Source organism: Platalea leucorodia, assembly GCF_965183815.1.
Source record: "Platalea leucorodia genome assembly, chromosome: 22".
In the NCBI taxonomy this organism is placed as follows: domain Eukaryota; kingdom Metazoa; phylum Chordata; class Aves; order Pelecaniformes; family Threskiornithidae; genus Platalea; species Platalea leucorodia.
The window spans coordinates 7,836,738-7,905,087 of record NC_138844.1 but is presented as its reverse complement, the minus strand read 5'-3'; the positions used below and the strand labels follow the sequence as shown (position 1 = coordinate 7,905,087).

The window sequence follows — 68,350 nt, the reverse complement described above, 5'->3', positions numbered from 1 at the left end:
TCCTGCCTGTTCATGGCACTAGAGTTAGTGTTTTACCCCTAATTAATTTCAGTTTTTTTAAAAATAACAATTTTTTGGAAGAAAACAGTTTTCTGGTCTCAAAGTGAAACCCGTATTAGCAGGTTCATGGCAGTGTCCATTCTGCAGATAGTGCAGCTTTCTGCTCCCTTGGGGTGGCCTCTTATGAATGATTCTCCTTCTCAGGAGGGCGGTGGAGCCCATAGGAGAACAGGCCTGCGTAGATCTCCTGTGATCAGAGTGGATCACAGCGCAGACTGCCACAAGGTTTTCAGCTGCTGTTTCATAGCTCTCACAACGGTTGCACCTTTTTAATTTATTTGCAGTGCTGTTCTTTTTGAAAACACACTCTGACAAGTTCACGATGTGCTCTCTACTCTCGTGAGCATGAAAGCTGTTGACTGTTGAAAAGGCAGGTAGCGAACAGGAAAGAATCAGAGCACAGCTCAGTTGATCACAGGTGTGATCTGTGCTCACGCAGTACTGTACATATCTTGTTCATGTTATAAAAATCCAAAGCTGAAGACTTGTCTGCTCTTCTCAGTTAGGTGACTTGGCAGCAAAGCTTCCTCTCTCCCTTAACGCTTTCCTTTTAAAACTTGCTGACTTTCCTAACTTGCTGCCATTGCTGCATCCGATTTCAAATGAGAGGGAATGAGATAATGTTCTTGAAAGGAGCAAACACCCTAATTATTATTTTTGTCTCCCTTCTGTAATCTGCCTGGAAGGGTCTTACACCTTCAGCTGGAGTCTGCCTGCTGTGAAACGCAAGCCTCTTGTCCCCACTCTGCCCCCTTTTCCCTCCACGTTGAAGGAAAACTGAAAACACACACAAAAAGCACAGCACTTGAACATGTGGCAGCCAGGTTGGAGTGCTCCGAACATGTGGCAAGAGTTCATAGCCAGAAATATTTAAAGATGCAGTGTTCAAGAGCAAGGTTTGTCTCGGGAGGGAGCTGAGTGGTGCACTACTGCAATTCAGGGTGTTGTTTAAAAAGCAAATTACCCTGTGCACACTTCCTAACCCAATACCCAGACCACCATGGTGTGGACTGTCCTCTGTGTGGCACCTCCAGGATTGTACCCACCACTCCAGCAGTGTGTGGGCTGTTTGGGGCGCTCGGTACCCAAATGGCATTATCATGGCAAACAATGTTCTCTGTCACACACTTTCAGAGAGAACTGCCATTTGTCTGCCTTATTGTAAGCCATCATCTGCAAATACTATGCTTAAAACTGATCAGGAACTTTTAGTTAACTGAAAGATGGAGGAGTCTGTTGAAGTTAAGCAATAGACCTCAGAAGTGGAGAACTCTGCTGCTTTGATTTTTATTACTATTTTTGTAGTGACTCTTGGGCTTTTAATTAGATGTATTCACTTGCAGCTGCATTAAGGTGGTCTCTAAACTGTAGTGTTTTAAACAAAGTAAAGAAATACTGCATCTTTAAATCCTTAGCCATAATTTCTTAGCCCTTTCCATCCATGCTGCTCTATTTTAGAAGTTAACTGTTTAGCAAGCAGCACTTCGACATGTCTGTTCAGCCTCTGTCAGGCGAAATCAGGGTTGATGCTTCATCCTGTTTGATGATTTGGTGTCTGTCCGTATTGGTGAGAATTCTAAAAGGGTTTTTTCTATCCCGGTCCCCTTGTTTCTTGGACATACAGTGTGTGCTATCTCTGTGGGTGTGATTAGTTTTGTGTCAGATGCATTTATTCCTGCTGTGCGACACCCATCCAGGGGCCTGGGGACAGCGTTGGCCTTTCCCGGGACTGACAGCAGTGAAGAACCCTAGTAGAATTCTGGCTGCGACACCTTCCTTGTTAATATGGGTTTCACTTTCAATAACAGACCCTATTGCCACACTGTTCATTTACTTAAAGAAAAGTGTATGAAGAATTTGTAACTTAAACCAGGCCAGACTGTTTTGGCTCTACCCAACAGATGAGACATGGATATTAAAATAAGTTTTAAGAAACTGATTTGCTTGGCTCTTACTGTTTTGCTCTTTGTAGCATTGGCACGAGCTCTCTTATGGTGGCTGCATGGAGGTGACATGGGACAAGATGAGGAAGAATGGAGGAAGGTTGCATTCAACAGCCCAGAGCAGGGAGATCTCTGCATCGGAAGGGGGAATCGCTCCCTGTGCAGGCTATTGCTGAAAATTACTGAGTCTTGTGTAATTACTGGTGTTGATCTTGTGCTGGAATATTGAGACAGATATCTGAGGTGGGTTTGTCCCTCATTTCCAATACAGTAGTAGCTGCCTTAAGAAACTATATTTGTTCAGGACACACAAAACACCTTTTTTGTGTCTGTTGATGAAAATTTGGGTTTAACTCCCCTGCCCTGGCTGGTTGTGCCACTGCCTGCTAGCCACTCCCCAGCCCATGGGCACCCGAGGCTCCCATCTTGGTCACCCAGAATAACCACGTTGAGCTGTGACGAGAAACTCGGCTCCTTTAATTTCTTATGGCTGAGTCTTGTCAGCTTTGAAAAAACAGACAGTAGAAAATGAAAAAGGACCTTGGCAGCTGAAGATGTCGAGTCTGCTTATATCTGGACTAATAACGGGAGTGCCAGTTCACACGCCCAGCTCCTCTTCTGGCATCTCCCAACCTCTGTGTGGGGCACCCCTGCCATGAAGCGGGGTGGTACCTGCCTGCAAGAGCCTGGTTCCTCTGGAGGAAGAGGTGCTGGGGATCAGGGTTTCTCTGCAAACCTGACGTCACCCTTGCTGCACTTTAACTTCAAGTCAGCTTTCAGCTGAGTGCGAGTGAAACCAAACACAGAGAGCAGCTCGGCTCCCTCCCTGCTGCTGCAATTGATTATTTTTCAGCCTCCAGTGCCAGTTTTGATGATGCGACACACATTTGGTCAGGGGGAGGTGGCGGCAGCGTTTCAGCAGCGAATGCACAAGCATCCTGCGGTGGCAACAGTGGTCAGGCCTCCAGGCCAGGTACCCACCACACGTGCGACATGCCCGGGAGCAGGAATGTACGTGGGATTACACGCTCAGCTTGACACCAGCGGCAATGAGACTTACTGAGGGGCTGCCACACTGGATGCTTTGCCTCCTACGTTAGTGGTTAGGAGTCGTGCTATGAAATGAGCTTCCTTCTGCCAAATAGGCCAGTCCCAGTTTATTTTGTGACCTGGCAAACCCCTGACACGAGGTCTGCTATCGCTGCCAGTGTCTCCCTGGGGTTTGTTGCCGGAGGATGTTATTTGCTGGGTGCTACGCAAGCCTGGCTCAAGCAGCCTTGACTTAAACCTTCCCACTCCCAGCATGGAGGAGGAGAGATTTGCAGCACATGGAAGCAAGACCCAGTGCAGCCCTGGCTCCCACCCAGACTGGAGGTGCCTTTTCTACCAAACGCCGATGAATCTTTGCACCGAGCCCCTGAATTTCCACCGCTGCACGTGGCTGTGTGCACGGCCTCTGCTTCGCCCTGGCCCCGGTGCTGCCCTTGGGGGCAGCCAGGTGCCCCATGGCCATCGCTCTGGGTGGGAGTGAGAGGCCAAGCAAACACGGAGCTGCTTGGCCTCCCCTCACCACGTTCACACCTAGGAACAGGCGTCTTGGCCACAAAGACGCTGTTGTCTGTGCCAGGCAGGGGATCGGGAGCTGGGACCTGGGCTGAGACACACTCTCATTTCATGCATTAACTGTGTGGGGGTGCGAAGGATGGGAAAAGCTGCTGGCACGTGCTGTCTGGTGAGGAGCTGCACGCTGCTGCCAGTGCTATACGCTCCTCTATGCTCCTTTTTGTTCCCAGCCCTGTGTCTTGCCATGGGATGGGTTGCTGCAGCCTTTCTTTTCCCTCTGTCTTTCGGCTGCAGCTTGGCGTTTCTGTTGCTCCATTGCTCTTCGTTTCCAAATGCCAGCCAGCTGCTGGGTCAGCACAGGGGAGGCTCGGCACTTCGAGCTGATCCAGTAAAGGCTAAAAATAGAGGTTAGCCACCACCTGCCCCACTAGTGTGGGATAAGCCTCGCCAGCCCGCAGGCAGCCCTGGCCTGGAGCTGCTTTCCTGTCTGCTGTTACTTGGGCTGCAGGAACAGGGCAGAGGGGTGCAATGGTCCAGCTGGAGCTAAAAAGGCATGGGATGGACGGAGCTAAAAATGCAGGGATGCTGTGGGGAGCAGCAAGATAAAGACGGGGAGACTCGGCCTCACATGCAGGCCACATCCCCTCCCATCCCCCCTCGAGCAGCCATGGGGAATGCAGGTGGTGGGTTTATAAGGTGCTTGGCTGTTTTGCATTCATGGGAAGAAAAAAAAAAAACAGAGCTCTGCTCAGCCCTGTCCTCTTAACCGAAGCCACCGGCTGCATGGGAGCCACGAGCACATGCTGGACGGGGTCTGCGGGACACAGGCTGCCATGTCTGCAACCTCCTCACTCTTGGCCTGGCTCAGCTTTGCATCAAGATCAGGGCTCAAAACCTGCTTTGTTCAGCATTGCCTCATCCCGGCTCCTGCTAATCCTGAAAATCCACCCGCTCGCACCCAAACCCAGGAGACTGGCCAGGATTGATGCCAAAATCCCTCCAAGCTAAAGGGACCGAAAGGAGATGGTGAGGGATGGAGGTGTCTGTGACTATGAGGTAAGGCAGTGGTGGAGGTGGAAATGAAGCATTTAGGGCCGACTACGTGGCCGCTGGACCACGCTGCTCCTGCTGGAAAGGGCTGTGGGACAGGGTGGGAGCTCCGCTCCCCGGCCCCATCCCTGCTTCCAGTGGGAGGAAGATGCCGTTCGGGATGTGCTGTCCTCCAACGCTCTCCAGCTGCCTTCTCTCCCCGCTCTATGACCTGGCTCTGCTTATTTGCTCTTAAGTCATGCAGAGAAAGTGTTTTTTCTAAAAGGCAAATTTCTTGCAAATGGCTGGAATTCCTCTCTGTCCCTTTTCAGGAGCCCTGGGGAGGCCAGGGAGGAAAGAGGCAGCGGGCTCAGAGGGCAGCGCTGCTCCCTGAACAGCCCCTGGCCTTGTCTCGCCCCCATGGCGGAAGGGCAGGGATCTCAGCGCTGGCCCTCCCAGGGCTGGAGCGCCCTGAAATTCCTCGTGGCAGCTTTGAGCAAGCACATCTGGTTTTAATAAATTATTTGCAGCTTGAACTTGCCTGACTTTTAAGGGCTGCAGAAGAGAGAGCAGTAAAGAGCCCTGAGAACCACAGCACAGGGTACCCACAAAGGGACCACTTTTGCAGTGCTGGGAGCCCACAGGGTTGGGGAGGGGGCCCGGAGCTGACCCTGGAGGGACCCCAGCTGCTGGTAAAGCTCTGTCTGCTCCTTGCAAGAGCTGAGAGGACAGTTGGTTTGGAGGCAGGGAAACAGCCCTTCTTTTTGGCCAGGATCCTTCTACCCACAGCTGGGTGTCGAGCAAAGCTGGGGCTGATCTTAAATATTGTGTTTCTGTGCTCAGGCAAGGAGCATGGGGAGTAAACTGCAGTGCAGGCGAGGGTGCCTCACTGACATCCCCCCGCTCAGTGGAGCCCCGGCCACCAGCACTGAGACCCCCCTCCCAGTGCTAAACCCATCCGCGCTTGGGAAAACCAAACCCCTGGGAGCATCAGCATCACCTGGGCACCCAATGGCCACCAACACACCTGGGGCTGTGGAGGAGCTGGGCCTCCGTATGGTGTCCTCAGGCTCAGCCTTGGAGGGAAGGGTGCAAATGCAAATGCGCTTTGGGGATGAGTCCCCTGTTGTACTCCCGTGCGGGTTCCCCACCGTGCTGGGGGGTGCGTCAAGCCCCATGTCCCAGCAAGGAGCCTGCTGACCACCCATCACTGCCCATGATGCAGAGCCTGGCAGCGGGCTTCAGGGGGAAGCCCTCTCCATCACTGGGACCGGGACTGCCCTGGCTGTCCCCCGCCTGTCTCCGACGGGCAGAGCGCAACGTGGCCTTCCCCTGCTGCTGGCGCGGGGGAGAGAGGAGCCAGCAGACACTGAGACGGCCTCTTCCCTAAGCAGTGACCTCAGTGCAGCAGCGCCTGCCAGGTGGGTGTTGATCTTGGCCCAGCTGGCCCTGTTCAGGGGCCAGGATGAGGCCGAGGCGGCATGGACGGAGGGCTGAGCTCGCGGCGGAGCCTGGCAGGTGCTGCCGGTCCCTGGAGTGTGGGCGGTCCCCAGCTGCAATTGCCACAGAGAAGCAAAGTCCATGGTACCGGCAGCCCCTTGACAGCCGCTGCCTGCAGGCAGGGTTTTGCTCTCCAGTATTGCTCTCCAGGAGCCCCTCAGTCCTGCAGAGAGCCATGGGAAGGCAGAGACACCCTTGGAAGAGCACAGTCAAGCAGGACGTGCAGCCTTCCTGGTCGGATGCAGCACCCCTGTGTCCTCCCCGGGCTCTAAAATAGACCCTTTGGACCTGCCAGTCCTCAGAGGTGGCTGATGGGTTTGTGCAGAGCATCTGCCCTCAAGCCTCAGGCTATGGATGCTGCTTTCGTGGTCCACAGGTCCCCACATCCTGTCCTCTAACGCCTCTGGCACGAGCAAACACCAAACGTGCCCCGTATCAGCCCCAAACTCAACAACTCACAGGGTGCCTTGCTGCCATTGAGCACCCCAGCTTCAAATCTGGGTTTTTCTTTCCCATCCTGAATGGCTGAGTCCCACAGCTCGTTAGCAACATTTAGTTTCCAACCTGTGGGAAGCTGAGCATCCCCAATTGACCCATTTTCTGCCGTGCTCCCCACCACAGCAGACCTGCAGCCAAAGGTGGGTGAGTGGCATGGATCCACCTCTGGAAATGTTTTCTAAATCCTTCTGCAGGGTGACTTTCACTTGAGCTGATGCAGTTTCACCCTGTCCCACTGCAGCCCCTCCACTGTGACCATCCCTGTACAGTATGTTGCTTTGGCCAAAAAATAGCATTTATTTTGCCAACTAGGGGACAGATACAGATGCTCCAACTGCGGGAACTGGCTGCAGACGCTGAATGTCCCAAGCGCTGGGTAAGCCCAGGATGAGCCCATCGCTCCCATCCCTCGGCCAGTGCAAGGAGCTTTCCTGAGAGCATGGCCAGCGGTGCAGTCAGTTGTCCCCTGCACGTGGCCGCATCCTCATCTGGCAGCAACTCCTTAGGGCCAGAGAGGTCAGACAGCTTGGAAACCTCCCAGGGGAAGAGAAAAAGGCATTTCCTCCCGATGTGCTCTGATGAGTAGCAATTCAACTGGTACTGAATTGGATTAGGAGGACAGTAGGTGAGGAGCTTTGGCCCACGTTGGAGGAATTAATTATCAGGAAGTGCTAATTATCTTCTGATCACAGGCAGCATAGGAGCCTCCAAGACATGGGATGAATGAGGCCAGGAGGTGGCGATGCTCCATGGGATGCAAAGCCTTTCAGCTCTGCCACATCCCCTCCTTTGAATGGGATTTGCCTCCCGGGAAAGGGATGTCACGTTTGTCTCTGGGATGGATGGAGGGTCCCACTCGTGGGACTTCATGGCTCCATCATGTCCAGCCACTGGCACCTCGGTGGGTAGCATCCCCCAGGAGTGGTCCCCAAGGTTTAGGGATGGGAGCGAGGATCTAGGCAATTCCCTCCTCTCCTCCGGGCTGTCACGCTCAATTCCCATGGGCAGCCCCTGGCGCGCATCCAGCCATGGAGGGCGAACGAGGCTGTTCTCCCAGCACTGCCTCAATTAAAAAATAATCCCTGGCTTAAAAAAATCCAACAGCCCAGATGCTGATGTGCTTAATTGGGCCCCCCCTAGAGGGTTTGCATCCCCAAAGCCCGTACTGGCACTTGTCTGCAGGTCCTTCCTGCCTTGCTGGGAAACAACAGATTCATTTATTTTTGCAAGAATGGCCAAACAACGTGGCTGGCTTACACATGTCCCGCCGCGTCGTGCTGTCTTGGGGCCAGATCCTGCTCCCTGCTTGAGGGAGCGCCGCCATCCTCGTGGCCTGATTAAAAGCATTCTCTTGCCTGAATTTTGCATGGCAGTGTCTGTGTGTCAAGGTCTGATGTGCCTCGCCCTGCACTGGACAAATCCCTGGAGAGCTTGAGGAGGAGGTGAGGCTCCCACATCCTTCGGGTTGCTCCCATGGGATGGGCACCACAGGATCACCCTTTCCACACCAGTGCAACCAAATCTTTGCACCATGCCATGAGTGTTCCCACCTCAGTTAAAGCTTTCTTGATCGCTCCAGAAATGGAGGAGAACCAGCTCTCCAGCAGCTGGGCAGAGTAATGCCCAGCTGAGCCACTGCCTGAGCAGTGCCTGGCTGCCCAATGGGGATTTTTTTCCTCTCAGGTTTCAGGGATTTGGGGCTTTTATTTGGTTCAGGCAAATTGTGATGCTGAATCCCCTCCAGGTGCCTCATCTGACCTGTTACCTCCAGCCAGACTTCTGAGAGGAGGTGAGCAGCTGTGCTGTTTTGGTGCTGGTGGTTTTTAAGGTGCGAATGGCTTTTAGGCACCAAAGAAAACCCCCCTGAGCAAGAATCCGCAGTGCCCGTGTGCCTCCTGTGGCAGTAGGCTTCCTTGCATGGAAACACACAGCCTGATGGCCGTATAAAGCTGGGAAAATGCTCATTTCCAGTGTTTTCCACATACACTGCCTTCTTTGCGTGGCTTCTGGGGGGCTGGGCAGTCCTGCCTAGAGGGGAGGTGATAAAAAAAAGTTTAAAAAATATTTAAAAGTTTTTTAAAGTCTTTTGTATTCAGATCTTGGATTTGGGATATATCCACATTGGATATCATGTGGTGCTCTTTGCCCCATGCTCCTCGGCAGAGTACTGGGAAGCTGGAGCGCTGCACCCGCCACGGCTGGAGGGACGAGGCTGCTCTCTGGGCAAGGCAAGTGGAGGGTGCAATGAGCTGTGTCCGACCTCAGCATCCCCCATCCACAAGTGAGACAGGAGCTGCCCAGCTCTATGCCACAGGGGTGGATGAAGGACGATTCAGCTGGATTGGCTCAGGAATACTGTACTTGAGATGAAATAACCCCCTCAAACACCTAGAAGTGCAACCCAAAACGCACGGCAGCAGCTTGCAGCAGCCCTTGGCTCCTCTCGCCGGCAGACGTGGACTCCCACGCTGAGGTCCCGGGCAGGGGAAGGCACTCGCTCGCGGTGCAGCGAGACCCGACGTGGGACTGGCGGCATCACGGCCATCTCCCACGCACCCTCGGCCTCGATCCAGGGGCATCGGAGCTGCCTGGGGCGCAGGGGAATGCTGCCTGGCCCATGTGCGGGGGGAGCCAGCCATCCCCGGGGGTTTACAGGCCCGCAGTGGCCAGGCTGTGCGCCGGTCCTGCCATCCCCCTGCTTCGCTCCCAAACCCCACCGCTCGCCACCAGCGCCGCCGAGCCCTGGCGCTCTGCAGCGGGACGGGGAGCCCTCGCCGGGCCCGGGGCGCGGCCGCTCCCTCGGCGGAGCCCCCGGCCGGCCCCAGCCCCCGCCTCCCCGCTCCCCCCGCCGCGTTTTTGGGCTGGGCCCACCGGCGAGGGCAGCGCGGCTCCCGCTGACGCAGTGTCTGAGGCCGGCGCACGCTCTTCGTTTTTTTTTTTTTTTTTTAAATTTATTTTTTTAACCTTTTTTTTTTCCTCCCTTCTCCCCTCCCTCTCTCTTTTCGGTGTCCCTGCTCCTCCTCCTCCTCCTCCTCCGTCTCCCTCCGCGCCCGCCCGCCTCTCCGCCGTCCCCCGGCCCCGCCGAGGGAGCAGCGAGGCCCCGAGCGGAGCGGAGCGGGGCAGCGCCGGGCATGGGGCGCGGCTCGACGGGACCGCGGCCCCTCCGCGTCCCCCTCTGCTGCCTCCTCGGCCTCCAGCTGGTGCTCGGCGCTGCGCACCCAGGTGGGACCGCGCCTCCCTCCTCCTGCCGGACCCCCCCCGCTTCCTCCAACCCCCCCTGCTTTCCGCGTTTTAATTATTATTGGGAGGGGGATGAAACCAGCGCGGCGGGAGGTGGGGGAGCACCCCCATGACGGGCTCGGCCCCCCCAGCGCGGCTCCGCGGGGCACTGCCCGCGGAGGGGGGGGGCGGCGGCGGGACCCCGGCGGCGGCGAGGGGGTCGGGCCGCTCCGCTCTGATGCGGTTCGCATCGCTCCAGTTTATTTCCTCCTGGGATGTTTTATTTGCTTTTATCGCGGTTTGTTTTACTTCATCTTCCTTCGGTCGCGGTTCGTTCTGCCGCGTTTTGTTTTCTCCAGTTTCGCCGCGTTGTGTTTTCTCCCCGTTCCGCCGCGTTTTCGCTCGCTTTTATTTATTTTTAGTTTACCTCCCCGCGCCGTGCGGCCACGCAGCGGCTGGCTAGCCCAGCGGAAACGCTTCCGCGGCCGCGGGGGGGGGCGCCCAGGGCGGCTCCGGCGGGGGCGGCGGGGGGCCGGGGGCGGCCGCCGGCCCGCAGCGCCCCGCAGTCCCGCTCCGGCCTTTTGTCTCCCCGGGGAGGGCAGTTTGCGGAGGGGGAGGTCGGGAAGAGGCCGAAGTGTTTTGTTGGAGGTTTTCTCCCTCTCCCATCCCGCCCTCCCCACCCCGACTTGTTAATCCTATAGAAGAGTGCCCCGCGGGATCGGGGCCCGAGTGGCTCTTTGCAGACTTCCTTTTTTTTTTTTTTCCCGTAACTTCTCACAATAAAGTCAACGGGTTGTATTTTTTTTAAACCTTCTGAAGACACCATGTGCCAGATGTCTGAGGCTCCTCGGGACGGCCCCTGGAATCGCCATTTGAGACACTTTTTACCCCAGGATAGTCTAGCACAGAAGCAAGGAACTGCTTTTGTTGCTTCCTTGGATTAATTTGGCCCTATTGAGAAAACTTAACAACAACAACAAAAAAGCTAAATTGGCTGCTTTTGCCTGAACAATAACAACTGTAAACCCTTGGCCTATTTTATTAGAGTACGTTTGGCAAATCCAAAGCAGATTTGGAAACAGCAGCATGGGAGGGCACTGTTCCCTTCCTTCCGCCTTGTCCCCGACTTTCCCCTCTACCCCCCAGCCCAGCAGCCGCCAGGGGCTGAGCATCACAAGGGGCAGAGCCGGGGTTGCCGTCACTTTGTGGTGTGATACCGTTGGGAGACTGTCCTGTGCCAGGCAAGGGATCCAGCCCAGGAGAGATGCATGGCTGGGAGAAACTGCTTGTCTGCGAGATGGAGAAGGGAGGAGGCGATGGCAAAGGAGACCCCCGTACAGGAGAATGGTGCCAGGGTTTGCTGCTGCTTGGAGACATCTCAGCTGAACCCCCAACATTCCGCAGCTGAATTCCTGTTAAACCTCCCCATAATTTCCTTGAGGGACATGAATTCCTCCTTTTGCGGGTTTTAAGGGGGTTACTTGATTTCAGCAGGGCTTAGCTACCTTCAAGGACTGATTCTGGCTGTTTCGCCCTGAAAAATGTCAGTGGGATCCAGGTCTGGCGAGTCCCCCTTGCCTGCCCAAGGACAGAGGCACCTCTGTCCTGGCAGTTCGTGGTGGTGAGGCGGGAGTGCAGTGGCAGCTGACCCCACACCAGCTCAGGGCGAGGAACAAGGTGGCTTTGAGCTGCCTCTGGCCCGTGGTGCTGTGCTGCTCCCACTGAGCATCCCACTGGTGAGTGGGTGCAAACACCCTCAACTCTTCCCCCCCAACCCTATCCCCAATTTTCCGCTGCTCTCCCCTGCATCGCCCCTGGCTCAGACCTGGCCCGCAAAGGGGGCAGGGGATGGCGCCGAAGGAGGTGCCACATCCGAGGTCCCCCAGCACCAGGCTGGCTTTGCAGCTCAGAAAGGATCCTCGCTGGGATTTTGGGATCAGGGTGGGTTAGTCCCAAGCATCCCTTGAGCAAGTGCTCTTTGCAAGGATGCTCTCGGTGGGGGCCTAGAGGGCTGGCCCGGCAGACAGCGTTGCTTTCCCTGGGGGGCTGACGCTTCCTTGAGGGGTTTGTGCCAAATCCTCGCCTCCGGGACAGCTGGGAAGCTGGAGCAGGGCTTTTGGCAGGAGGTTTGTGGCTCCTCAGTGGGATATCACCACTGGCTGCCCCATCTCTGCAGCTTTACTTGAGCACCCACGGGCCTGTCTTGGGGAAACTGAGGCAGCAGCTCCCATCTCACTGTGGCTGCAGGCGGGCTGAGGTCCCTGTGTTGGTGCGGGGATGTGGCCCTGCCTGTGCTGTGGATCAGCTTCTCTGCCCATTCGGTGCCCTGTGTGGGACCAAGCGCAGCTGCCGTATTGGCTTTGCGGCGAGAGGAGGGGGTGAAAGGGACCCAAGGAAGAATTTACAGCCTGTAAAACAAACAGAACAGCCTTTGCATGAAGCTCCCTCCCTGTTTTCCTCTTTGCAATGGAAATAGCTTGTTGCACGGCAAATGCAGCTCCAAGAAATTATAACTCGATCATCTTTGGATTATTTGGGAGCAGGAAAGGGGAATGGAGGTGTAGGCTTTGCTGCTAAAAGCACAGTGGCTCTGTGCCTGGCAGGGCACAGGGGATGGCCAGGGACCTTGCCGCCCTGGCACACTTGCCGCCTCAGCAGCCAGCCAGGCGGTATGGGGACAAGGCGGTGGGGAGAGGGATGGCTGCTTGCGCAAGAATTACAAGAATGAAAAACAAGAGATTTAGCCTTTGGTGCAAAACTGTCCCCTTCTCCCAAAGCCACCCAGAGTGGTGCGGTGGCCCAAGGAGGGTTTCCACATGAAGGTGCTGCCCCAGGACACCTTGCTGGCACGCGAGAAGGCGTTTTCAGGTGTGAGGTCCCGGTGATGGTGGAAGCCACGTTGCAGGTTTCTCTCTTTAGCTTTATTTCTGGCTGGATTTTGCACCTTTCCCTGTGGGGCAGAGGCACACTCCTGCCTTCCCTCTTCCTTAAATATTCTCCAGGGAAACTTATTGCCCCGAAATCAAAGCAAATGGCTGCTGAGGTGGTATAATAGCAGTCTGCTAATCATCTTTTCTGGCTGATGAATCTGTAGCAGGAGTCTCTAGCTCCAGTACCTTGGTGGGTGCTCAGAGAAGGGTAGCGAAGGGCCGTTAACTGTGTCGGCAGCTCTGCCTGAGGTCCCGGCGCTGCTCGCCGGGTGCATTGCACCCTGCTTGGCTGCATCACGTGCAGTTGGTTCTCGGGTGGGAGTGGGAGCGTGTGTGGCGGTCGCCCTTGCAGCCCATCCCACCCCAGCGACTTCCTGAAAGGTTTTTTTTTAAGCAATCTTAAAATTTTGTTCTTCACGTGTGGCTGAGGAGCAGGATTTTAATTAATTTGAACTGTAACGAGACTGCAGAGCATCGACATTTTTCTCATTCTTAAGATTGCTTGGAGCCCAAAAGAGACCCACACCGATGCTCTTTTTCTTAAAGGACCCATCTTTAGTTAATTAAGGATTAGAAAATGATTAGTGGATTGACTTGCAAATTCTTGGGAGTATTCTTTAGCCCTGGAGCGAAGGTTTGGCTGTTTGGCAGGGGACACAGGGTGCTCTTCAAGCATGATGCTCCCTTCATCCCCATCCTGGCAAGAGCTCAGTCCTATGCTGTACCTCATGCTGTTGCAACAGGGATGTAAATGGGATTTTCGGTGTAAAACGGTGTGTTTCCAGGATGGTGCTGAGGCCAGGAAGGGGGAGACCGAGCCTTTTCCTCTGCCTGAATCCAGACACCGTGACTTAGGGCTCTGTAGGGAACAGCCCCATTTACCCTGGTCTTGCCCTTGAGTGCTGGGCACAAGACAAGCAAAGAACACCCAGGGAGAAAAGCTTCATGTTAAACATCATTTTAATTAAAAAAAAAAAAAAAAAAAAAAAAAAGAAGAAGCTGTAAGACACCAGGGGTCTTGTTGTGTAGATGTGCTTGGTCTTGGTGAAAAAGGGGAATCCCAGGTCCTGGGCCACTGATGGTGCCGCTCAGGGTGTTAATATCAGGAACGGTGCTGGAGAAACAAGGGAGGAAAAATCTCTGGATCTTCTTTTTTTTTTTACTTCTTTTTTTGGGGGAGTTTCTTTAGTAGTGTTGAAAAATTTGGTAGTTTTCAGCCAACTCTGCTGGAACTGTGTCTATGGGGACACGTGTCAGGGCTGTCCTGCATGTCACATCATGCCCCTGGTGGTGGCCATGAATTTGCTGGCCAAGGGGATCTGCGGTGCTGGTGGGCGATGCTTCAGGATGAGCAAATTGGGGGTGGTCAGATGAGCTGGGGCCAGAGCGGTCCCCAGAGCCGTGGCTGTCACTGCCAGGATTTTATGGCTGGGTGAGAAGATGTATGTGGGACAGGACATTCACAGGGAGCCCAGCCATTGCATCCTGGGGGGGATCATCTGGCTGGCGGCAGTTGGGGGACCCCTGTCCTTTGCCACTTCCCACTGTGCTCTCAGTGGGTCCATCACGCTCCTCCATCCCTGGCTGGAGCCTGTTGGATGGCGCTGCCTTCCTCTCCCTGCATTCCCAGGGAGTTGGCAAACCTGGGATTTCCACCTCTGGATGTGTGCAGCTGCTGCAGGGCTGGAGCCTGGAGAGAGTCTGGGGAAAATTTGGGGAAAATTTACCTCCTTCCACTCTTTGCTGTGTACAGGAGGGTGGGTGGTGGGGCTCCTGGCTCCCTTGTCCCCTGCCATGGCTGTGGGGGAGTCACTTGAGCTGCCCACAGGCAAGCATTCCCCATGGAAAACATTTATTTCTCTGCATCCCGAGCAGGGTGCGGGGAGAATGGACTTATTAATGTCTGCAAAGAGGCTGAAAGGTGGTATGTGGACCCCATCCAAAATCTTTGCAAGGCAGCAGAGAGTAAGCAGGGTGGTAGGTAGCCTTCATGGTCGCGGCCAAGTAAGGAGCTCGTCTCGTATAGCTCCCACCGTATAAACAGCGGTTTCTTTCCATGCTGCTGGGCGAGCCAAGAGGAGTTTCTCGGCTCCAAGTGCAGGTCCTGGTACTTCACACCCCCAATCAGACCATCAGAAGCTTTGCTTTTTCCCCTGTAACAAGAGATCTGCTCCTTATTCCCTGAGGTTTATTTTTAAAAAACAAAACAACAACCACCCTCTTTTATTCTGGAGCTTGGCTTGGAGCACACGGAGCTGCTTCTGGCTGAGTCTGGCCCCAGCTGAGCCCTGGGGAAGTGCTGGGCCAGGATGAGCCTGCAGAATGTCGGGCAGCATCGCTGTTTTGGTGCAAACGTCTAATTTAGGGGCATCAGAGGTGGTAGGGGTTGGTGTGTGCCATCCGTTCTTGAGCAGACAGGGAGCAATGCCAGTGCCCCATTCTGAGCCAGAAGCTCACAGCGTGCCCTGAGGCTGCTGATACTGTCTGCATTTCCTTCCCTTTTATTATTTTTTTAAATCTGAAGTTCCTCTTTAAGGGGTTGCATAGAGTTTATCGATGCCCAAAAGCAGCTCGGGGGCAAGGTAGATCAGTGGTGTCCTCCCTGTGGGCTGGGGCTGCTCTTGTACCCTGTGGTCAATGGCAACAGGGATGCTCCAGCTCTGCTGTTGGGAGCACCCATGGGTACAGCTGCTACTTTTCTTATCACTGCTTCCCTTTCCCAGGCCTCAGAGGGACACACAGGCTGCTTCCTCAGGCCAAAATTTGCTGCTCTTTATGGCAATGGCCATGCTTTTGCTCTTCTCCATGCCGAGGCGTTGGGGATGGCATCAACCATGCCTGGACTGACTGCTGGGGGTGCAGATGCCAGCGGTGGTAATGCTGGGCTTTGCTGGGAGCTTCTTTCCAGGAAGGGTGTTTTGCTTCAGAGGAATATTTAATCCAATAATATGGAATTCAAGATGGAGCTGGGGGCCTTTCTGTGCCCCTGCAGCATCCATCAGTGGAGCCAGCTGGGCGCAGTGCTGGGGTGCAGCCCTGCGGTTCTGCACTCCCAAACATCACCAGAGGGTGAATTTTTGGGCTGGGTCTCTCCTCGTCCTGGCAGTTCCCTCCCCTCCTGCAGTGCTTTGCAAGCTGAGCCTGGCAGAGGCTTGCTCTGTAAGGTGAAACCCTCCTGTATTCCATGAGCAACACTTTTTTTGGTTCTTTTTCTGTTGTTTTTTATTCCAGGGGGTTTTGCTTCTCTGCTGCTGATCTTCCCCCCAAGCTTGGTGCATCCCGACCTTGTTTATTGTGAATGAGCTGCCACTTCCCGCAGCTTTTCTTCCATTGGTGCGGCGTGGGTTTTGGAGTGGTGTGAGTTTCAGAGCCACTGCTCACCCTTGGGCAGCAATAATGGGCTGAAAAGCTGGCGGTTTGGAGCAGGTGGCTTGGGACTGCTATGCCCTGTTTTCCAGCGGATGAGAGCACATGAAACCAGGAGGTTCAGGCTGAAAGATTTCTTGATGCAGCATGTGGATGAAGGGTGGGTTTCTTGCTGCAGGATGTTATGGGTAAAACTTTAGCATGGCCTCACAAGTCCAAATGAAAGTGTTTATTGGTAGGCTTGCTTTCCTCGCACAGGGGTCTGCAGCCCCTGAGGAGTTCCTGGGTCTCAGAGCTCTGATGGAGCGCAGTTTGCTGCCATGGCTGGGGCACCATGCTGTGCTTTGAGGATATGCTGCCTTTGCTGGGTGGTTTAGAGCAGACCACATCTGTGGCTGTGTCTGAGGTGCAGAAACCTTTGAGGAGGGAATCGTCCTCGTTGCTCTGTGCATGCTCAGCCCCCTGCACGAGGGGCTCGGAGCCAGATTTTTTGGGACACCCGAAATAAAGGGCAATCCCGAGCGAGAGCACTGGGCAGGGAGCACCTTCACCAGGGCGGCTGCAGGACAGGGCTGAGTGCCAGTGCAGCCCCAGAGCTGCATGAAGGGCTCTGCCATCAAATGGGTGCCGCGATGACCCTTGCAGAGGAGCCAAGAGGGTGGCAGGGGACACGGGCTCAGAGCCAGAGTGGCACTGGCATGCTGGGGCCAGCGTTTGCTTTTGACTGCAGTTGGATGAAATTGTGGCCAGAGCCCTGGAGCTGCTCCAGCCCGGGATAACTGGGACCGGGGTCCAGCTGTAGCTTCAGTCCTCTCTTAAATTTGCTCCCTGCATTTGTTGCTGGTGATGGGAGGGTGACAAATGCAATGGAGCAGAGGTGCTTTAGGTGTCCTGGTGTGGGTGGCTGGGCTGGGATGTGCTCGGGGCAGGGTGGTTCTGAGGATGCCCGTCTGTGTCGTGCTGTTGTGCTTTCTACGTCTACCGGCACCGATGGCCAACTCTATCCCCTGGAGCCTCCCCATCCTCTGTTGCCTCTCTCATCTGGTCCTGCCCATGTTCTCCAAAATTGTACGTTGCAGTGCTTTCCTTATTTGCTGTGGGGTGGTAAAGCCGTTGTGGGAAGGATTGAGCTGAGTTCCCTTCAATTCAGACTTTTCTGCTGGCTAAAAACGCGCTTTTTTTTTTAATTAAAAAAAAAGAGAATCTGGGGCCAGGGATGGGGTGTAAAACTCCTTTAAGGACTGCCCCAAAGGGTCACAGCTTCTCTGTCTCTGCAGCCTTCAGCCGCTGGTGCCAAGGCAGATTTCTCCCAGTGTGCCCGAGCACGAGCATTCTGGTATTTCCCATGTGAGAGATGAGAGCATTTCTGTGGGCAGAGCCAGTGTCTCACTTGCAGCCCCCAGCTCCCTGCTGTCCCCACCATCATGCTGCCTCGCACCACCAGCTGGTTTCCACGCTCAAACCAGTAAGCCAGCATCCAGGTGCCTGCGTGGCTGGGACAAGACAGCATCCTGCTGAAAGTGTGGGTTTTCGCTTTGCTTTCACAGTTCCTCCACAGAGGAGGAGGAGCGGGACACAACGGAGCAGAGCTGCTCTGAGCTGGCCTCGCTCGAAGGATGTAGGATGCAGGAGGGACAGGCACGGGGTGCGCAGGGTGCCTACCCCAGCGCTTATCAGATCCTGGTTTAATTTTGGTAATTCCAGGCAGAGCATCCAGCAGTTGCATTTTCCAGTACTCTTCATCCTGCGGCAGCTCCTCTTTGGGAAGGATCTGCTGGTGTTTGCCGTGGTTGGGTTTCCATAGTTGGAGGGTGTTTGGGAGGCACTGCTGGTGGGGTTTCAGGCCCACAGGTGGGTGCAAACACTCAGGAAGCATCTGTGAAAGCAGTTGCCCGTAGCTGTGCCATGGCTGCAGAGGGCAGTGCAGGAGAGGGGGCCCTGGAAGGGATGGGGACATTTCTGGTCCTGCTGGGATGCTTCTCTGGAGCTGCCTCCTGCGAGGGCTGGGTTTGCTCTGTGGGATACCAGATTGGGCAAAGGGATTCATTGATACAAACTTGCCCCAACCTGTGCAACTCCTCATCCATCCCATTCATCGGCAGCCGAGTGGGAGCAAGGAGAGTTCACTCAGGTGCTTGGTTTCAGTGCTGAGCATTGTTGGTGGAGCTGGAGCCAGCCGCAGCCAGGCTGGTGCTCTGTGTCATGGCCCCTGCTGCCATGTTTCAGAGATTTCTCCACAAGTGGCAGCTGGGAGATGGCTGGGAAGAGCCCAGATTTGGCAGAAGCAAGCAGCACCACGCAAAAAAAGACTGGCTGTTCCCTGGGGAGCTGTTTCCTCCGCAGGCATCGAAGCCCATTGGGCTCAGCCGTGCCAGGGGGCTGGGGTCAAGGAGGTTGAAATCTCCTTTCAGTGCATCAGGGGGCCTGTCCAAGCGCAGCTGCGAGTGCCATGGACAGCAACGGGGGTCACGTCAGCCCCAAATTTCCTATAAATAAGTGAAAGAATAGCGTATTTTGGGTGAAGCACAGCATGTGCCTTTGTTGATATGTATTGAGCTCGTGCTGGTTGTCCTCCCTGGCTCCAGCCTTGCTGGCAGCGGCTCCCCATCATCGGTGCATTGCATTTTTTGCCAGGGGAGAAGATGGAAGCACTGGGGAGGTGCGAGGGCTGAGCTGGTGCTAAAGCTTTCCCATTCCTCCAGGCCTCAGCAGGGACCAGGGGGGACACATTTGGTGCCCTCTTCTGCCTGGTTCGAGCAAAGGAGCTGTGGGCTGAGCTGCCTGTGGGGTGTGGGGGCAGCCCAAAATCCTTAGCCTATAATTTCCTACCTCCAGCTCTTCTCTTTTTAGAGTAAAATGATATTTTTTGCTTTTCCAGACCTGGGGCTGCCCCCTCCAGTCTGGACAGCTTCCTCTGAGCACTGTGCTGCTGCATGGCTGCATCGAGCATGGTGCTGCACGGCCCTGATGTGGCACTGAGCACCCTGACACTGACTCCTGGGGCTGGCTCCAGGACTTTTCCAATGTGCTATTAATTTTTTTACAAAGCCGGGTTAGCAGATAAGCGGAGAAGGGTGTCCCGTTGCTGACCCCTGCTGCTAATGGCTGCTGCGGTGCTCGCAGTAGAACAGCTTTTTCTATTCCTAGTATCAAAGTGCTGGTGTTTGCCTCCTTGCGGCGCAGCCTGTGACCCAGGGAGGCCTCATCCTGCCCGAGCACTGGTGCTTGGGTCCAGCGGGCTGTGGCACTGATGCTGCATCACCGCAGAAGTGCTTAAAGATCCCATCCCTGGTGCTGGTGGTAGGTTGCACCACCCCTCACTGCATGCAGGAACAGGAGAGTGATGGGCTGGGTGATGCCATGGATGATGCTGGCATGGTGAGATGGCTGTTTGCTGGGGGGATGAGCTGGTCTCCTGATGTCCAGGTCAGGATCAAGCCAGCACCAGTTTAAGGGACCTGAGCTTCAGCCAGCCAAAATTGGCCCCGTCTGAATTTTTGCTTTTCTCACTTGCCATGATTTGAAAAATATTTTCTGAGAAATTAAATGTTTCTTCTTCCAGTTGTTGCCTTTTTCTGTTGCATGTGCAGAGTCTCCTCCTCGGAGATTGCCATGTGAACAGGCTTCACTTTTGTTTATTTGAGGTCATCACTGATGTCATCTCAGCTGGGGAATGGGCCTTTTACATCATTTCTTTCTTGGAGCTGGGTCAATGCTGAAGCTCTGAAATGAAATGGGGGTGTCTTTCTTCCTCCATTTCTTTTTTCCTTTCAGAGACAAGTCAGGAAAGTTCACTGAGCCAAGATGTTTGTTGCTCGAATGTGCTGGAGCTGCCTGTAACAACATAGCTGGGGCAGGGTGAGGTTGCGGGGGAATAGGAAATGAAAACCTTTTCAGCTCAAAAAAATTCATAGTGGCAAAAAACCAAAGCAAACCAAACCTAAATATAGCAGGGCCCGTGAGTTAGTTTTGACTTCTGGTGAATGCTTGTGGTGGAAGAAAAATGGGTCACTTTTAAAACAAAAAAAAAACCCAACAAAAGACATCTTGATGCGCTGCTTTGGGCAGCTTTTTGCTGGGGCGTTGGGGCAATAAGCGGCTGCGCAGAGCCTGGGGGTAGCTTTTTAGCTTAGAAACGTGCACTGGAGAAATAAAGTATCTTTTAAAAATGACACGCCAGCTGGAGCAATGTGTCCCAGTATAATGTCCTGGGTTTACTGGTTTATACAGGTTTTGAGATGGACTAATGTGCTGGGGTGGCCCTTGGTGATGCTGGGGGTCGGGGAATTGCCGTGGGGACGTAGGGTTGGGCTGTCACAGTGGGCAGGACCATGGGACATGCATTGAGCCAGGGTTGAGATCAGCCTTTCTCCCCGCCGCAGCTGCACGAGCGCTTTATCTGCTGTCAGCGATTCCCCTAGCTCTGCTCCTGCCTCCCAATGCCTGGGCTGGGATTTCAGAGGGTCCCAATGTGATATTTCATATTTGCTGGGGCTGGGGCCGTGCCTGTGGGAGCCGTGGCTGCATGCAGACGTTTTCCATCACGCCCTGTTCATGCGATGGGACACCTTCCCCTGAAGTTCTTGTTTGCTCTGCAGTTTTTTTTAACAGATCCCCAAATACACCTAAAAATGATGGATGTGCTCTCTATTTCCCTGCTCTTTTTTTCTCCACCCAGAGCAGATGCCGGTGCCGAAGCCGTTGGCATGGGCTCCTCCAGTGCTGGCGTGGGGCTTGTTGTGATGCCTCAGAATGCTGAGGCCAGGTGCTGCTGATAGGAACTCAATTTTGAACAGGTCTGATGATGCTGTTGGAGTGGGCGAGCTCTTTGCACTGGCTCTGATGCCTGAAAGCCGCTTGCTGGTGCTTTGCGGGGATGCCACACTTGGTGCAAACACCCATCCATGTCACCCTGCCTGGAGCCCATCACCCTGAGGATGGGCATTGGAGCAAACCTTGGGGTTATTTCTGCAGGGAAGCGGTGGTCCCTGGCATGCTGGGTGCTCTGCACAGGGATGCACCCCATAACTTGCTGTGCACGGAAAGGGAGCCAGGGTGCTCTGGCAGGGCTAAGGACGATGTGTGGCACAATGCCTAATCCCCAGTGGTGCTTTAACCCTTTCCCCCTGCTTTTTCTCCAGACTCCAAAGTCTTCCTCATCTACAATACGGGTGCACAGGGCTGCCTGGAGACGAAGGACTCGCTGGTGAGACTCGCCAAGGGCTGCAACACCAGCGCCCCAGCCCAGCAGTGGAAATGGGTCTCACGAAATCGCCTCTTCAGTGTGGGGGCCATGCAGTGCCTGGGAGTGTCGTGGCATGGAGCCAATGCCACGGTGGGGCTGCACCCCTTGGCCACCTACGAGTGCGACCGTGAGTCCGTCAACATGCGCTGGAGCTGCCGTGGCCTCGGGGAGCAGCTCTCTCAGCATCTCGGAGCCCGCCCGGGCAATTCCTCCCTGGACAGGGGGGACCAGGCACGTGGCTCGCAGTGGAGGACATACGGCACTGAGGAGGATCTGTGCTCTGTGCCGTACTCAGGTAAAGCCTCGTTTTATTAGTTTTATCCTGTAACCCAAACCAGCCCCAAAACGTGAACTGAGGCCGCAGTGCTGCAGCAGTTGGGTCCTGCCTGGGGAGCTTGGTCCCAGCTCGCTGGGGCTGCAAAACCAGGCAGGATTGGGGCGATGGGGATCACCCCCAGCGAGCAGGCACCCCTGCATTGAGCCAACCTGTACCCTTCACCCCAAACCTCCCTCCAGCCCAGTGTAGACATAGCCTCAAACAATGGTTCTTCTTTCCCCACAGAGATTTACACCATCCAGGGCAACTCACATGGGAAGCCATGCACCATCCCCTTCAAGTATGACAACCAGTGGTTTCATGAGTGCACCAGCACAGGGCGGGAGGATGGACATCTCTGGTGTGCCACCACCCAGGACTATGGCAAGGACGAGCAATGGGGCTTCTGCCCCATAAAGAGTAAGTGGGGGGGACGTGTCCCACGGGGAAAAGCAGAAACCCCATGTTCATCCCTCCTGGGGGCTTTCCTGCCTCTCCCCTTCCCTCCTGGCTCATCCCTCCTCCCACGAGCAGCCTGTGGTGCCAGAGCAGCCCCACTGACTCCTTGTTATCTGGCTTTTGAGGGTTATTGGGGGGTTTTTGGAGCCATGGATGGGGCTGCATCAGGTGCACACCGTTCTCATCCCTGCAGGTAACGACTGCGAGACCTTCTGGGACAAGGACCACCTCACCAACAGCTGCTACCAGTTCAACTTCCAGTCGACGCTTTCGTGGCGGGAGGCCTGGAATAGCTGTGAGCAGCAAGGGGCCAACCTGCTCAGCATCACCGAGATCCATGAGCAGACCTATATCAACGGTGAGACAATGGCAGCCTGGCTGTGCACCCGTCCTCCTCACCCAGGGCAGAGCCGGTGGTACCATGGCCATTGCCGGTGCCAGGTTGCTCTCCCTGTCCCATGTGGTTGGTTTGGGGATGGTGACAGGCTGTGGGTTGAGCTGGGGCTGGGGGAACTGATCCTGCCCCTCTGGCTGCATTGGTCCCAGGGCTGCTGACAGGGTACAGCTCCACACTCTGGATTGGGCTCAATGACCTGGACATCAATGGAGGCTGGCAGTGGTCGGACAACTCGCCCCTCAAGTACCTCAACTGGGAGAGTGGTGAGCTGGAGGGGGGTTATGATGGGGGGGGGGGCGCGAGGAACAGTCTGTGACCACTGGAGATGTCACCATGGCAGGGGAGGTGGCCTGGGCTGCCGTGGGGTGTCTTGCTGCCTGGGCATGGAGACCCCCGTGGGGCTGCAGAGCAGCCTGGGACATCCATGGAGCTGGAGGGGGAGACCCAGGGTGCCGGAGGGGAAATTGATCATCTGCAAACCCTCAGCAGCCCTGTGGATAACCTGGGTTGAGCACCCTTGTTTGGTGGGTTGTTGCATCCCAGCTCAGTGCTGGAGTGCAACTGCAGAGTGGTCCCCAACTGCAGACGCCCATCTCTAACCCTGGGATGCTCAGGGGGCAGAAGGACCTGTTGGGAGGGCTGCTTTGGCCATGCCTGGTGCTGTCACCCAGAGGCACTCATGGGGACAGTGATACCCCAGGACGAGGTTTGGGGACAGGCGGGAACAGTTGAGGTCTGGTACTGTGTCCCCCGCAACTGCCATCCAACATTTGTAGGTAAAATAGTGATGCTCCAGGTCCTTGTGCATCGAGGCACAGTAAATAATCCAGGGCATGTGAGGTCATGTCTTCATCGTGCAAAATAACAAAATAAATAGGTCTTCACTGGTGTTGGAGCAGGGAGAGCTGCACCCTGCCAGTGCTGGCCATTGTGCGGTGCCCTGCCTGTGTGGGCAGCATTGGCAGCTCTGCCCTGGCCCCACCAGCTCCTCAGCAGCATGTCCACCCCCCCACCCACCCTGCTTTCCAGACCAGCCCGACAACCCCAGCGAGGAGAACTGCGGGGTGATCCGCACCGAGTCATCCGGGGGGTGGCAGAACCGCGACTGCGGCATTGCCCTCCCCTACGTCTGCAAGAAGAAGCCCAACGCCACCGCTGACCCCTTCTTGACGGGTGAGCGGAGGGATGAGTAGCACCAGGAATGGGTAGCCCCATATCCCAGCCAGGTGTGCTCCCGTCCCGTCCCAGTCAGGGATGCTGTCCAAGTGCCAGAGCAGCCCATGGAGATGCCCATGGTGTCCCCAGCTTGATGGTGCCCTGGATGTGCAGAGCAGTGGTTGAGCTCCCCAGGGTTGCCTAGATTTGGAAAAAGTCCTCCCTGAGGAGCATCCCCTGACAAGCACTCGGTGCAGTTACAGGTTGGGTGGTAGGGGAGGAATCGAGAGCAGCGGGAGGTCCCCTGTGGTCCCCAGGGGATGGGGTGCTCTCTGCTCTGCTCTGCCATCGCTCCTCTGCAAACAAAGGGGATTTTGTTTTGTCCCCGAAGCTCTAAAGCCACTATTGCCCACACCTTGCCATTGCGTGTTACGTTTTGGCCGTAGCTTTCCCACTGTTGCTTTGGCTTGGTCTCCTGAGCAGCCTGTGAGACTGTGGTCCCTTCTCCATGGTCCCCTCCCTGCCAAGGAGAGGGTTGGAGAGCAGGACAGGAGCCCTCAGGCTGCTTCATGTCCTGGCAGACTCGTGGTCAGAGGTGAGGGTGGACTGCGAGCCTAGCTGGCAGCCCTTCCAGTCCAACTGCTACCGTCTGGTGGGAGAGAAGAAGAGCTGGCAGGAGGCGAAGAAGACCTGCCTGCGGAGCGGGGGGGACCTGGTCAGCATCCACACCCTCTCTGAGCTGGAGTTCGTCACCAAGCAGATCAAGCAAGGTAAGGGGGAGCCTGCTGTGTCAGCAGCACCCTTCCTGTCCCATTTTGGGGTTGACAGAAGGGTTGCTTCTTTGTGATGGAGGCTGCAAAGTTGAATTAATTTGTGGCTGTGAAGGGAGTGGAGACCCCAGGTTGGGAGGTGATGGGTTACTTGGAGGAGCCCATGCCCCGGGCACATCCTCCATCCAGCAAATGTAAAAGCTGTTCCTGGGAGCCTGCAGTGCTGAGGAAGAAAATACGCAGCTGCAGCTGGGAATGGCACCAGTCCCAGTTTGTTAATGTAGAAAAAGATGGGAAAAAAAGTCCTGCTGGGCTTGCTGGAGGAGGCTGGACCTCTTACTGCTAAATCTGCCTAGGACGTGAGTGTCCCCTACAGCAGGTCAAATGAAGGGGGAACTCCTGCCTAGGGCATCCCAGATTTTTTTTCCAGTTCTGGCTTCACCCAGGTGTAATTGGCTTGAAGTTTCCCACATCAAGATGTGTTGGAGCTGGGGTGGTACTTGGGAAGTTTCAGCCCAAGCAATCACGCAGTTGCACGGCGGAGCACCTATGCCACCATCCTCTGGATCCCGCTTGTGCCACCTCTCATTAGGGTCACCCTCAGCTTGGGTTTTGCTGTTCCCATGAGCGCAGCCCCTCCGGCCAAATTATGCACTCCCTCAAGCCTGCAGCCTGACCCTGCTCTGCAGAGAAAGAGCCTGGCAGCGAAACCCACTGTGGGGATGTCAGGGGACCCAGACTTCAGCGGGGACCAGGGAGGGGCTGGGAGCTGAAGGGAGTTAATGCTGAGGGAGGCAGGAGCCATAGGAGTGTGGAGGAAGGAGGGGGATGTGCGGGCGCCCCCAGGCCTGAAGCAGACTGGGATGGGATGGGAGAGAATGGTTGAAAACCATTAGCTCACTGGACCTGAGCCTGTGGGTCCAGACTTTTACTGTTCTGCTGCTGCCAGCACCTCTCTGAAAACTGCTGGCAAATGTCCCTGTGTTTCCCCTTCTGCAGGTCCGTCCTTGCAGACAGGAGCTCCCCTGCCCTGCCCTGCCCTCTCCTGCCCGCTGGCACCGCTGGGGTTAGGGGCTGAGCCCTGTGGCGGGGTTTTGTCAGGTGCTTTGCAGAGACACGGTCCCATCACAGGGGCTCATGTCATAGGCGGGGGTTTCTGCAAGGTTTCAGCCAGGGAGAGGGAATTTCACCCCCTGACCCTCCTGTCTTGGCAGACGTGGAGGAGCTCTGGATTGGCCTAAATGACCTCAAGCTACAGATGAACTTTGAGTGGTCAGATGGGACGCCCGTGAGGTTCACCTACTGGCACCCCTTCGAGCCCAACAACTTCCGTGACAGCCTGGAAGACTGCGTGACCATCTGGGGACCGGTGAGAGCCTGGGGCAGGAGGGTTCATCCTGTACCTCTGTAGAGAGCACTGCAGCACCCTCATGGCCAGGGAAGGGATACCTCAGGAAGCATCTCCAGCTGGGGTTGAACACGTCTCATCCTGGCTGTTGGGATGGGAGGGATCCAGCACAGCATCCTTGGGGATTTGATGTAGGGAAGGAAGGTCTGTGGACCCAGTGTAGGGCTGGATGGGCTGGGGAGTTCCCAGGGCTGTTGGCTGGGCTCAATCCTGCTCTTTTCCACCCTTTGCAGGAAGGGAGGTGGAACGACAGCCCATGCAACCAGACCCTGCCATCCATCTGCAAAAAGCCCGGTCGAGTGAGCCAGGAGAAGGAGGAGGATGACCATGGGTGCCGAAAGGTGAGAGAGACCTGGGGCGGGAGGTGGCTCTGGCTGCTCCATGGCTCTGCCTGATGCTCAGGGCTTTGGGGTCGCAGGGGACCTCTCCCCAAAACCATTTCGGGGAGCCCTGATGAGTAGCACCCAGAGCTGCATGTCTGTGCCCAGGGGCTGCTGGCACAACAGAGCATCCCAGGGCTGTTGAGCCCCTCACTTCTGTGGTTGCCTGAGGCTGTGGGAAGAAATTGGGACAAAATGCATGTCTCCAGCGTCCAAGATCCTCCCCCTTGGGCTGGCTTGGTTGCCAGCAGGGGCGTTCTTTTTTTTTTTTTTTTTTTTTTTCCCCCTTGCCTCTCTCCATGCCAAAACCCAGCAGCAGAGCTCCTCTGTGCGGGAGCCCAGCGGCACAGAGGCAGCTGCCAGCCCCACGATGGCAGGCTGTGTTCTCTGGGCAGGATACAGGCGTTTTGGGGACACAGCCACCAAACCAGAGGGTTCTTACCCAGTCCATGCTCTGCCTCAGTTTCCCCAGCTGTCAAGCAGGGCTGAGGCTGCCCTGTTCCCACGCTTGCTGGGAAGTTGCTTTTGTGCCTCTTTGCAAAGTCTTCAAGCAGCGAGCCTGGCATTGCTGCTGCTCTTGAACGTCTCCCAGCATTTCAGAGCAAGCCAGTGCATGCTCGCGCTTGGACTAGCAAGCAGACCCTCCGGGCCAGCTCCCAGAGGTGCTACTGGGCTGCACAGGCGGCTCCTCCCAGGTCGCAGCAGAGACAAACCGCAGCAGTGGCTTGGCTCTGCGTGAGCTCGGCATGAGTGTGGCAGCTGGGTGAGCTGGCACGCTGGGCCAGATTCGGGGGGCTGCCAGCTGGAGCTGGAGGAGCCCCGGTGTTGGCGGGTGCTGGGGACGAGGTGCTTGGTGGTGATGTGCCACCGCCACCCGTCTGCTTGTCCCCGCAGCAGTCCTGAGGACTAACAGGATGTCCCCATGCAGATTTAACTCCCTCCTGTCTCTGCAGCCACAGTCTTACCCTGGCCTTGGGTGCCCAGCAGAGAGATGCACCTGCTGGGAAACAAACTGGGAGAGATAAATGAATGAAGGAAAGACCTTTTCCCATCCTTCCTCCCCCTCCTTATCCTCAATGGGGCCATTTCCCACCCAGATGCAGAGGTTGATGGAGAGGAGGCAGCATCTTGCTCAGAGGATTGGTCCCGGTCCTCTCTGGCCACTGTGCTGGTTTTTCTTGGTGGCTTTGTTGCTTTTTCTCCCCCTTTCCAAAACCCCTGTATGTTTGGAACAGCCTTAACGGAAGCAATGGGAGATGGAGGTTTGGGCAATGGGGAAGGCAGAGCGGGCCAGAGAGGGATGTGGGGGCATGCCAGGATCAGGAGCCGGAGGCAGCAGTTGGGGTTGATGGTCCCATCCTGGCCCCTTTTTGGATCACAGGAGCTTGCTGTGGCACTCGGTGTGTGGGAGAGCACCCGTGTGGTTTTAGTGATGCTGAGGCCCAGGGCTGGTTGGAGACCCCTCTGGGACCATTCAGACCCCTCTGGGGACATTGGGGACCTGCACTGTCCCATGCCGGGCCCCTTTCCTGGCTGCTCAGGGCATTCATGCTGTTCCTGACAGGAACCAGCCGGTGGGTCCATAGCTGGGTTTGCTAACTTTGGGGAAAGGCTGCAGGAACTTGGGGAAAAAAAAAATGGGATTTGGGGCCATTTTCCTCTTGGTCTCCCAAAGCTGCACTCCTGCTTCCCTCCCCACTGTGCTGATGATGCTGCAGATGGCACATGTCCACCACTGTCCTTCCAACGCCCGGGGACCCAGGAGTAAAACCCCGGTGATGCTTCCCACCGTGCCAGGAGGGTCCCTGAGCCTGGGACCACTTGCCTCCATGGCTAAGCCCCTTTCACCCTTCCCACCCCGGCTTGCTCTTCCATCACGTGCATGTCCCCTCTCGGAGATGAGCCCCCATGTCCCTCCCTGCACTGCTGCTGCCAGCCCTGGGGCCGCCCCACTCCCTGCTCTGTCAGAAAACAGGCACTATTGTGTCTCCAGCCCCGGAGAGGCTCCAACATCAACAAGGCAGGGGATTAAAGCAGGCTGCAGTGGGACTTGCTCTGGATTCAGCCCCGCGGCATATAGAGGAGGATTGTGTTCCCCTCCCTGCGCCCCGGCCGGGGCTGGACGTTGGCAGAGAGAGCCATTTCCCTGGCTTTGAAGCTGCCTGGGTGTTTGTTTTCCTTGCAGCCATGTCCCCTGGGGCCAGGGGCGTGTTAGAGCTCAAAGCTGAACAGGGTCAAGCCAGGGCGGCCAGGGGCAGGAGACCTCCCAGGAGAAGGCGGAGGTGGTGGCAGGGGATGTGGGACATTGCTGTCGCCCCCCGGGTTTGCTCCCATCCTTCTGGGGAGGGCTGGGGTGAGCGGTGGCGGACGTCCTCTGTCACCCGTCCCCAGGGCTGGAAGTGGCACAGCCCCTCCTGCTTCTGGCTGGGCGAGGACCGTGTCCCCTACAGCGATGCCCGTAAGATGTGCTCCGACTACGGCTCCACACTGGTCACCATCACCAACAGGTCAGTACCACGCCAGTGGTGGTGGATTTGCCCCAAAACGAGCCCCCCATGGAAGGGTGTGACCCAACAGTTGGGCTTTGCACACAAGGGCTGGCGCATCGCGGGTTGCTTGGCATCTCAGCTCGCAGCATTGCCTGCTCTTGCCACCCCTCCAGGTTCGAGCAGGCCTATGTCAGCAGCCTCATCTACGGCTGGGACGGGGAGTATTTTTGGACAGCACTGCAAGATATCAATGAGACGGGCGCTTTCCGCTGGCTGAGTGGCGATGAGGTCATGTACACCCACTGGAACCGTGACCAGCCCGGTAAGGGGGCAGCTGCGGGTGGGATGAGAATGTCCCCTCCATGCAGGGTGGGTGCTGGCTCTGCTGCCGGGCACGGTCTGACCCTAAGGCTGGCATCCTCCCTGCTCCTGTGAGCACTCCAGGTTACAACAAGGGCGGCTGCGTGGCTCTGGCCACCGGCAGCTCCATGGGGCTGTGGGAAGTGAAGAACTGCAGCACCTTCAAGGCCAAGTACATCTGCCGGCAGAACTTGGGCACGCCAGTCAACCCCGAGCTGCCCAGTCCCTACCCCACACCCAGCCTCGCCGCCACCTGCCCCCCGGGATGGAGTTCCGACTCCAAGCTCCGTCACTGCTACAAGGTAAAAGGGGTGCTGGAGGGTGTTTGCCCTGGCTGTTGTGAGGGTGCATGTGCCTCCCCACTGGTGTGGAGGGGTGAAGGAGCATGGTTTGGTGTTTGCAAAGGGCAGCCCCGACCCCATGAGCCTGGTTTGGGCTGGGTGGTGGCAGCGTGCCCCAGGATGCTGCTGCCTGTGGGGTGGGGATGATGCTCTGCTCCTCTCCTGGTGCTGAGCACCCTCTGCTGCCGGTTCCTCCCTCCCTAGGTGTTCAACTTTGAAAAACTGCAAGAGAAGAAGACATGGATCGCAGCACAGGAGTTTTGCCGGGAGCTGGGGGCCCAGCTGCTCAGCCTGGGCAGTTATGAGGAGGAGCACTTTGTCGCCAACACCCTCAACAAGATTTTCGGGTGAGAGGCTGGCTGTGCCAGTGCATCTCCTGCTGCCCAAGTGTGCTTGGCATGAGCCCACAGCCCTCCCTGTGCTCTGGCACATGTGGATGGGTGGACGGGGCATGGATGTGGCTCTCTGAGCACGAACTTCTGTGCAGAAGGTGCATCAGTTGGTGTGGCTACACTGAAGAGGGGATGTGGGAGAAGTGCAGGAAATTCAGTGTAATTTGGGGACAGAGCTTGGGTTTAAAACTCCTTCAGGCCTGAGCTGTTGTGCCTGTTATTCAAGCTCCTGCCTTTGGGTGTTGTGGGGACAGCGGGCTTTGAAAACAAACAAAAAAAGGCCAGATTATGTATTTCTATATAAATATAAATATAAATATAAATATAAATATAAATATAAATAAACTCTGGTTTGGGGGGAGTTGTGTTCTCACCCTTCCCCCTGGCTCCCCGCAGGGAGTCTGAGCCGGAGCTCCACGAGCAGCACTGGTTCTGGATCGGCCTGAACCGGCGGGACCCTGCAGGGGACAGGAGCTGGAGGTGGAGCGACGGGCTGGGGGTGAGTCCAGGGAAGTTTCGGCAAGATGACTCCAGTTGGCATTTGGGGTGCAGGGGGGGCAAATCCAGCGCTGGCGGAAACGCCCAACACCACCTATCTCTCTCAACCCCCCAGTTTTTCTACCACAACTTTGACCGCAGTAACTATGATGATGATGACATCCGGACCTGCGCAGTGCTGGACCTGGCCTCCCTGCAGTGGATGCCAATGCAGTGTGAAGCCCAGCTGGACTGGATCTGCAAACTGCCCAAAGGTGCCTAGTGAAGAGGCCCCCAAACCCTTCAGCTTTGAATAACCTGGCAGAGGATGGGCTGTGGGACGGTGGAGCTGGTGCAGGGTGACCCTCTGTCACCTCCCTTCCAAAGGTTGCACTTTTATGGGAGGATGAGTTCTAATTCAGGAGGTAGGAGAGGTGCTGTCCATCCCCGGGGGAATATGGGAGGGCATCTCGCTGACAGCCTCTCCTTGCCCCTTTGCCAGGTGCCGACGTGAAGGAGCCGGAGATCACGACCCAAGGTACGTTGGCCACGGCCCTGTGTCTGTCCAGTATAGACTATCCTCCCCGGGTGACTGCCACCCCATCGCATGCGTGAGTGAGGCGTGGTCTGTGTGAGGCATCCTTGCAGCATTATCTGGAGGAGGACGGATCCTGCGTAGGGTCGTAGGAGAGAGGGGAGCCCAGGCATCCTGCTGCCCCTTGCTGTGCAACATGGCTGCAGGGACTGCCTGCAGGGACTGGGCAGGATCAAGCCCCTCAGCTGCAGGAGAGGAGCAAAAGCAAAGCAGCCCAACCCATCGGGGACCGAGGGACAGGGTGGCGGGCACTGGTGGCTGCGGCAGGGGGTGGCACAGCCACGGCATGACACCGGTCCCTGCCTGCAGGCAGCAAAGAGTGGATGAAGTACCAGGAGGCCGAGTACAAGTTCTTCGAGCACCACTCGACATGGGTGCAGGCACAGCGCATCTGCAGCTGGTTCCAGGCGGAGCTGGCGTCAGTGCACAGTGAGGCTGAGCTGCGTTTCCTGGGCCAGAACCTGAAGAAGGTACCAGGGGATGGGGACTTCCCTGGGCGCCAACGGGCTCCGCTGCCTCCCTGGGATGCTCCCTCCCTGGCTTCTTTCATCGTTTGCTGGAGGGACGTTATTTGAGGACAGCTGGGCTCTGCTGGGGTCACAAAGGGTCTTGTGCGGTGGTGGCAGGTCCCAGTGCCTGGGTGCGGGTTTGAGACTCAGCAAAGTGATGCTTTTTGCCATGGTGCAAGCTGCAGGGGGGCTGCCCGGTCCCCATGGCCGTGGTTGTCCCCAAGGACACTTGGTCCTTGCAGGGCACTGATGTGTCCTCTCTGGGTGTGCAGTTCTCCAGGGGCCAGGAGCAGCACTGGTGGATTGGGCTGCACACCTACGAGAACGACGGGAGGTTCAAGTAAGTCGGTGACCGAGCCACTGCATTTCTGCACGTCCCCATGCCACCGTCCCCAGCTCTCAGAGCACTGTGGCTCAGCACCTGCATCTTGGGGGTCTCATCCTGGGGTGCTGCGATGGAGGTTCCTCACCCAAGAGAGGGCAGTGGTGGGACATGCTCCCAGTTAGGGCATGCAACTGTGGTCGTATTTGTCAAGTCACCGCTTGGCCTCGTGCTCCCGCCGGTGCCTTTCCCAGGTGGTCCGATGGGTCCCTCCTCAACTTCGTCTCCTGGGCGCCAGGCAAGCCGCGGCCCATCAACAAGGACAAGAAGTGTGTGTACATGACGGCCAGCAGAGGTGAGGGGCTGGATCTGGCTGTACTGGGGCTCTGGAGGGACTGGGGGCCACAGGCTGAGCAGAGACACCCCTACCCCATTGCGGCTGGGGGGTCATGTGGGGCCTGTCCCTCCCCGCAGAGGACTGGGGGGACCAGAAGTGCCTGACAGCGCTGCCCTACATCTGCAAGCGGAACAACGGGACGGCTGCAAAGCCTTCCCTCCCACCGCTGCCTGCTCCTGCGAGTGGGGGCTGTCCCCGCGGCTGGTTTCCTTTCCTCAGCAAGGTATGGAGGGGATGGAGAGGGGACAGCTGCCTCCTGCCTGCCTCCCCCAGCCCCGCCAAGGCAGAGGGGGGAGGCGGAGAAATGATGGGATTGGGAGGAACGCGTACACATGTTATTGGGGAAATGCTGGGGGCTGCGTGCACAGGGACGCGGGAGAGGTGTGCCGCAGGATGTGGGTGCAAGAGAGGGTGGGGGGCTGACAGGGTCGAGGGTGCAAAGGGGAGAAGGACCATTGGGGCAGAATGGGGCTCCAGAGGGTAGGTGAGTGGGGAAGATGCAGGGCTCGGGGTGGGGGGGGGGCAGCTGCACCCCTTGGACCATCCCATGCCCTGGCCCGTACAGTGTTTCAGCTTCAATGGTCGTGACAAAGCCGAGATAGTGAAGTGGCCAGAGGCGAAGCAGGCATGCGAGAGCCAGGGCGCTGTCCTGGCCACCATCGCCAGTCCCCTGGAGCAGGGTAGGTCCCCCCCAGCCCCCACCAGCCCTGCTGGCTTGGGACCTGCCGCGGGTGGTCCTCAGTGCCTTGCTTGTTGCTTGCAGCTTTCATCACGTCCATGCTGCCCAACATCTCCTTCGACCTCTGGATTGGCCTCCATGACGCCCAGAGGGAGTTCCAATGGGTGGAGGGTGAGCCTCTGCGGCATGTGAGCTGGGCGCCTGGCGAGCCCTCAGGCTGCAGCGCCTCCAGCCCCCGTGACAAGCCGGTGAGTGAGACCTCTCCATACCATTCCCCATCCCCTGGGAAGGTCTCAGCCCTGTGTCCCACCATGAGGATGGAAGGTTTTAGCCTGCCAGGGTGGCTCTCCAAAGGCGGAGCAGGATCTGACCCTGTGGGGTGGGGCTCCCTGGGGTGGAGGTGTCCGTGGGGGTGGGATGACGATGCTAAGGGCAGTGCTGACCTTGTGACTTGGCTGTGCAGACCAACTGCGTGGTGGTGTGGCACGGTTTGCCCCCCCACTTCACGGGGCGTTGGGACGACCGGAGCTGCCTGGAGGAGAAGCATGGCTACATCTGCCAGCGGAGCATAGGTAGTGGGGAGGCAGGGGGGACTGCCCCAATCTCTGCTCGCTGGGGACCTGCCACCGCTGCCTGGTGCCCCATGCTGTGGTGGGGCCGTGGCCAGGGAGCTCAGGGAGATGGGCTCAGGGTGCTGGGAGAGCTCAGGGCGCTGGGGGAGCTCGGGGACATGGATTTGACTTGGAGGGGGGTCCCTGTTCCCAGAAGTTTGTGGGGCACCCCTGAACCTGTGCACACTAACCAGGCTCTGCGAGTCCCATAGGGACGTGCATGCTGATGGACAGCCCCAAGGTGGGGATGGCACCAGGATGTCACCACTCATCACCCCTGGGGATGTGGCCTCTCTGCCCTCCCTGGTTGCACCGGAATGTCCCCAGGTGCCTGTGCCCTGTGCACAGTGCTGCCAGAGACACCCCAGCTTGGGAGGGGGGTGGGTAAGGGGGTGACCCCCTGGGATGCAGGAGTGTCCTCTATGCTCTCTGACTGTGTCTCTTTGCTCCCCCAGACCCATCCCTGAGCTCTGCGCGGACGCCGTACTCCCCCTCGCCCACCGGCACCCTCTTTTACCACAACAGCACTTACCGCATCCTGCAGAAACCTCTCAGGTGGCACGAGGCGCTGCTGCTCTGCGAGACCCTCAATGCCACCCTGGCCACCATCCCTGACCCCTACAGCCAGGCTTTCCTCACCCAGGCCGTCAGCAGCCTGCGGGCTCCACTCTGGATCGGGTTGGCCAACAATGAGGTGAGGGAAGGGGGCAGGCACCCGGGGTGAGGGTCCGCAGGGGGTTGTGGAAGTCCCCCAGCTTCTCCTCCCCTTGATTCTCCAGGGAGGCCGGAGCTACTCGTGGCTGACAGAGGAGAACCTCTTCTATGCCAACTGGCAGGACGGGGAGCCCCAGCAGGTTGCCGGCTGCTCCTACATGGATGCGGATGGGAGCTGGCGCACGGCCAGCTGCGACACCAAGCTGCAAGGGGGCATCTGCCAGTTCCGAGCAGGTGCTGGCTGGGGGGGCACGGGGGCTCGGCGGGAGACAGACCGGGTGGGGAGCACCTAATGGTTGGAGGTGACATCCCACTAGGGACCTTCTTGGACTCTGTGTGCATCCCTGCAGGGCTGGGTGCCCCAATATGCTGTGGGACCCTGACACCCTGTGCCCCCCCACTCATCCCCAATGCACTGTGTGCTCCCCAGGTACCCCCCGCATGCACAAGTGGAGCTACAGCGGCAGCTGCCCCAAGTCGCTGGAGGACTCCTCCTGGATCCCCTTCCGGGACCACTGCTACACCTTCCACATGGAGATCACCCTGGGGCAGAAAGATGCCATGAGGAGGTGCCAGAAAGGTACAGGGGAGTCTGTGGTGGCCAGAGGTGGCTGACACACCCTTGGAAATGGAAGGGAATGGGGTCCCCAAGATGCCTGTGGGTGCATGAATGGGACCTCTGTCCCTGGGCCCATGTCCAGCCTTGGTCAGCCATCGTCTCCTCCTTGCTGTTACATGTTGGGGTTCCCCAACTCCCACGTGGTTTGTGTGTGGTTCCTCAGCTTTGTCCTCTCAGGCACTGCTGCTCCTGAGCTCTATCCTCCAACCTCTGGGCTCTTCCCTGACACTCCTTCCTCTGCAGTTGGTGGCACGGTGTTGTCCATCCAGGATGAGATGGAAAACGTCTTCGTGTGGGAGCACCTCCAGGCATACGAGGGCCCGTCCAAGGGTGCCTGGCTGGGCATGACCTTCAACCCCAAAGGTACAAAGGAAGGAACAAGGTTTTATCCCCTTTAGGCAACACCATGAATTCCCACCAGGTCTGCAGTGAGCAGAGGAAGCCCTTGGTGAGGGACTAGTGTGGGGGGCTCATGCCATGGTGTGACCAGGAGCCCCGTTGCCTCAGGCCATGCTGGACATGCCATCTGTGTCCTCCTCTGGCTTGGTGGGATGGGAGTAGTGGCTTTCAAGCCTAGAGCTTCCTCCAAGGCGCTGGAGCCTGCAGGCTCAGGAAGGTGCTCTGCAGCCCCTAGTCCTCCCCGTCTCCCCATCACACCTCCCCGTTGCCCCATCACGCCTTCCTGTGCTTTCTGAACTGGGGGCAAAGATGGGGTGTTCCCTTCAACCTCTCCAGACCTAATTCTTCTATTTCCCAGGTGGCACCTTGGTTTGGCATGACAACACTGCCGTGAACTACTCCAACTGGGGCCAGCACGACACAGGGCCCAGCATGCTCAGCCAGAACAGCTGCTACTGGATCCAGAGCAGCAACGGCGTGTGGCACTTGGGCTCCTGCACCAACGTCACCATGGGGGTCATCTGCAAGATCCCCCGAGGTAGGGGCCCCCATGCTCCCCAAGGTGTCTGGGCTGATGTGGGGTGACCTGGGGGTCCAGGCAGGGTGCTTCAGGGCAGAGCTCTGTCCCACTGGCAACACCAGCCACGTGTTTTGGGCAGTTCCAGTGTAGGGTGATAGTAGGGGCCAGTGCTGGGGTCTGCAGGCCCCCACTGGGCTCCGTGGAGCTTGGGTGGGTTGTGCACATCTCAGTGGCCGGGTCAGCACCTCGGGGCAGGATGAGCCTGGTGGGGTGGTGGTGGAGCAGAACCAGAGGTCCCCCGTGGCTGTGCATTACCCGGTGTCTGTGTGGTGTGGCTCTGGGAGCAGCAGAGGACACAGGGCCAGTGATGCCGGTGCTGGGAAGAGGGGAGGGTGCCGTGGCTGTGCACTCATCTGTCTGTGTTGCCATTGCAGTGGAGGAGAGCAGCTTTTCCAGGGCAGGTGAGTTGCACTGTTAGCCTGGGCACAGCACCAGGACCAGGAACTGGCACTGGAGGGCCATGCTGCAGCCAGAGAAATGGTGTTTGTGGGTGGGAAATCCCATTTCCAGGTGGCTTTGGCCCTGGGTTAGGACTCCCCAGCAGCAGGAGCCATCCCTCTATGAAGTGCATCTGGCCAGCTTTTTGCTGGACTCTCCTGCCCTTGCCCACGCTGCTGGGCCAGGCTCGGGGACAGACACTGCACCTGCTGGTGGGATCCCAAAGATCCATTCCAGGCAGCTGCCAGATGTTCACGCATCAGGAGCAACCCAGAGAGGCTGCCCAGCCCTTGGAGCTCTGCCATGGGCAGGATGTCCCCAAAACACCAAAGCAGACTCCAGTCCTGTCCTGCTCTGACCCATTCTGCCTGAGAGCCCCCATCCAGCTGGAGGCCCACCAGCCAAAGCCCCTCTTGCGGGATGAGACGGCAGGAGACGGCAGGCTGCCTTTCACTGGCTTTTTCCCCTCCCTGCAGCTCTGCCGGAGAATACAACGGCCATCGCAGTGGTGGTGCTGTCGACGCTGGCGCTGTGCACCATCCTGGGTGTTGCCATCTACCTGTACAAGCGTCGGCGGAGCACGGAGCGGGGCGCCTTCGAGAGTGCCCGGTACAGTCGCACCACCTCCAACCCCAGTGAATCCGCCGAGAAGAACATCCTGGTGTCAGACATGGAGATGAACGAGCAGCAAGACTAACGGCAGGGGGGACGCTGGGGATGGGGACCTGGGGAGGGGGGAGGATGGAGAGCATCACACACGGTATCCCCACGGCACATGGGGCAGGGGCGGCAGCGGGACCATTGCGGCAGGGCAGGGAGAGGGGCTGGGGTCGCGGTTGGGGTCTGGCCAGGTGGGCGAGCAGAGGGAGCTGGGGTCCCTCCTGCCCCGTCGGTCACTGCCGCCACCTCCAGGCTTGTCCCCAGCTGCTGGGAGCGTGCCTGCAGCAGCCATGGAGGCAGTTTCAGGGCTAAAATGTTTTGAGGAAAGTTGCCCTCCCGGTTCAAGAGCTTTCTGGCGGCATGAACAGGCTCTGAGACACCTTCCCCTTGGGAGAAGGCGAGCGTGGGCGTTCAGGGCCCTGCAACGGGCTCGTTCCCCACAGGAACCGAGCTGGTGTCTGAGAAGACATTCTCCTGGGCAAGAGGTCTCTAAAGACGATCTACCTCCCCTCCGCACACAGCGGCGAGGGCCCTGCAAGTCCCCTGTCCCCGCCGCTGTGCTGCTCCTCTCCCCCTCCTCGGCCTCGTCCCCCACCTCTGGCAGAGAGCAGCGGAGATGCTGTTGCAGCAGTCTGAGCGTGGACACCCCCAGCATCAGTGATGGGACCCCCTCTCCTCCCTGGCACATCCATAGGGCTGCATCCAGCCCTGGTGAGGCTGTGGCTGCTCCCTCCTGAGCTGGCAGCCAGAGCTTGCCCTGCTTTCTGTTACTTTGGTGTGTGTGTCCCCCCCCCCCCCCAGATAACTGCACGTGATAGCACCGGAGCAAACCGCTGGCTGGGCCCCTCCCCGGCGGGAACGTCCTCAGCACTCCAAGGCTCTGCCGGAGGAGCTGGGTGCTGCGGCACAAGGCGCTGCGGGAGAGCCAGGGCCACCCTCCATCCCTTGCTGGGCAGGGATGGCACGGGGCTGGGGTCGCTTGCCGCTGGTTGCCTTGTTCGCAGAAGGATGAGCGTCAGAGCTGTAGGGTGGGGAGCGATTTGGAAGCTTTGGTGGTTACTTTGAAAGTTTGGTGGTGGTGGTTTGTTTTTGTTTTTGTTTTTTTTAAGGAAATGATAGCTTTTTTTGCTATACTGTATTGAGTGCGTGCTGAATATATACGTTCTTTCACACAGCTGGCTGGGGTGTTTGTGGTTGCCTGTTTTACCTGTAGTGGAGGAGGAGAAAGGCAGTGCGGGGCTAAGCCCCTGCCTGGCTTTAGAGCTGTGCAGGAAGGAGCTGGCGGACCCCGGGGCTGAGCCGTCCTCCATCAGCTGCCTGCAGCAGCATCCCCGGTGCTGGGGTCAGAACAGAAGATGCCTGGAGACAGCGAGAGACATTCTGGCCCCGAGGGGGGTTCCCTGCTGGGAATGGGACCCAAAGAGCCCCTTAGACCTCTGAAGTGGGGCGGCACAGCCCGTTCAAGAGATGTTGCATTTAGCCCTCTGCCTCCAAGGCTCGAGTTGGGGTTTTTTTTGTTGTTGTTCTTGTTGTTGTGACGACAATGGGAACTAGATAATTTTTGTTACTGTCCTTTTTGACACCTGTGTGGATTTTAAAATCTGTTGATTTCACTTAAGCTGGACATTAAGTGTTTAAAAAACTGTTGGGGGGTAGGATAGGGGAACAAGGGATCATTGGGGTTTTGTTTACTTTCTGGCAATGTCCAAAAGCCGCCATGACGTTTCAGGGCAAGGGAGAATCTGGAGTGCACGGAGCTGCCCCAGCTCTGTTTCTCTCTCTTGGCTTTCTCCGCATTTATTTTCTGAGGACCTTTTTGGTTTGGAGCTGTTGATTTTTGTCCACTGGCCCATGGCTTCCTGATGTGGGTTCTGGATCCTGAAAAGCCGAGCCTGAATTCCTCCTCATCCCCAACGGGCGTTGATGTACCAAGCAGGAAGCTTGGAGTGCAGTGGCATCCCTGCTGCAGGCATGGTTGGAATAGCAGGAGGGATGCTGAGCTGGAAGCTGCACTGCTGGTGGGGATGGGGGTCCTGGATTAACTCCTCCTGGTTGAGCAGAGCTGTTAGGAAGTCCTAAAGAATAAAGGTTGAGGTTAGGATTGGTGGGAAGGAGTGGGCAAAGAGCGGTGCTGAGGTCGAGGGGTGCAGCCAGGCAGGCTTGGGGCTCATTTGGAGAAGTGCATGAGACCCTGGGCAAGGTGGGTGCAGGGAAGGACAGGGGGTACAGCTGGGGCGGTGGTGAGTTACTGGCGCTGGAGGAAAGCCCGTGCCGCAGAGAGACATGGAGTGCTGGGGGTTAAGAAGGAGGTCCCGTCACTGTGTGGGAGGGATTGCGCTTGGTTTTCACACAGCCCTACCTGGGAACATCTTGTTAAAGAGAATTTTTTTTTTTTTCCTCCTTGATTAATTTGTTCTCTATTCTTCTCCTTTGCTTTCAAGAAAAGAAACCTGTACAGTCTAGGAGAAATTTTGTATGAGAAGAGTTTTGTCAGCTGTCAGCAGTGATCAGGATTACGGGAAAAACACATGTATGGTTAAGTGGTATTTTCTATTACCATTAGAATAATGTGAAGAATTGCTTTTACAAGGACCCTGTCTATTTTTTTTATATATATATATTATATATATATATAAAAAAAAATATATATATATATAGGTTTGCATTTTTTTACTCTCTGTGGTTTGTAAGATCCTTTTAGAAGCTTGGAAATAAAATTTCCTTCCCCAAGTATTTTCTTCTTTTTTTTTTTTTTTTTTTTTCCCTTTTATGTGGGAAAAACAAACCTTGTCTTTCCCTGTGTCCCTAACAAGTAGCAAACATAAAACTGAAATTACACCTACCTGTCTCTAGCAGAGGAGGTTCAAAGGCTGCCCGGGGGGGGGTGCGGGGTGTTGTATTAATTCTTGGCATTGCTTGGTTGCGTGTCCCATGGGTGTGGCGCCTCTCCTCTGCTGCTTGTCGTTAGAAGAGTTGGCTGGAGGGAGAAGATGAAGGAGAATGAGCAATGTTCACTTGTGGATGACTCCTGTGTTCAAGAAGGATGTCAGATTGAGCAGGGTCCTTGGAAAAGCACTGAAACTTCTGTTTCTCACCAAGGGTTGGGAGATGGGGCTGTAATCCAGCTGAACCTGCTCCATCCCGTATCTTGTACTGGAGCAGTGAACGGTGGATGCGACCATCGTAGACCAAACACCCTGGCCGGGCTGTGGCATTCCCGGGCAGTGCCAGTGGAGGAAGACTGCGGGGGCAAGCTGCACCAAAGGCGTTGCACAAGAGCACTTCTGAAGCAGCAAGTTTGGCAGCATCCTGCTGGCATAGAGCACAGGCATTGCATCGGGGGCAGCCGCTGGCAGCGTTTCTGCACACAAGGCTTCCCCCTGCTTGCACTGCATCTGCTCAGGGTGCTGTTTTCTTGCCTCCCTCTGCTTCAGGGCTTCCCCCCATCCCTTCGGTAGCCGGGGGCTGCCCGCACCCACCGCTCCCTTCCCTGGGGGCAGACCCAGCGCCTTCCCTGCTCCCCCACCACACTGATGTGGTTGGGTGAGATGAGATCTCAACAAAGTTTCCTTCTGGTTCGCCGTGGCCATTTGGTTTTTCCTGTTTGGTGAAGAGCACAGCGCTTGGAGCAGAAGCTCTCAGGATGCCTTTGAAGGAATGTGATTTTCCTCTTCTTTTGTTTTTCACCTGAGAGGTGAGAGGAGCTGGTGGTGGGGCAGCGAGGGCTGCTCCGTTTAATTGCAAACAGCACTGGCAATAATGCTGAGCGACAGCGCACTGCAGCGAGGGAAAGGACACTTGAGTCATCCTCGTTCTGGAGCTTAAACACTCTCAGGGTGACCTGACCTGAATTCAGGTATGTGGTTTCTCTTCAAAGGAAGCCCAGTGAAACTTGCACTACTGATTTTAAACAGTGAAGCGCAGAATGCACTTTATTTTTTTTTTAATTTAAAATAAATGCAGCCTTTGGAGAAAATTGTAGTAACCAAAGGCCCTTTCTCATGGAGATGAAGAGTCTCCACCTTTTATCTGCTCTTCTAAACTTGAATTGAGCACATCCATTTTAAGGGAGTCATTAGAAAATTCCATGAGGTCTGGTTCAGGCTGGGTTCATCTGGAGAAGGATACAAAATAGCCTCATTATTTTAATCCCCTTTAATTTCCCTACTGCCTACTTCGGTATCAGACAGAGGGAAGGCAACACCTCCCAGTCTGGCAACTAGGACACTCTAAAATTAGCCATTGGCAGGTGTGCTTCTCGCCAGCCCCTGGACTGTGGACTAGTGGTAAGGGTTTTGAATAGGAATGTCGGGTTTATTTTCAGAAGGAATTTATAACATGTCTAAGAAGTCCAGCACACCACACCTGGACTCCAAGGTGGGCTTCGTCTGATAAATCCAAGTCAACCTGGGCTGCTGGCATAGCCTTAGGCTCCTGTCGTAGTCAGCTCTGAGGCACTCACTGGGCACTAGTAGGTCTGAACTGGGTCAGATGAATGGTGACCTAAAGCGCCCTTTTCTCTTGAATAAAAAAAGAAGGCTGGGGCAGCTAGCTGAGCTGTAGCGTCTACATCGCACCTGATGTTAGGTGAGCAGAATCTTACCCTAAGAGGCTAATTCCTTCGATTTTGGCTGCACTGATAGATAAAAGCACACCTAAGCTGCTTAGGATTTGGTTGTCGTCTGTGTTGAATACTTTTAGCCCTGCACTGAGATGGTCCCAGTATCCAGAGGGCGTGGGAAGTGCTCAAATGTATTTGGGAGCCTTATGGTACATGCAGTGCAGAAGCAGTTATGCCACGCTTGGCTCTTCTAAGATATGCCGGCTGTTTTGACTACAAGCTACAGCCAGCAGCGTGCACAGAAAGAGTGAGGAGTCCGCTGGGCTGAGCCTGCTCTGCCACTCAGATCTGACGCAGCAGTGCTTGCGGAGGTGAGAATTCAGTGTTAAATGTTCAGGAAAAAGAAAACGCTCAGTGGCTGTAGCATATTAAAGACTGGGGCTCCTCAGAGCTGCTGAGTACATATGGCGTATATGGACTGTCACCAGTGGCCAGTGCCTTTTTGAAGCAAAGTGCAGTTGGCAGATGTTTTCATTTCACCCCATGCTAAAAACCACTACTCTGAAAAGAACCAGTTTGTGCAACACGAGTAACCACAAGATCTTTTTTTCCTCATTCCCTGAATCCAGGCATAAGGCTGACTCAGAAGTTATTAATCTTTGCTGGATAAAGAAGGAATGCAACGTTCTGTGAATACAGTGTCTGCTTAGTAAGTAATTTTGTTCAGGAATAATCACAAATATACTAGGTACTCTTCACTTGGGATGGTTATCAGTCATATTATCATGTATAGTTCATGTTTAATAATTACCTTCTAACTCATGCAGTTAGTACATAGTTTGTAAGGACCAACTTGGAGACTAGTGAGCACAGCCACGCATGCGGATCAGATTTCCAGTGATGGACAATAGCCAGCACAGTGTTAGCAAGCAGCATATTAAGTGCCTTAAAACTTGCAAAATTATACCCTCTCATCACAGATAATAAAAAGAATTATAATTTATTGAGTAATATATTTCAAGTTTATGTGGAAATGAGAAGTTATTTAGTTAGGAAATGTGTTAATCAGATAAGAATTCAGAAGGTTCATGTACAAATCTGAGCATAGCTTAGAAGAATTCATACAGCAAATTTGTACTGATCAATCCAATTTTTTGCTGAGATACAAATACCCCAGGCTTATTGCTGTACAGTACAGTGAAGCCTTCGGGCTCCTTCCTATCTTTGCTTCCAAACAGCAGCAGTATTTTCTAGTTGTTTTGCATGGATTCAACTCAGTATCTTTGTATGTCAGCATTCAAGTCAAGATCTGAGTAACTGGTTTTCTGCCTTCATTCTCCCCTCTAAAACAAAGGAATAACCTCTTTGTTGAGGCCATGCTAGCTGTTAAAGAAAGAGAACATTAAATACAACAACTTTACCGAAGGTTCATCCCACTCAAGCTGAAGGCAATGCACTCAATGGTTTGTTGTCATATGCATTCAATCAACAGATGTAAAAGTGTGCTTCAGACCTTTTGGCTGTAAGCTGTGTACAGGATCACGCCACTCTATAAGCTCAAGCTCTCATCAGAAGAAACCTCAGAAGCAAAGAATGTCAGTATTATATGTGACTCAAAACACACAGTAAAGGAACCACAGGCATCTCCATAGCTTGTGATTTTAAAGGTTAAAGGAGGTCAGTTAAAAACCCAACTTACTAGCCAACTGTTTCCAATTAGCTAAGTTGGTTTTAGGACGTAATCAATAGAAATGCCATGTTGACTTCACTACTTAGTTACCTTGCCCTATGGTCTTTTAAAGTAATTAGCAATAACTGTTTGGACTTTTGAAAGACATCAGTAGGACTACAAAAAGGACTGTGTGACATAAACACACTTGTTTTGGCTTTAATTAAAGTAGGAGAAAAGTAGGGGTATAAAAAACAATGAAAAGGATACTCGATATAAAGGCTTCTTGATGGAATTCCAATGTCATGAGAGTTTTATCTGTTTTTCTCAGAGTCAGGATCTGTAAATGAAGAAAGAAGGGTGTTTTAGAATACCTTTCTTCATCAATGAGAAAAACACTAACTGAACTTAACAAGATGAAATGTCTTTGCTTTCTCTTAAGCTTGGAAGTAGAGAACAATCACTGAGTAATTATTTTGATTGCCAATTATCTGCACTACTAGCCTGCTGTTCTGCTCGCCGAGGCACCTGTGCAGCCCCTTCTGAACTCAGTTTTGCTGCCCATCTGAGGATACAACAGCTTCCCCAACCTTCAAAAGATATTTATTATTTAACATAGCCTTCAGCTTTACAGTTTGAATTACTGTGGGAAAGTACGGTAAGGCAGAAAGTATGGTCTCTCCTCATTGCACATAAACATCTTCTAAACACTGTGGAAACCACTCGAGTGCCCAGTGCCTCAGCGTCTTTTTTCCTTAAGTGGGAATTTTGAAATTCTTACAGTACTGTTATTAAGTTTTAATGTGTGGAAAACCTTTTCAAGTCACTGGTTGCAAATCATGCAAAAACCATGAAGTCCTGCTCTTAGATTACCTTGGTTATTATTTACAATACAGCTGAAAATGCAGTTTTATTTTTGATGTGTTTGTCAAATCTGTACCATTTGAATTGTTACGTAAATCTATACCATTTGAATTGTTACTTAACTCTTAAATATTATATAAGAAGTAAATTTAGTCTGTCCAGTAAGATAACTACCAGATGTGTTTCTTCTGGGGAATGAACTGCTGGCATAGTGGCCATCTGGGGGATAATGCAAAATGTAGAAAGCATGCAGGAAGGTCTCTTTAGAAGTGATACTATCACTAATTAATTAAAACACCTGATTCAAGGCATGATTTTTATATTCTAAGGAATGTGTCAGCATAAGCAAGTAAATTGCTGTTTCTCAGTGCTTGAGACGATTCAGCTCTGAGCACTGGCTCCCATGGCAATCGAAGATGATGTGCTAGTAGTGCGAAAGGCAAATGCTGCTGTGGATGAGGAATTTCTCACTGCTGGAGCTAACAGGCCGGATAGAGCCTGGGAAAACCTCAGCTGTAATTAGCCAAGCAGCTACTAGGTGTCACTGTAGCCCCAGCTGACAGTACTGAAAGAGCTCTCCTTTGGCAAAAAAACATGGACGTGGAAGCAAGCCCAACAAAGAAACGAAACTCGCTCCAGCTGAAAGAGGTTTGCTATGAGAATATTAGTTGTGTTATAAACATAAGATCTGAAGTCTTCCTCTAGAATGAAATAACTCATTTGGCATTTAGCATTGTTCCCAGGCATTACAAGTTTTAAAATCCTGTTTATATGTGGTATTTTTCCTGTAACTGGCATGTTGGAAATCAGAGAACCTTTCTTTAGCAGCAGCAGCATGATTTCATACCTCATCATCAGCTCCTCAGTAAACGGATCTGCGAGACAGCAAATACCTGTCATTCACTGATAAAACGTCTCTTTAAAGTAAGCATTCTCATTTTTCTGTTCACTAATCCCAGGCAATGAATTGTAATAGGACCTAGAAGGTGAAGGAAAAGTGGCTGGCTTGGCCAAAGCAGGCAATTCACATCTCTGGAGAATATTAACATGCTAAGGTTAATAAATGATTTACCAGAACAAGTTTCCTTACCCTTTTATTTTAGTTTTATTTCTACCTTTGAGAAAAATACAAGTCCTTCCTATTGGCTGAGGGACAAGACTGTCTGTTCTGTAATGCAATTCAGCAAGCATTTATATCAGAAATGGGGAGTTAATCTCTTCTTAGCCAATAATCATTGTCTACATAACTTATCTAAATATGAAGTTTACTTTGTTTAAATACCCATTACAAAATCAGAGTTGAGACAAAGAAAAATATCTTTGTAATGGAAAATGGATAAAATATCTCTGTAATGAATAGTTTAACTTCAAGGTCAAAGCCAAGGTTGTGGCTAGAAATTTTGGAGGCGGTAGTTTTACAATTACAAGGCAAAGAACAAATGTAAACTAAGTTACTCTTGGATATGGGAATTGAATGAGCCCTAACTTACCAGATGATAGCAAAGAAGTATAAATAAATTCAAATAAGTATCTATCTTAACTACCTTTTTGAATTGTTCTTTTCTTCTCATTAATTCATTTAAAAACCCCATTGTTCACAGAAGATATTCCAGGGCTATTGCTATAAACTTAGAAGCACTGTAGGATTGAAGAAGACTATCATGACTAATGGTCATGTTTAGGAAAAAGCTGCAAGGCAATATGGAGTTTGAAAGGGTGGGAAAAGGGGGCACAGACTGAAACTTTTTGTTGAAGAACAAAGACTGTTTCAGACTGCTGAAGACATATTTTTTTAATCAGTAGTACTAGCACCTCTTTAAAATTCCTGTCTGGAACGTTTCATGAAGGTAAGAAAAATTAAAATTGGGAATTTTTTTTTTTTTCACTGAGTTAGGAGTCCCAACTTCCTTTTGATATCCTTCTGAGCTCAGCAGGGGCAGCCACCTAAATATCCCAGGGCTCAATATGGTTCTAGATCTTGAACCCTGAAACAGCAGAAACAAATGCCGGAAGCTTTCTCAGGATGAGGCTTCACTTGCTGTTTGTTCAGACACGGAACCTAGTGTGGAAAATAGCTTCGGGCTCCTCCTCGATATTTGATGTAGACGTGCTCTTTGACATCATAGGGACCAGCTGTGTGAGTAAGCACTCAATTTTCTAACCCACAGAATCCAAGATTATTTTGCAAGTAAAAGCAAAGCATTTTCTTAGAGTTTGTGATTACATCTTAAAAAAATAATCCAGTTCATTGCCCTGTTTTACATATGTCAATGTCTTGCTGTTAGCATTTCTCTTTAAAACTGGATGGGTATGTAGAATTTCCTGATCAGCTCAAAGGAAAGAAAACACAGTGACTTTGTTAAAACAAAACTAGTTGAAAAGAAAAGCCTTATTAAATGAATAAAGTCTTTAACAGGATGCCAGCCTTCTTTTTAGATGTTCCAGAAAAAGCTCATAAATGCTAGTAAAGGCAATTTAACATCTTACTGAATCAAATAATCAGGGGGAGTGCTAGCACACCAAATGCGTAACAAATCAAGTTTTACTGCAATAGACTTTTAAAGAATTAAAGGACTAAAGCCCAACAGCTAGAACTTGTACACTGTGGGCTTTTTCTTTTTTTCATTGCTCATTATTTTTGTGAGGAACTTCAATTAAATATCTTTACTGTACATTTGATATCATGTAAATTTTCCTAATTTCTGAAACTTGCATTTCCTGAATTTTTTCCTCCCACGTGTTGATGTTTAATGTGTCTCTTTTATATCTAAGTCCCTCTTGCCAATTCATGAGATCTTGCATATTTAATGAGAACAATTAAACAAGAATTTTGTAAAAGTGAGTTTTAAGCTCCAAAGCTTACTTTCATTTTCCTCTGCTTTAGGCTGTCTTGAGCACTAGGAGAAAGGCAACCAAGATTAATAAATCTTTCCCATTTTAACACTGATTAGACATACAAGCTCATATAGCTAGAAAAAGCAAAGAGAATATTAAAAAAAAAATAAATTAAAGCATAAAAAAAAACAGGAGAAATGAGGAAATTACTACTTAAGATACAGTAAAGGTTTAGATTACTCTCAATATCAAAATGTCTTGTAAACAGACATCACTGTCTCGTTTGCCATTAAATTTTACTCAATTAACCTATATTTTACTGTATTTTTTAAACGACTTGCTTCATTTAAGTAGCTAGTCCTAAGACAAGAAAAATCTAAGGTTGTAGGTTAGTTTTTATGATTTCTGATCTTGTTTTAAATTGTTGGCTTCTAAAATAAAATTTATACATGGGGAAAAACTACAAGACCCTCAGATTTATATGGATTTAATAATGGTTTTGTGCTTGTAACACTCAAACTTTCAGAAGTACAATTGAACTCAAACCTAGGAGTAATGTGTTCTTCTGAGATACATGTGGGAGAGAGTTTGGCATCTGGACTTGGTATTTTTCATTTCCAACTTCAATCCGAATGGAGACTTTGAAAGAGGAGAGATGCAAGAACATGGCATCTTGCTGATGCAACCTGTGTGGTTGTTTCAGCTGAAGGTCTTCTGTCTCTTCATCACAGGGTGGCACCTAGAGTATGGGAAAGCCTCCGTTGTTCCTTTGAACTTAAGAGTGACGCTGAGGGGGTGAACAGGATTTTTTTTTTCAAAGCCCAAATGTCTCATACAGCTGGAGGCTCATGCGTTTCACTTGCCGTTCCCCATCCAAACCATATTAACGCGGACCTGCACAGGAGGGAAGGTTAAACAATGCAAGCAGCCCAACAGCAGAAGAGCACTGATGGTAAATGTTTGAAAAAATAGGATCAAACACTCATTAATTGTCCATCAAGTGGCATGGCATGTTCTACCTCTGTGCCACCTTTGGGGGACTGCTCATTTATTTTTCCTCCTATGATCTATTTACATCAAGTGGGCTGACGCAGCTATCAAAACACACACATACTTAAAAAATGAATGTATGTGATTCTGTATCAAAATATTTGAATGACTAACTAATGAATGATTGTGAAAAGCTTCATTGAACTACTCCTGTGGGTCTCTGTTTTAATTCAGTATTCTCTCTGAAGTGTTTGTTTGAAAGTAGTTTCTCTTTCATGTTTGCCTCTTGCTAATAGACTTCTTTATGAGAGTTTTTAACAAGGCCATCTGTAACCTCTGACTGCTGCAGTATTGTATCATTTGACACTTCAATTCCTGAAGGTTTTAGGAAAATCATGGCAAATAAAAATTTTCAGCATTTTGTACTATTTATCCTGCTTGCAGTAAATGTCTCACATCAGATGAGCTTGGCTTATATTACAGGAGAGGGAGTTAGACTAATTTAGAGCACATTTGACCGTGTAATGCTGGGCCATTAACAGATAATTGAGGTTGCTCAGAAACCAGACTCATTCTAGCTGTAATTCTGTCCAGCTACTGCACCATGCCAGAGACCTACCCACAAGAGCAGATTCCATGCCTAATTCTCTCACTGGTTACATGATTTGGTATCTCGCACCTGAACTCAAATTTTAAGAAGTTGAAAATTTTGCCTATGGGTTTGCCAGTGATTTTAGGTGACTCTCTTTCTTTGATTCATTTTTACGCTAACTAACATGACCCACTATGACTGTGATCTGTCTGCTCCACTTCATGTTTGCAACATATGTATTTATATATAGCCTAGTCATGCCTTTAAAAAGACAAGGGTCTCTACAGCAAGGCTCATGTGACCAGTTTAAGTCACCTTTCCCAAGGTAAGATGAACCATATCTAGAATAGAATAGAATATTTCTGTATCTCAGACTTGCCTTTTTCTCTGCACAGATGATAACAAAATTGTGGCCAACTGATGTTGACTTTGTACTGTCTAAAATGAGCAGAGATTAATCCCCCTTCTTTTGCCCAGTTTTTGGAAGTGCGGAATTCTTCGCTGACTTCAGCTGGCACAGTGGCTGCATTCAGCTTTCTGAATGGCAAACGGAAAGTTTTTAAAATTATTTATTATAATAGATAGTAAAAATGAGAGGTAGCTTGTGGAAATGCCAGGTCCTGATGCACCACAGACAAGTGGTTTATGTGCTACATCCAAAAGTATTATTTTACTTTTTGTTTTCTCATCCGGACTGATGATTTTTCAGGAGAAAACTGTTGCTTAGTTCTTTAGTTTGGTTTTTTTTGAGTTGTTTGTCTTGTTTTTAATGATGTTCAGCCATAACTAAGCCAGAAATACTCACTAATTGTAAGGGTAAACATATCATAACAACAATAGAAGAAAAAGAATTATTCTTATCACTATGTCAGTATTATTTTAGACTGGACATTTCAAAATGGCAAGACTAGAAAGGAATCACAAGAATCCAGCATATCAGAGCCTGGGTTCTAATTAAAATCCCTCCCAACCTCCAGACAGTCCTGCAGTTTCAAGATGACTGATGAAAGACTTCAGACAAGCCACAAGCAGCCACTGGATCAGCTGATGTGACCTTTTTTTAGATCAGCTCAACTACAATCATAATGCTCCTGTGAAAAGATGTTCTATGAATTTAAAAACATAAAAAATGTCATTCCAGAGAGCTTTGCAAGGTACAGAACACAATCCTAGTTTCACGTAGAGTTTGCCTGACAATTAACTAGAAAGTTCCATCTGCAGCTTTGCAATTCATAACAAGCTAAGACAAGGGATATATCTTTTAATTTGACATGTCCATAGTGCTGACCCACTGACTTGGTCACAAATGACAGCACCACAAATAGTATTCTAACTCTTCCTGTCTGCATGCCTGAAATGAGTGGAATAATGAAGTATCTCTCAAGATCATGGAAACAGTATTTACCTACAGCCAAGAAAACCTTTCACATGGGTTGAGATGCTTACCATCAGGAGGAGTGCTGGCAAAAAGGCCCCATCAAACCCCTCATTTTCACCCTTAGTTTAATTAAGCTTCCCTAAGGCATCGCTGCCAAAACTATTGAAAGGAGTTGGTAACTAGTTAACATCAACCAGAAAAGCTGGTGGGGATATGTCTGTACTCATTTAAATTAGCACTGTCAAAAAAGTCATTATAGTTCTCATTCCTCAGTCATTCCAGGTGCCTTTTCCAGGCATATACTATACAATCCCAAAAGTTACTCAGAATCTCTTCTAAAAATTTTTTTAATGCTATGACTGGTGAGCACGGGTGACTTTTGTTAAGCTGCCAAAACCACTGTAAAGGTCATTTAAATAATTGGAAGACAAGAAGGAAATTAACTACCTTGTATTAGGATGTCAAGAAGGATATAAGGATCAGGTGTGATTACAGTCTACACCTGTAAGGAAACTGCACAACAGAAGATTACTGGCTGGTTTTTGAAAAGGAAGGTCTGCTTGGAAATACTTTGCTGGTTCTGTGTGGATTAAAGAGCTCGACAGCAAAAGAGGAAGAGTAAACTGCTGTAACTCTCAGAAAAAAGTAGTGAGGATGGGCCATAACTACAAGGTAACTGGAAGCACTGTTATTTTCACTACTTTTCTTACCCTTTTTCTGGTGACTAGGATGTAGCTTAGTCTCATGAGTTTTGCAAATCTCTATTTGTAAAGGCGATGCAGTCCAAGATAGAGACCTGAATCTGTTAGTTCATGCTGTGCCTGTATGTAAAAAACAAATCTGTAGTTTTCACTCTTGGTGACTACCTTGTGCTAAGCTGCACAAAGATGTTAGGTGATGTCTTAGGTGATGTTGTAGTAGCGATAACCTGTCTAGTGGCTGGGATAGGCTGTATAGTTCCTGTGTTTAATTGACATTTCTTATATAACATGACTAAAAAGCAGGTGCCTTGCGGTTACATGCTAAGCATCTGAGTGAGAGGAGTCCAGCACAGCCTGGCTGGCCTGGGTGGCAGCTGGCATGCTCCAGCACATCGTTGGAAAGGCATAACCAAAATGAAGGCTCTGCTATTGCAAGGCGTATGAGTGACAGTTAGTTATGGATGCGTATGTATGTGCCTGTCACAACTCAGCATGTAGCACGTGATTTTGCATTTTATTTCTAGTACTGTAATAGGATTGGAGCCTCAAGAAAGAGCATAGGATGGAGGGGGGTGACCAAAACCATTTACTTAACATGTTGCTGTTCCTGTCCGCATCTGAGAGGCCTTCAGAAAGAAGGGAGTTGCATATGAGCCATATTCAGCTAAAAAGGCTGTGGGCTGAGTACCTCTGATTTACTGAATGCAATTCACTTATTAACTCTGGATTATTTTCACAATTCACGTTGTATGTGATAATCTTTCTTACTAGTAATGCTCACAGCTGCTGGCCTATTGTGGGGATTCAGCATCTTCACAAGGGAGGGATGATGCTGAGGGAGTTCTCTTAGATTTTGAGTCCTGCAAAACCCTGCAAAAATGCACGGTTACCAGTTTTACTGAGACAATATCCTGTTAAAAAGGAAAGAATGACGGGTTTGAACATAAGTTACTAAAAGATTGACATTTAGTCTGGCCTCAGGTATAAAATGGAGCATAGGATGTAATACTGTGCAAGTACAATACCTGTCCAGAATGGAACTTGGCAAGAGAAATGGGTCTATTCTAGCACATATTAGTAAAGACTGGTATAGCTCACCAGGAAGAAAACAAATGTGAAGTACTGATTTGACACGAGCAATGGCAAATACCAAGCAGCAATTAAAAGGAAAACAAGATGGTGCAGTTAAAACTACAGATGTACTATCCAGAACTGTGGCGTGTGTGTGTGGTTTTGGGGAGAAGGTGGCTGCCTTCTTTTTCAATTTAGATCAACTACAATGTAGATAATAATAATCACTAATATGAAAAACAAGGAGTGAATTTTCTGCATTCCTAGATAGAAAGTCTCTAAGGAAAATCCTGGCACTTCAGGAAACCAGGTGCAGACCTAGATGGCGTTACGCTTTCCTTAAACAGATCATGAAACAGGGATGAACTACTTCTAAAAGTGTCAGTTCTCAGTGAGATAGAGCAAGAGATCTTGACCGCCTGTAGGTACTGAAGACTTCATGGCACTTGTAACTGTCATAAAATAAAATGCAGCATCCTGGCTGCATTCCACTGGGGGTAGTTGATTTTTTGCCTCCCCAAATTTCCACTCTATGCTTCTAATTGAATGCATTTTTTTAAATAGTGAATCCAATCAACCCTCAGGAAAAAACATTTATTTTGTCTCGCTCTTGACAAACAAGTGTTTTGTTTGCATTTTGCTGCTGTAATTAAAGTGCTAGCTGCCAATAGTGAAACAAACTATAAAAATTAATAATTATTTCCCTTGTAAATACACTGTATAGCTGGCGTGGAATAGTAGCCCTCATTGCAAGTCAGGGATGGCTGTATTCCACTGATTAGAGACAAAAAATGATGTGTACATGTAAGTGCATCTGCACTTACATGAGAGAGGGGAGAGGGAGAATGGCAGAGAGGAGGAGAAGGGCTTTTTGTATGTGTGCACTTTCAGAAGGAACACGTTGGATGCTGAATGTAAATGCAAGCTCGCTAAAAGCTACCTTAAGGCTACTAATAGTTTTCCCAAGAAGTACCATCATCTTTCTAAAAACACTGAGTAGGAAGAGGCAGGACCAGTCAGCATGGGACGCAGGAAGCGGCATCACCCTTAACCTTGAATTCTTCATGCTCTTCGGGACTTTGATCAAAACAGGGTTTTTTTTGTTTGGTTGGTTTGTTTGTTTAGGTGGCTTGGAGGTGGTGGTGTGTCCCTCTCATGGGTTAGGTATTCTGGTACACCTGGGAAAGGCTGTAACTGGGGTGGCATCTTCTTTGTGCTATAGTATTCTATGCTCTAGCATGTTTCTAAATTCTCCTCAGATTGTTATTTCAACTGTTGCATCTTTCTCCACCTTTTTCCCCTAAATTTCTGTATTTCTTTTGGACATCTCAAGCCATGTTGTTCTCGTTTAGGCTTTCAATGAGTGTCTGCTAATCTCAGCCTAAGTAAAAGTCTTTCTGTTCATATGTATTTTACAGCATAGTGGCAAATCATTCATCTAGAAAATAGTTTGCTGGTGAATGCTTCTGTCAAAGCATTCTGGGAAATCATTTACTTTTTTTATGAGTAAGTAAGGCCTGAAGGCATGCAGATAGGGAAATATACACTGTTTACTGCAAATAATTTGAGAAAGAGACTTCTACCAGATTATGCATCTTCTCCTAGCTGATAGGAAAGACTATGGCACATTGAATTATTTATTTAGATGAGTAGAAATGCTGAAAAGGGCACCAAACCATATGTTTTAGAAGCTTCTGGCATCACTAGGAACGCATCATAAATAATACCCTAAAAGTACAGCAGTATAACATGATATAAACCACCTCAAGAAAGCAACACAACGTATAATCTTAATTACTCTAAATACTCTAGCAATTATTCACTCTTGCAATTCATCCCATTTTTAAAATGCCTCGGGGGGGAAAATGAGCCTTGCAGTTTCTCCTTGTGTGGAATGTGTAAGCATGATGTGCTGAATTATCAAACTAGACTCCGATACAGGCATCAGTTCAAATTCTGTGAAGTACTTAAAAGCTTCAAAACTGAACTCTGTCCGTGTGGTTCATGTGCAAGCCTTGTTACTTGACGGCTAGTACTAGAAAGGCTGTGTAGAAGTGGGGACTGAAACTCCTTCCAGGCACTCTGAGGAAAGCCAAGACCTTTGCAAGACTTCTGGAGAAGGCAACTTCTATTGCAATTTGCTAAAAGGCCTTGTTCTAATGTGTTATTTACTTACAGCTTACGTGGTGGGGTCCTGTGCATGACTTGAACTCCCTAGGGTCATGGAAACTTGTCAGTAATAATGAAGTAATAGAATTTGGCATTAACATTTAATAATAGTGTTTTGACATCTTACCAAGAAGATTTTCTTTGGTTGCTGAGCATGTTGATCTCTTTCCTCAATACTAGCATCACTTTATAATGAAATCAATACATCTGGCTTTGGTAAGATTAATTTTTCAGAAAACAGGGTATCCTTGGCTATCATTAAAAAAAAGAGGCTCTTAGTTTCAATATTTCTGTGCCTTATTTCTCTATGTCTTTCTTTAAAATTCCGTGTTTATTTAAAAAAAGAAAAAAGAAAAAAAAAAAAAACACCCTAATGGAAAGATGTTTTTATTCTTCAGTTGCTTAGTTTGTTAAATTCCGCATCTTACATAATGTTGTGAAGGACAAACAATGAAATCCTTGGATGCTTTCCTTTAATCTGCTTCTCTCCTGCAATGTTGTATCTACAGAACAAACAAGAATTTTTTCCATTGTCACACTTAATTACAGGTTTTCTCTATGCAAAGCCTGCAGATATTGGGTAGTTCTGTGAAATGCCCTAGGATTATACAATCCAAGCCTAAGATGAATAAAGTCTCTTTACATTTATTGAAATCTGTGTAAGTAAGCATATCTCTTTCTCACAGTTTAGCAGGTTTCAGTTGATGTTGACATTTCACTACACACTGAAATATTGCAAGGTAGCAATATCAAAATAGGATTATGGACTCTTATCTGAAGAGAGGCAGTTTTTTACCCATGGCTGTTGGTGATTTCTGTAATATGCATTCACGTTTAAGTTGTCCACATCAATTATCATGTTCTGCTTGCACAGCTCACAGGTCTTCACAGTCTCCAGATCAGCCCCTGCAATAAGGCAAAAAATTAAGTCTTTAACCTTAAACTACATCGTGCCTGTTATCAAATTGGAACGAGGAATTTTTTTAATTTTAAAACTGTTTTCTACAGATTGCTATCTTTTTATTGGAATTCTCCTGAATCATTTGAAGCCACAACATTTTTTATACTAAACACATGTAATGGTAGGGATAATTGGAATAGTCTTCTGTTAAATTCTGTGTGGTATATGGCTGTGCTGGATTTTTTTGTTTGCTTTTAAATGGCAAAATCCGTAGCTTTTATGGAATAAACCGGCAGGGATCATGAGCCACACTGATGTAAAATGCAATAATGGACTCCATGCATAAACCTCCATCTAAGGCCTTGTCAGTAACAGCAAAGCCAAGGAAGTGCCTGGAACTGTATACTTGCACCTTCCACTTGCTTTTTTTAAGACAACAACGAATTTCATTTGAGTGCCATAAAATAAATGGATACACCGCCACCCTATAAACCAATTCTCTTTTCCCCTTTTCTTCTAAAGGAAGATGTGTAACAAAAACCTCTAAAGGGGAAAAAGCCCCGCTTTCCATGTGCACAGATGGCCTGCTTAAAAAAAAAAAAACAGAAACAAAAAAATAACAGAAACAAACAAACAAACAAACAAAGAAACCCTCCCCACACACTTCACTAACCAGAAGCAAAACTTCTGCTTGTTAAGATTGATATCTCCTCAAACATGCTCCTTAGGACATGGTTCCGCTTAGTTCTTTCATTGCTTGACATACCACCATCTTTTCTTGTTCTGGTGCCCAAACTATCCAAGGAACTCTCTCTGAACAGGATCACATCCCCATGTTCTGTCAACTAGCACTGAGGGGAAACAAATTATTCTATGAGAACAGAATTTGGGGAAGGTTTGGGAAATGTGACTCACTTCCCTAAGCTGGGGGCAAGCCAGGAATTTAAATGAACAAGGCCTGGCAGGGAACCAAGTACACAGGATTTCACCGATATATCATCTGCCTTTTAAGACTGAAGAAACAAAGCTGGCATAAGCTATTATCTTCTCGGGTACAGGATTGGCATTTTACACAATCTACACTAGGTTAGGGTGTGTGTCTATATCATATACCTATTTATATCCTTTCTGGAGGTTAATTCTCTGGTTATTACCTGATGGTGGCTTTTTAAATGTGTATTTTGAAGTGCTTACTTAAAAGGAGTAAGTTGAAAATTATACAACTTGCTTAGGAATTTCAGAAGCCATAGTATACCTAAGTGCTTAACAAAAACTGTAAAATGCATCTTTAAAAAAAAACCCAAACCAACTTGTGTTGTAACTACCTTCAATTTCTTGATAAAGATAGGGTTCATATTGTGAAAATGCAGTTATAATCTAAACTTACAGTGATATAACATCACTGATAATCTTCATTCAGAATGGAACTAGAAATGGCACAGCAAGAATAGTGCTTAGAGGAAAAAAAGAAAAAAAAAAAAAAAGCATGCTGACATAAGTGAGGGTGAAATCAAAGAATAATCAACAGGACTGTTCTCTAGCTGGGAGTCACCTTCCTGAATGCAAAAATTAATCCTGCTCATATTCCTTCTCCCCTCCGCATCTGAATTCTGCCAACACTTTACACATTTAATCTCATTTTATGTTTTTTGTCATTCAAACATTTCTCTTACCTCTTAAGTCTTACATGTGCAGTTTATGATCCCTGCAAAATTTGATGTTTGCCTGATACTACTAACTGCTGTAGATTGGCTCATTAAATCTTTCAGCACTTAATATCAAAGATCTTGTTTTAATCTAAACCAAGCACTAGAAAATTATGGTTTTGGTTTTGGTGATCCGCTCACTATGTACCAGTAGCCTCATCAAAGACATTAATATCTACTATTATTTCACTGAGAATGCTTGTGCTACAGAAAAATGCTACCATGGTGATCAAGCTATAAGTTAAATGTGTCCTTTGAGTAAATTTAAAGGCTTCATCTTGTTCAACTCCATTAGTATAGCAGAACTAGTTGAGAGGTAAATCCAGCAGAAGCATCTCAACAGAACGTTTTATATCTTGTGGGTCTCTCTCTCTCTCACCTGACTTTATTTTAGCTTTGAGCCATTTTTTTAGACATTCCTGATAAGCAAACTGCAGGCTTCCCACACAGCCACGTGGCTCTAGCAGTGGATTTGCAGGAGAACCTCCAGCAATCTGATAGATACAACACTGATCTGAGTCTTCTGAGTCTTCTGCCAGGAGACTATTATGACATAATGGAAGAAATCAAACACTGCTCTTGGCAAACTCTACAGTTCAATAATGGACAGTACATTTGCACTAAGGTTCTACGATTTGGAGAGATTTTACTAAGGACCTTTATCACATGATGTTGACCTGAAAGTATAATATCCAACAGTTTAGACTTAATATGTGCCTTAAAGCTGATAAATGTTCAAAGGGAAAACCTTATAGTCTCTAAATCCCCTGTATGCTTTTGGGTAATCCAAATTTGATGATGTGTTGCTGAGAATTATACAGCCACTGTTCTTTGAGAAAAATGAGTGTGTTTGAATACTGTCTATTAAACATGAGAGGAGGTATCTGCTGAACACTCTCCCCTCTCAGCTGTGTTGGCATTGCATGAGTTTTGAATATTTGTCCTGAGTGGCTTGCTTTCTAGAAACCTTTCTAGATTTGTGGTGGTGCAGGGGAATTTCATTTCTTGGTGAAGAGTGATATTTTAACCAAACGGGGGAAAAAAGTTATGTTACAAAACATTTTAATGGCTTTGTATTTATGAGTGATGGACGAAAACATGCAAAATATTTACTGATTATGACCTAGTGCTTTTTGCATGAAATCTGATGAGCAGATTGGGTTCCTGTTTAATAAATAGAATGCTAAACAACAAAAATGTTGAGCCTTGGATTGGACTCTAGATTAACTAATACTGCAAAAGTAAAAATATAAAAAAGCAATTTGTGACTTTATCACTTCACATATTCAAACCTTAACCACATGGAGTTACATCTTCATCCTTAACTTTGCTTACTAATACCCCTAGGTGCTACATATGTAACACCTCAGAAACCCAGACTCTTCAAGTCAATGTCACCAGCAGAATGTTGTTTTGGGGTTAGTTTTTTTGTCTCTTTTTCCATCCCCTTCTAGCCATGGTTTGGTTTGTGCTAAGAAATGCTCTGTGCTGAGAAAGAAGGAAAAGGCTTTTGTCTGAAAGCTGGAATAGCAGGAGAGCTGTTTACCTTTCAGTTTCTTTCTAGTCTGCCCTTTGGTTATTTTTAGTCCCATTTTCTGGCATGTGTCCTCCTAAATTTCTTGGCCAGAACAAGTACCATTTACTAACTCCAACTAATGTCATCAGGAGACTGAGGAAACTCAAGAGAAGGGAGGCTTCCTGTTGGCATAGCAGGAAAGATTAATATTTACAATATTCTAGAGGAAAAGTAAAATATTTACAATAGTAAAATATTTACAATATTCTAGAGGAATATTTACAATATTTTAGAGGAAAAACCTCTAGATGTTCCTTCCATCTAAATTGTTACCTCCACACAGTGTGGCACCCCTAGTTCTGAATTTCCTTAACTTTTGAAGAGAAAAGTTTCATTCTGAAACTTCTGTCTAGCTGTCTGCTATGTCCCCTGGGATAGGTGACAAACTTTGAAATACAGACAGTTGGTTTATTTGCAGTGAAGCTGGGAACAGAAATGTTTTTCCTGATAGCATCTCTGAATCTAATTGCTTAAGCAGTTTCTTGAGACAGAGCGAGCAGCTTGTTGATTACAATAAGCAGCAGGGAAACCTATTGCTCCTTCATTCTGCCTTTATTTGAAAGTCTCTGCAGTCAAAGAAATTACTGTATTTAGACCACAGATAGAAAACAGGACAAGCAAACAATTAAAAACAACTTTGACAAACAAAGCTGTGTCTCTTAACTTGAACTTCTGATTATGGCTGGAATACACAGAGAAGCTGAGCTTAAAGGACTCAGTGCTGGTTAAATGGGATCTATCCCAAAGGGAAGCCTTAGAAAGGAATGAAAGGGCAAGTTCTATGACTATGCTATTAGCCACGTATACCAGAGCCCAAAGAGCACACTTGCGGGTTGTGGTGGACTCTGTCACGTTGAGGAATCTATTTTTTGCCTCCAACTCTGTGACAACAAAAGCCACAAATCTCCCTCACGTCTCTGCCCAAGAAAGCTTGGTTAAAGCTTCAGTGGTGTTTATTGATGTTCAGGAATAAAGCGAGTGAGTGTGTGACTTGTAGAAGCATCATGATGCAAACACCATCTCCTTACTGAGTGGTTTTCAGTGTCTCTAGTAGAACCATCTGAAAGTTGCAACTGCTGTGAATTATAAGGATGGAGATACAGACGGAAGAACTATTAACTTATTTTTGTATGTTTCTAAGTGTATGGAAAACTTCAAAGAGGGAAATGTAGCCCTTTCTTTATAAAACAAGTCAAGTATCAAAACAACCTATGATAAAAATAGAACTTTGAAATCTACACAGTTTGTCACTTAGCTATAGTGCAGTTTCTTGCAATTCATGATCTAGCTACTGTGTGCTTATGTATAATCCTAAAGTTTGCACATATATTAAATATACTCCTCACCTTTCGTGGTGTTTAAATTTCTCTTGCTCTGCCTGCAACATCTTCACTTCCTCTGTGCTTGTTGAATGGGAGTGTGTTGTGTTGCTTATTGTACTACTTTGGTTTTGTAAATAAGGCACTGATCGGAAAGTGAATGGCAACTGATCGTGCAAAACGCAAGCAATACGAAGATCAGGAGTGAATCTTGTCTGAAACAACTTTGAGCTGAAAGAATCTAGGGATGAAGACCTAGGTGAACTTTGTAAGCTCTCCCCAACGTATGAGGTTCCACTGGGAGATGAAATGTTCCAACTGTCATTGATGCTATTCTCCAGTAAGGTGCTGTCTTCAGGTGTATTGTGACTTGGCAGTGAAGAACCAAAACTTTCTGAAGTAGAAGAGTCCCTATAGCATATAAAGGACAAGGGTATAGGCAATGGTATAGTTGAACTATCATCCAAATCCAGTGTTTGTGGAGAATATGTTGCTGAGCTCCAGTTTGCTGAGGACTCAGGTCTATGTGCAGACTGAGCTGAGGATCCTGGACTGTTAGGTGCAGAGTGCAGTGGTGGTTTGGGAACAGCTGACAGAACTGTCGTAACAAAGCTACCTTGACATTTCTGATTGCTTTCATAAGAATGCCATTCTTTCTTTGCCACCAGTATGGGCTCTAGCCCTGTCTCTGTAATTTAACATTATTAAGCATCTTTCTAATAGATTAATTACTTGGCCTATCTTCAAATTCAGAATGATCTGCATCTTTTAGACAATTTCCATCCGGAGGATATAATTTGTTACTGTCCTTAGATTCTCTCTGCTGTAGTTCTACAGATGTGACCATCACTCTGTGCTCTCTTAAAGGCCAATGGGAAGATTTACCCTCTCTTGATGATGCATTTTCGTCATTTCCACCTTCTTCCAAGCTATGTCGCTCAACTTGTGCTAAATATATTTCACTAAATTTGTTCCTGTGTCCCAGAATACTAGGAAATTGGCTAATGCTTAGGGAAAGACTTTTCTTTAACTGATTGGCAGTATCTTCCATTTCTTTAAAAGAATCTTCCATGGTTAAATACTGAATAGAACAAAAGCTATGGTGCAGAAGGGATGAACCACTCAATTTGTTTGCTATGGAGGAACCAATAGTTCCCTGGGAGGTCCGTGTGGGTGACTGAGTTAGAGATGACTGAGATGGTGCCTGTACTGGAATGGTTCCTATTTTGTTTTTTGTCTCAAGGCTTCTGCAATCTAGACTGAGGTTAGAGGACTATGTTATACTCCTTCTCCTTTGAGATCGCTTCCTGTTCTCAAATGTAGTTTCACTTGATTTTCTTGCACAATCTTGTTGAACTCCAAGATCTGCATTCAAAATTTAAAAAAAAAAACCAAAAAACCCAAAGCAAAACCAAACCAAACAACCAACCAAACTCTCAAAACACTGTTTTACTTTTTTATTGAGTGTTTCGCACGTGTTTGGAGCGGCTTAAGAATATTATCCTGGTATTGATGTTATAGCACAGTCACTTATTGGTAATTCTAATTCTAGTACGTTTCTTGTTAACAATATGAATTTATTCATGAGCTTCTCTAGAACACAGACAGAAAATCAATACTGCTTGTCCGGTAGGACATGTGTAGGAACATGTGAAGAACGCTAATAGATATCACTAAATGATGCAGTGGTACCTAGAAGGCCAATTAATATTTGCCTCCTTCCTGGAATGCATTCTGACCCACCTGGTCCTTGCTTTGTTGAATAGGTAGTTTCAGAAGAAACCACCTCTATGTAAGCAACAGGAATTGCATCGTCAACTTGTCTGAGGGGTTTTTATTATGTAATGTAAGAGATGGGATTTTCAGTTTTAAGAATTTTGTCTCACTTGCTTATTACACAGTAATGTAAACTTTCAGTGAGCACTTTGATCTGCCCCAGTTTGAATGTGAAGCTGAGCTGATTTTTTAATATGTACTCTGGGGGAGGTCTGCTGCTTGTTCTAATCCTCAAGGGCACCCTGCAAAAGAACTCGCTGTATGTTAACATTTATACACAAACCCATATGTTATGGTAACAAAAAAAAAAAAGTTTTAGAGATTCTAATTATTGTCCTACAAACAATATCGCATTTCCTAATGTTTTATGCGATAAATCTCCTGAGATGACTGCAAGTCCTGTTGTCTTGTTTAGCGCAAAAATATAAGTTGGCTGGGTAAAATCAGCCTGCTCATGCTTCGTGATAGATTACTGACTTCCCAAAAAGTGAGAGGCAGCCTACCTTCTTGTGTCTTCTTGTGGAATTGCCTCATGCAGTACAATCTTTAAACCACAGGAAAGAATATAACTTACGGGTAGAGAAAATAATCTCTCTGACAGACTGATTGAGTTGTGGGTTAGATCACTCAGATCAAACCCACACTACTACCCTGGTAGACGATACTACTGTACTTGCTGGTGTGGAATTACAGCCTATGGGATTCTCCCAGCGGTGCTTTATCCCTTGGCTGTTAAGTCTGTGTTTGCCTTTTATCCCAAGGAGATATTTGGACTACTGTTCTGCTTGGACTGTCTGCTCATTCATACGGCATATTTTTAAATTGCTCAGGGTTGCTTTATCATGTTTCTTCTTGCTACATGGGTGCACTTGAATGTATTTATTTCCAATTTCCAATTGTAATGCAGTTTTAAACACACATGTGCTCTATCTGTGATTGCCATCCCATATTTTACTGTGGCTGTGTCCTTCTCTCTGCTGTGTCAAGTAAACTGCTTTTACTGTGAGAAACCATGCAGAAACTTAGGAGCAACTTTTAAGAATTCACTAAGACATGGTGCAGAAGGCAACACCTCCTGTTACATTTAGTTTTTCTTGTACTTCTTTTGGTCTACTATACAATAAAATACGGTCTAAATTATAAATATTTCACCTCAAACTCCAAGGCATTATAAAAAAAAAAAAAAAAACAACAACAAAAAAAACCCATAATGTAAACTGGGGCCATAGCAATCCCATTGGTATTGAGAAGTTTGAGTATTTCTTTCTCTTCTTCAAAACAAATGTTTACTCTGTAGGTAGCAATTTAAGAGTTCTGGATGTCGATGAAAGTGGTAATTCCAAGGTGGTGACATCAAAGAAAGAAAAATGGCTGTGTTATTTCTCACAGTTGCCTCATTGCCCATGGCCCCAGCAGAAACGGAGCTCTCCTAGCCTCAGACAAGTTTTGAATGGAAAATATAACCGATACCCAGGACGCTCATATGGAAGATAAAATGGCTGGATTAAGTTTTGTGCTCTGCTAAAACTTACCCTATGTAAATCACTTACTATGCCTTAGCTTCTCACTCAAATGCAAAAGATATACAAGCAAACCCACGCGTGCTGTAAAGTCTTTAAAATGGTGGAGGATAGTCAGAATCAAATTGTGAGGGGCAGATAAGTACGTAAAATAATCAGGCAAGCATGCCTGAAATGTGGAATAAAAGATGAAGCTAAAATACATTAGGAATGTGATGGGCAAGTAGGAGATTATATCCTCAGTCTAATGTAGTAGGAAAAGAACAGACAGGAAGGCCACAGGGATAGGCCTTTAAGATAAATTTTCCTTTGAACTACTTGTTGCTGATAAATTAAAGTTTGATTTTTTTTTTTTAAATTTTTTTTTCCCCCCTACAGACAAACAGCAAGTTATATGCATAAGAATATGAGTCCATAGTAATATTTAATTTTGCTTTATTTCTATGCTGGTCTCTATATTCCTCCCCCCTGGCTGCAAGGACAAGGAAAGACAACTGGTCCTACTCTGCAAATGACCATCTGATTAAGTAAAGGCAGCCCTTTACTCAGGAGACTCCATGTTGATGTAAGTGAAGCCTTGAATGGAAATAAGATTTTGTCCTTACACGGTTACAAGATCAGGGCCCTAGTTAATTTGGACTATACTTTTTCCCCAAATACCTGAGGCCTATTTTCTGTTCTAAATTAAGTCAAAGACATGAAATACTGCTGATGTAAGTGGGATTACCTCAGACCTACGTGAATGCACACTTAAATGAGCTTAACCTTAATTTTAAAATGCTTATTTTTGCTGAATGGTGTTGGTTTTGAGTTAGTGGAATGCAAATATGCAGTAAATCAGAATTAGGAGAGGATCTATTCCATTTCCTCTCTAAAACGCAAAAAAACCAACACCTGTGTCTTGAATATTCAATAGCGTTTTTGATTGTGTGGAGAGCCCCAGTTTAATTATACATGTCAAGAAAACATCAAAATAGTTTTGTGTCTATGCAAGCTATTTTTACAATGATATAAACCTGCAAAGATGGTCATCCCTGCAAAACTCTTTCTCTGTCTGTATGGGCCTGGTTTTTGTCTCCAGAGATGTAGCTGTGTTCTCACAGTCTCCCTCAAGAAGAGAGAAAACATCTATCTGCTATGATATTTAGTGAATAATCTTTGTTCTATAAATATTTTAAGCTTTGTGCTTAAAAATGGAATATCACTTTAAAAAGCAACTTGCTGGCATACATGCTGACTGACTTCACCGAAACAATAAACTGATTAGCTAATCCTGGCAAACTTCATATTGTCTTCTGAGAATTTACTCATACACATTGTTAGATTGGAACTTGTTTAATGGCTGCTACGTAAATTCTGGAGGATTTATTTGTTGTTTTAATAAAATTAGCTATCATAAGTAACTTCCCTATTTTTTAAATTTTAAACACAAATAATCCATTTTAAATTACCCTTCTTATCTCAACCAACTGCAGAGTTGCATGAAATAAGGACTTGATCCTGTTCTCATTAAAAGCCTAGTGAACATGACTGCAAAACTTTGCCTACACCCTGCAGACACAGGGTGACCGGAAGATGTGTGTTCTCTCTGGCCTTTGATCCCATATTTTTTGCAATTAATTGAAAGGAATGTCTGTGTATTCTGTGATACCTTATTCCAAAAGTAGTTTTGGGTGTCCCGAATACTACCACTAAGCCCTTTCACTTAATTCACTAAGACAAAAAGTGTAGAGTTACAAGTGTCATTCCAATTTAAATTTTCCATTGTGTGGCAGTTTAAAATTAATTACCTAAAAAGGCAAGTGTGAACTCTATTTTGAAACTTTTTTGTTATTAAAATAATTTGTTTATATGAAGAAAATGAAGCAAAGTAATATAAGGATGAATAAATTGCAAAGCATCCATCCAGTTTGCTACTTCTAATAATGGGACAAATGACTCCATTTCCTGTACCCAGTATGCACCTGAGGTGACTTTATTTGGGTCACGTATACTTTTCTCGACTTTTTTTAAACTTATGTTGTGTTTTAACTTCTGCTTGACTGATATATTGCCTATAATAGGAAATTTAAGGCCTGGTCTGTTCCCAGAAGATTTGATGACAGATCCACACTCGCTTCCAGAACTCTGATTTGTTGAAGGTCTAGAAAAGAAAAAGAGGTGACTGAACATCACCAACTCTGAGGAAAAAAAAGTGCAATACAAATAAAGCAGTATAAGAACAAATCTTCTAAATAGCAGGAAGAAAACACATGCACTGTCCATAAATGGAAAACCCCTTTCTCTTCCTCTTCTCTCTTCTCTGATCTCTCCCCCAAGTTGTTTAACATGTACTGAAATCAGATTTTTCCGCATAATGTACTTTGTTCTTCAATTTTTTGTTTGCATTTTATTCATGTTCTTTTTTTGGAGCATGGGGCTCTTAACTATACAAATCAAGGCCTTCTGTTAAAAATCTTTACTCTATTTTGCGGATGACTTGCCAGTGATATCACTATTACAGGAATAAAACTGAAAGCTGCGATTTGTAATGTAAGAAAGTACCAACATGACATAAATTGATATACAAGTGAATGTTTCCTGTTAAGTTTATTAGATCGGTTAACTTGCAAGTCTAATCTGGACTTGTGACCTCTTGCATGTTAATATCATCAGGGAAACTACAATGCGAGCCATTCAAACCAAGTCATGGCAGTCCAATTATGAAACACTTCATATGTTCCTGTTCCACAAAACAATTCTGCCTTTTGTATTCTAGAGGACAGGCATGACCTTTGTCATTATGATGTTAGCATTTTTCATTTAGATGTATCTGTTCATCAATAACACTCAGAAATTAATTCTGGTCTTTAAAAATTCCATGTAAAGAGATAAAACACAGTAACTTTTTATGTTACTGGATGCTCAGATAAGAATACAAATATTGAGTGCTGAAGACTGAAAACAATTTTCAAATTACCACATCTCAACAATGCTTACACAGTTTAGGGTAAGAATATAACAAGCTCTTGGAGGTAGTACAGCTTCATTCTTGGAGCAGCTACACTTGAAGCATTAAGTCTAGACTAAGGTGCAAAGAAAAGCAGAATAGCTAATGTACCAGTCTTTCAACTTTTGAATTTAAAAAACTATGTTAATCCAAAGTGAAAAAAAAATTGAAAAGAATGTAATAAACTTTCATGCACATCCAACTTCTTATACCAGTCACAGACAAACATGTTTACATAATTTGGCTTAATGTCTTTGGATACACAGAAGAAGCTGAAAGGAGGCATGTCACATGTCGAGACAGGGGTTTATTGGTGGAGTCGTGTAAATACTTACCAGGTTATGTCTGATTACATTTACCTGCTTCGTGATCATAGCACTTAATTGGATTGTTCTAAATAACAGTAATTGAAAGTAAAATCCTTTTTTCAGAAGCTTGTATAAGGGTAGTAACCTAACATTCTCCAATATAAGCACATTCATCTTGCTTATACTAATCAAATGCTACAAGGAACTCCTAAAGCCCTTTTTCTCTTGCAGATTCAGAAAGTTCATGTATGGCAGTGGTGAAAGTTTAGCTCTACATTCATTCCCTGAATGATCATGGGTTTAAAAAAAAAAAAAAAAAAAATTTCTACTATAAAAATATCTATATAGAGGGAGAGGAATGTAAAAACTCAAATACTGAGACTATGCTGATAATTTTAATGGCAGTAAAGGGTTCCTTTCCCATCTTCTTTCAGAGATCTTTAGTACAGTGAGTTGGAACAGAATGTGCAAGAGGAGGATTGGGGTTTTGTTTATACGTATATAGGCCGTAGCATGTACCAACATATCCGTTACTCACAATCTGGCAAATTCTGTATAAATGTAATCTTCCTTTTACATGGTATGAGGAAAAGATTGCTGAACCTTCTTTAGAAAGAAAGAAGGAAAACTTCAGTGGAAAAGGATAAATGCCTAATGATCTAGCTAAAAGGCCAGTGTATTAGCTGAGATTAATAACTAGAGAGAAACATCTTCCTGTTGGGCCACTGTCAAAATGGTGATAAATATGAAAGCATCTCAGAATGATAATCAATATTATTGTTAATTCTTCTTGAAGTACCGTCTCCTAACATCTCTCTGATCTGCTTCTGCCAAGTACTTTCCTGATTATAATTGTTTTCTGTAGTAACTTGCATATTTTAATGAAGATTATTTCATTAAGCTGTATCACAATTGCACATTCAACATGTTACATTATTTATTAGTAGCATAGCAACATTTCAATCAGAAGTAGAAAATATTTTGTCATCCAGATTAGTGAACTGTTCCTGTTATGTTTTAAAAAAAATATTGATACGACACATCTTGCAAACCTTGTATTAGAAGTTTAAAGTAAAAAATACTGCAGTGAAAAGGATTAGCATGTCATTATTGTTATGAATTAGAACCTAGGAGATAAATTTTACATGCTTTTTTTTAATTTCACAGAATTTCCATCTTACTGTATTGATAGTTGGTAGAAAAGGCCAGTTTTCTTAAAAATCTTCAGATAAATTTCTATGTTTCACTTCATTCTTGGAATATGATTTCATTTTTTTTCTAAGAAGGAAAGGATATTATTTTATTCACCAGTCACTATTTGCTGGCAGGTAGCACAGCAGTGGAGGAGATGATAACTGTCTAGTCTTATACCCCACAGATCATCTACAGAGCTCAGAGCGCTGAGGCAGAAAGTGGAAGGGACTTGTTGAAAGATAATGCTCCATAGCAGAAGTAGAACCTAAATACAAAATAACCTTTCTGAAGTAAATGCCATTGAACTCACAAAGTCATTGCTTTCTAACTTCGCTTTTTGATTATTTGTGCTGTGTGGTCTTGGTTTGGTTGGAGAGTATTTTGTTTGTTTTTATGTGCAGTTTTTGTGGTCTAAATATTATAATTTAGAAAGGTAGTCATATGTTATTTAAATATTCTGAAGGATGGAGTGTTTACCACAATGTTAACAACTTGTTCAATGATTAACTGCCTATCATAAAAACTTTGCACATTTTCTTCACATTTTATTTTTGTAACTTAAGCTTTCAATGACAGATCTTGCTCTCTGGCAAATAAAATAGCTAAGAACAGATAGCTTCTCTTTATGCAGGTTCTCCACAAACTGGAATGCTAACCATAGGATTAAGTCTGGTTTTAAATGTATTGGTACCAAAGTAGATCTTTAGTACACCCTACTATAGCTCCGCTCGTCTATTTAAACATCTTAGAAAAGTCTGGATGTTCACTGTTGCTTGCTACTGCGGGGCTAGAGGTCTCCTTCAAAGTGTTTGATGCTATTTCAAATCTTTGGACGACACAGCTGTAAGTTTGAATGGTCAATGAAGTGCAGTGTAGTTTATTGTAGCATATGGTATAAATGAGGAGCAGAGTAGGGATGAGAAATTCCGAAAAGCTACATGTGCTCAGTTGCTAGCTTGGGGTATAAGCTTTAGCCAATAAAGACAAATAATTGTGTTCTGCATCCTCAGATTAGAACATAAGAATCACATTATTCAGCTTTAAAATGATTTAGATTCTTTTCTCAGGGACCTTGTAATTTCCTTTCTTTTTACCCAGATGCTTTTAATGTTTGTTTAAGCTGAGACCATAAAGTGTGCATAATCTTCTAATCTCACAGTCCATTTTAACATACTTAGTTCCACTGTTTTAATTCCATTTGGCTTTCAATTTGGGATAAAAATTATAAACATAGTATTTCAGAATGTAGAAGTGAGACATCAAGATCAATCTCTGTGTTAGGGGGAGATTTATTTTAGTTTCAATTCCCTGTTGGCAACAAATAGAGTGGAACAAAAACTAGAGGGAGCTGTTGTTCACAAATAATCTCCATTATTGTTTATTCTGAAATAAATTAGAAAACTACTCTTTT

At 49.0% G+C, this 68,350-nt stretch overlaps 1 protein-coding gene across 1 annotated transcript; it reads left to right on the top strand.

Moving 5' to 3' along the window:
• Positions 1-9,684: 9,684 nt before the first annotated feature.
• MRC2 (mannose receptor C-type 2) lies at positions 9,685-36,857 on the top strand (the record flags this gene model as incomplete). The annotated part of the gene is made up of 30 exons (XM_082331663.1): positions 9,685-9,815; positions 21,250-21,648; positions 21,916-22,089; positions 22,322-22,486; positions 22,675-22,788; positions 23,555-23,698; positions 24,262-24,450; positions 25,665-25,819; positions 26,092-26,199; positions 28,630-28,745; positions 28,901-29,049; positions 29,172-29,389; positions 29,633-29,775; positions 30,217-30,319; positions 30,434-30,572; positions 30,800-30,835; positions 31,202-31,362; positions 31,674-31,741; positions 31,978-32,078; positions 32,198-32,343; positions 32,686-32,800; positions 32,884-33,047; positions 33,263-33,371; positions 33,866-34,104; positions 34,190-34,358; positions 34,555-34,704; positions 34,987-35,106; positions 35,501-35,680; positions 36,097-36,123; positions 36,637-36,857. Exons 1-30 carry the CDS (start codon positions 9,725-9,727, stop codon positions 36,855-36,857), a joined length of 4,413 nt encoding a protein of 1,470 aa, XP_082187789.1. The 5' UTR covers positions 9,685-9,724.
• Positions 36,858-68,350: the final 31,493 nt, after the last annotated feature.